Genomic DNA, 72,089 nt, shown 5'->3' with positions numbered 1-72,089 from the left:
AGAACCTGATTAAACAGCATGATCATTACACAAGTGTACCTTGTGCTGGGGACAATACATGGCCACTCTAAAATGTGCAGTTTTGTCACACAACACAATGCCACAGATGTCTCAAGTTTTAAGGGAGTGTGCAATTGGCATGCTGACTGCAGGAATGTCCACCAGAGTTGTTGCCAGACAATTGAATGTTCATTTCTCTACCTCCAACTTTGTTTTAGAGAATTTGGCAGTATGTCCAACTGGCCTCACACCCACAGACCATGTGTAACCACGCCAGCCCAGGACCTCCACATCCAGTTTCTTCACCTGCTGGATCGTCTGAGACCAGCCACCCAGACAGCTGATGAAACTGAGTATTTCTGTCTGTAATAAAGCCTTTTTGTGGGTAGAAACAAATTTTGATTGGCTGCTCCCCTGCCCAATCATGTGAAATTCTTAGATTAGGGCCTAATGAATTTATTTAAATTGACGGATTTCGTTTATATGAATTGTAACTCAGTAAATTGCTGAAAAAAATGTATCTTGCTTCACATCTTTGTTCAGTATAAAGACTGTTAGTGCTCAGAACAGTAAATGAAAACCTTAAAATACATTTTAACCTTCAGATCATTTTAATAGGAGATGGAATGGCACGTTATCAGTGGAGAAAGAAGCATTGTGTCAATAATGTCGGATCCTTTTTTGTGTGGAAAATATGCACATGTATAATGTGTGTCTGGACATTGAATGTGAATAGTTTTTCAGACCGGGTTGTTCAGAGCAGAAAGGAGTGTTCATTTTCCAGTGCAAACCTTTATGGGGAGTGAATGTTGTGTGTGTGTGCATGTCTGTGTGTACATGTGTGGGAGTGCTGCCGTGCACATGTCTGTGTTTGCGTGTGCATGTGTGCGTGCATGCTTTCGAGCACGTGTGAGTTAGTGCAAATGTGTGTGTAGTGGAGGGTGTGTATATTTAATGCCTGATCCTTGTTGTTTTAATCAGAAAATATGTACATGTATAATGTGTGTTTGGATATTGAATATGAATAGATTTTGAGAACGGGTTGTTCAAAGCAGAAAAGTGTGTTCATTTTCCAGTGAATGCCATCTGTGTGGTGTATGTGTGTGTGTATGTGTGTGCATGTGCGTGCTTGACTGCTTCTGTGCGCATGTCTGTCTGTGTGTGAGTGAGTGAGTGTGCTTGACTGCTTCCGTGCACCTGTCTGTCTGTCTGTCTGTCTGTCTGTCTGTCTGTCTGTCTGTCTGTCTGTCTGTCTGTCTGTCTGTCTGTCTGTCTGTCTGTCTGTCTGTCTGTCTGTCTGTCTATGAGGAGTGTGAAGGATGGTTAACAAGATGATACAGTATGAAAATGTATCCACTCACTACTGTAAGTCACTCTGGATAAGAGCCTCTGCTAAATGACTAAAATGAGAATGTAAAAGTATTTCACTGTGAAGGGGAATGGCCTGATTGGTTCACATGCCCTGAGACCTCACAGTGTTGAATAGGAAGTGGTGATTGATCTTTTCTATCTAGCAAGAAGATGGACTGTGTCCCAAGTGGCACCCTATTCCCTATATAGTGCAATACTTTTTACCAGGGCCCATAAGGCTCACAGGCCCTATAGGGTTACCTGTCAGCAAGTAATACACTGTGTAGGGAATAGGGTGCCATTTGGGATGACATGGTCTTAGCATCGGCGTGGATGCAGGTGTTACTAAGCTCTCACCTTTTCTGTAATAACAGTATATTTCTTACTATGGTGCTATTGTTTACTTGATGAATGTTGACTTATTTACAGTGCCTTCAGTGTTCGTACCCCTTATTCCACATTCTGTTGTGTTACAGCCTGAATTCAAAATTGATTACGGTCATTTTTTTACTCACCCATCTACACACAAAACTCCATAATGACAAAGTGGAAACATATTTTTCGAAATGTTTGTACATTTATTGAAAATGAAATACAGAAATATCTCACTTTAAGCTAGAAATGTACGTATTCATATTTCAATAATGCCACTGTTTTGATACTGCTAAACCTTCAATAATATCTACAGTAGTTTGGTATGGACTTTCCCCTGTGGATCCACTGGGAACAGAATCAACACAGCATCCATCATTGACTTTGAACTGTGAAACGCTCCATGTTCAGGCTGTGTATTCTCTCTTTCATGCCAAGCCACAAGTTTCTGGCAATGGACAAAAGTTAACTGAGAAATAAATGAATTATTGAGTGTAGCAGGAAAAACGAGGGCTTTTCTATGAGGAACTGCTAACCATTTAACCTAAGTAATTATTTGGCTTCTCTTCCTAATGGAGGCCCTAGGTGTAGTCCAAAATGACACCCTATACACTACTTTTTACCAGCGCCCATAGGGTGCTGTTGTAGTAATCTAGGGAATAGGTTGTCATTTGGGACAAAGCCCTAATATGCTAAGTAAATCAGGGTGTGCTTGAGAGGCTTTAAAGGATTCAGTGCTGGAGACATATCAAGCTGAGGGAGGACTGATTCATCACACAAAAACATGCATGCGTCTGCACGTACACACACGTGAAGGAAATCATGCACACACACATGCAGTCACGCACACACATAGGCATGCAGACACAGTCAGGGACGTACACAGAGGGAGAGTAAGAAACCAATAAGGATAATACGTTTGGAAATAATGTTTTGGGCTTTGTGTTCCCTTCTGTACCATGTCTGTAAATACTATGGAGCGGCAGCAGCAGGCTTCAAATGAAAGAATATTTGTGAGTCGGTGTGTGTGTGTATTTCCCCCGCTACCCATTCAGGAGCTGTTAGTGAATGCTATTGCTGTGCAAGCATGGGGTGTGTTCACTCTACCAAGTGTTCTCCACATTGCAATTGTTTGCAAGCATACAGAGAATGCAGCAGCGACATGTCTTGTCTCTTAAGGGAAGGGTTTACGTTGAAGACTATTCAGCGTCAAGTCATTGTTCGTCAGGGATCACTGGGAATTGATTGAGTTCGTTACCAAATTTCCAATGACCGTAAATGAAAAGATGACAACGGCAGCTTTCTTTGCATCCTGTATTCTTTGCCGGAAATTGTTCAGAGACGTTGATAGTTCTGCCTTTGTTCAGCAGGGACCTTTGGAAATGACTTCCTCTTTGGATAGGGTAAAGTTCAATGGTACACAAGAGTTCTGACTGACTGACTTACTACTGACAGACTAACTGACAGAGTGATTGACGGATTGACTGACTGACTTACTGAAACTCCCACAGGCCACAGGAGAACACAGGCAGGGAAATAGAGTTTGTGTATCTCATCTATTTTTTATCACTCTCGGTTTTACTCTCTCCCTCGCTCTCAATTTTCAATTCAATTCAACTCTCTCCCTCCTTTCTCCCCTATACATCCCCTCATTCCATTTTCTAAGTCTGTCTCCCTCTGTTTCCGCAATTGGAACCCGGGCACTTCTGATAAAAACACCATTCTCCTCAACCACTCATCATGCAAAACTACTGCAACTCAATTACATGTGGAGCTATACGTCTGTGACCTACCAAACAAATGTACACCTCTCCTGACGCCTCTATAGGCTATGGACTGTTTATTTTAATAAGACACTATATCACATTTCAGGTATGACCCAGATGCAGACAGTGTCGAAGTAACAAACATTCATTACTAGTACAGGGGGCAGGCAAAATGACAGGTCAAGGGCAGGCAGAGGTCAGTAATCCAGATCAGAGTCCATAAAGTACAGAACGGCAGGCAGTCTCAGGGACAGAGCAGGCAGAGGTCAATAATCCAGTGTGGTGTGGCAAGGTACAGAGGGGGTCAAAACTGAGAGAAACTAGAAAACAGGAACGAGAACAGACAGGAGCAAGGGGAAAACCGCTGGTAGGTTTCACGAAACAAAATGAACTGGCAACAGACAAACAGAGAACACAGGTAGAAATACACTGGGGATAATGAGGAAGATTGGCGACACCTGGAGGGGGGGGGGTGGAGACAATTACAAAGACAGGTGAAACAGATCAGGGTGTGACACACTATCAGTATACAATCAGGTGTTCTATATGATACAGTAAACAGACAGAAAAACGTGACACACAGTGTCAAAGTTAGCACACACACATGCACTCACACTCTCTCTCTCACACACACACACTCTCACACACACACAGGCACACAGTTACCGCTAATCACTTCTATGCCCAGAGGGAGAAACGTTGATCTGCCGAATTCTGGCTCCTGTTTCTGTCTTCACAGATGATTAAACATGTTCATAGAGTTTTAACAGGCCTCATTAAGCAACAGGCTCCATGACAAGTGTTTGTTTTCATCACTATTAATACTGTATGCTTTCATTGGCTTTGTGCTTGAACAAGAATTCCATCAAAGTGCTGTTAATCAAGCCAGGAGCATGCAGTACAACATGGCACTGCCTTCTCTCTGGAACCTCCTCCTCCAATCCTCTCTTCCGACTCCCACTGGCCAAATGATCCTCAAGCCACATTTAAAAGAAGGTACAGTACTGTAGGAGGAGTGCAGCTGTTTGAAGTCACTATATGCTTATCTAAATCTTGAAAAGAGGATGAAAAGCGTAATGAAGCACCGTTCATCCTAGATGGTTAGTGACTGGCAGACATGTGGGCCTAGAGTGAGAGCAGATTGTTGATGAGAAGAGAATGAAAAGACATCTTTGAGAAAGGAGAGAGAGAAAGAAAGAGAGAGAGGTGAGAGAGACGGAGAGAAAGAGAGACAGACAGAGCAAGAGACAGAGACACAGACACAGACAGGTAGACAGACAGAGACAGATAGAAACAGACAGAGAGAGACAGACAGAGAGTGAGAGACAGAGAGAGGCAGAGAAACAGAGTAACAGACAGAGCGAGAGACAGAGACACAGACAGGTAGACAGACAGAGACAGATAGAAACAGACAGAGAGAGAGACAGACAGAGAGTGAGAGACAGAGAGAGACAGAGAAACAGACAGAGAGAGAGACAGACAGAGTGAGAGACAGAGACACAGACAGGTAGACAGACAGAGACAGATAGAAACAGACAGAGTGAGAGACAGAGAGAGAGTGAGAGACAGAGAGAGAGTGGTTTGATGGTGGGAAGAGTGGGGTCAATGTCGCTCTGTCAATCATCGGTAATACTCACATTCTCACTGCAAGAAAACCAAGAGCTTCCATTTGATTGACTATCCCCATGAGAGATGGGAGGGAATGGACACACGCGCACACACTCCACACACAAACACTCCTGTTGACTGTTCCTTCCTCATTATCCTCCTACTCCCAGGGGCAGACAGGAAAGAGGGAAAACACTTAGCTTTGGAGCAGATAGAAGAGAGAGGGATGAAAGGTTAAGGAGAAGACAATGGAGGTTTGAGAAGGAGAAAGGGAGTAACAGTAAGGTTGGTTTCAGCAGCTATGGAAATAAAAAGGATTAGGATTAGATTCTCTCTCAATTCTATTCAATTCAAAGGGCTTTATTGGCATGGGAAACGTTTACTTTGCCAAAGCATGTGAAATAAATAATATAAAATGAACATTAAACATTACTTTCTCTCTCTCTCTCTGTGAATATACCTTTATTTAAAGGATTGTTTATAAACAAAGCGTGCGCTATACATCGACAACCATAGAGAGAGAGAGAGAGAGAGAGAGGGAAGAAAACAAATTCAACTTTGATAAACTCCCATATCTATTTGGTGAAATACCAGTGTGCAATCACAGCAGCAAGATTTTGACCTGTTGCCACAAGAAAGGGGCAACCGGTGAAGATTTAAACACTGTTGGCAATACAACCCATACTTATTTATTTCCCCTTTTGTACTTTAACCATTTGCACATTATTACAACACTGTATGTAGACATAATGACACTTTATTCCTTTATTGTTTATTTCACTTTTGTTTATCTACTTCACTTGCTTAGGCAATGTAAACATATGTTTCCCATGCTAATAAAACCCATTGAATACTAGTATCTGAAGTCAAATGTCTACTGTTTGCTGATAAGCTGGTGCTTCTGTCCCCAACCAAGGAGGGCCTACAGCAGCACCTAGATCTTCTGCACCGATTCTGTCAGACCTGGGCCCTGACAGTAAATCTCAGTAAGACAAAAACAATGAATAATGGTGTTCCAAAAAAGGTCAAACTGCCAGGACCACAAATACAAATTCCATCCTGACACTGTTAACCTAGAACACTAAAAAAACGATGCATACCTCGGCCTAAACATCAGCACCACAGGTAACTTCCACAAAGCTATGAACGAAGAAGGGCCTATGCCATCAAAAATAACATAAATTGAGACTCTGCATTCAGAATTCTGCAAAAATATCCTCAGCGTACAAAGTAAAACACCAAATAATTAATGGAGAGCAGAATTAGGCTGATAGCAGCCAATTATAAAAATCCAGAAAAGAGCTGTTAAATTCTACAAACACCTAAAAGGAAGCTTTTCCCAAACTTTCCATAACAAAGCCATCAGCTAAAGCGAACTGAACCTGGAGAAGAGCCCCCAAAGCAAGATGGTTCGTTCTGGGGCTCTGTTCACATACACAAACAGTCCCCACAGAGCCCTAGGACAGCAACACATTTAGACCTAACCAAATCATCAGAAAACAAAAAGATAATTACTTGACACATTGGAAAGAATTAACAAAAAATCTGAGCAAACTAGAATGCTATTTGGCCCTAAACAGAGAGTACACAGTGGCAGAATACCTGACCCAGAATTAAGGAAATTAGGAAACTATTTACAGACTCAAAATGGCGGTGGAAACTGAGCTGCACTTCCTAACCTCCGGCCAAATGTATGACCATATTATAGACACATATATCCCTCAAATTACATAGACCCACAAAGAATTTGAAAAACAAATCCAATTTTGATAAACTCCCATATCTACAGGGTGAAATAACACAGTGTGCCATCACAGCAGCAAGATGTGTGACCTGTTGACACAAGAAAAGGGCAACCAGTGAAGAATAAGACACCATTGTAAATACAACCTATATTTATGTTTATTTATTTTCCTTTTTCTACTTTGGCTATTTACACATCATTATAAGACTGTATATAGACATAATGTAGGAAATTACATTTGAAGTGTCTTTATTCCTTTGGAACATTTCAGAGTGTAACGTTAACTGTTATTTATTAATTTATTGTTTATTTCACTTTAGTTTATTATCTGTCACACTTGCTTTGACAATGTGAACATATGTTTCCATGCCAATAAAAGCCCTTAAATTGAAATTGAATTGACAGAGAGAGATGGGGGGGGTAAGTGAGAGGGGATGGTTCCAGTCATCCTGAAGATCAGCTATCAGACTCACTAATGAAGGTTTCTATACTGTCAGGAAATAAACCTAGAGTTTGCAGGGCTGAAAGACGATAGCAAACACAATATCCTGTTAGCACCTCACATGGACCAGTGTGTCGATCAGTGTGTGTGCGTGCATGCATTCATGTGTTCATGCGTTCATGCATTCATGTGTTCACGTGTTCATGCGTGGTGCTTTCATGCGTTCATGTGTTCATGCATTCATGCGTGGTGCTTTCATGCGTTCATGTGTTCATGCATTCATGCCTGGTGCATGTGTGGTATTGATCCTCAGCAGGACTATTATATTCCCCAGTGGCAAATAAACAAAGAAATTACTGTGAGTCAAACACAGAGTAGGGGGCCCTGTCCCAATACTGTAAATTGGAATAGCAACTAGGAACACTTCACAAAACCTTTAAAGGATAACCTGGATATAATGAGAGAATGGAAAGAGAGACAGAGAGAGAGAGAGAGAGATACAGACACAGAGACACAGTGAGAGACAGAGAGAGAGGAGAGACAGAGAGAGAGCGAGACAGAGGGAGAGAGGGGGAGAGGCAGAGACAGAGAGAAAGACACACAGAGAGAGAGAAAGAGAGAGAGACAGAAAGAGAGACAGAGAGAGAGACAGAGAGAGAGAGAGAGAAAGAGAGAGAGAGACAGAGAGAGAGAGAGAGACAGAGAGAGAGACAGAGAGAGAGAGACAGAGGGAGAGAGGGGGAGAGGAAGAGAGAGAGAGAAAGACACACAGAGAGAGAAAGAGAGAGAGACAGAAAGAGAGACAGAGAGAGAGACAGAGAGAGAGAGAGAGAAAGAGAGAGAGAGACAGAGAGAGAGACAGAGAGAGAGACAGAGAGAGAGAGACAGAGGGAGAGAGGGGGAGAGGAAGAGAGAGAGAGAAAGACACACAGAGAGAGAGAGAAAGAGAGAGAGAGAGACAGAGACAGAGAGAGAGAGAGATAATCATGTATTGAATAATAACAATATAATAAGAATAACATCTGCATAGTAAATAGTGACTTACTTATTATTAGTATTAGTGTTGTTACTATTATTTCTATTATTATTGTTGTTTATCATTCCAAATAGTAATGGTATGGGTACTAGGGTGATGGTAATGATAGCAGTTTAATGATGGTGGTGGTGGTAGTAGTAGTAGTAGTAATAATGATGGTAGTTGTAGTACTGATGTAATGGTGTAGATGACAGTTATTTAGTTATAAGTTAGTTATAGTTTCATTTTCCATGTTTAGCTTTTTATATTTATTACATTTCTATATTGTTTTTTGTATTTAATGTTGTATTACTATTTACTAACATTTTATATTATTATATGCTATTGTTTATAATTTTATTACAATGTATATCGAACACATTGTTGCTTTGGCAATATTGACACAGTGTTTTTCATGCCAATAAAGCAGCTTGAATTTGTATCTGATAAAGAGAAAGAGATAGAACTGAGCTCTATTCCTGCAGCATTTTTGTTCATAATTAACTACATATCTCATTATTCTACAAGGTTCTTATTGCATAGGAATCAACAGGATGCAAGTGCTTGGAGGAAAGGATACATTTTGATTAGACATTTATGCAGGTAACTATTTATCATGTTTGAGGACATTGGAGTCAAGCGCAGATTTGAGCATAACATTGCCTAGTTGTATTTGACATTTACGTTTGGCCTTTACATTGCACTGTTGTCTAGAAATCAAAGCCAGGACACACGTATAGATACAGTATAGAGGAAATCAAAGCCAGGACACACGTATAGATACAGTATAGAGGAAATCAAAGCCAGGACACACGTATAGATACAGTATAGAGGAAATCAAAGCCAGGACACATGTATAGATACAGTATAGAGGAAATCAAAGCCAGGACAAACGTATAGATATAGAGGAAATCAAAGCCAGGACACACGTATAGATATAGAGGAAATTAAAGCCAGGACACACGTGTAGATACAGTATAGAGGAAATCAAAGCCAGGAAACACGTATAGATATAGAGGAAATCAAAGCCAGGACACACGTATAGATATAGAGGAAATTAAAGCCAGGACACACGTGTAGATACAGTATAGAGGAAATCAAAGCCAGGACACACGTATAGATACAGTATAGAGGAAATCAAAGCCAGGACACACGCATAGATACAGTATAGAGGAAATCAAAGCCAGGACACATGTATAGATACAGTATAGAGGAAATCAAAGCCAGGACACACGTATAGATATAGAGGAAATCAAAGCCAGGACACACGTATAGATATAGAGGAAATTAAAGCCAGGACACACGTGTAGATACAGTATAGAGGAAATCAAAGCCAGGAAACACGTATAGATATAGAGGAAATCAAAGCCAGGACACACGTATAGATATAGAGGAAATCAAAGCCAGGACACACGTATTGATATAGAGGAAATTAAAGCCAGGACACACGTGTAGATACAGTATAGAGGAAATCAAAGCCAGGAAACATGTATAGATATAGAGGAAATCAAACCCAGGACACACGTATAGATATAGAGGAAATCAAAGCCAGGACACACGTATAGATATAGAGGAAATCAAAGCAAGGACACACATATAGATACAGAGGAAATCAAAGCCAGGACACACGTATAGAGACAGTATAGAGGAAATCAAAGCCAGGACACACGTATAGATATAGAGGAAATCAAAGCCAGGACACACATATAGATATAGAGGAAATCAAAGCCAGGACACACGTATAGATATAGAGGAATTCAAAGCCAGGACACATGTATAGATATAGAGGAAATCAAATCCAGGACACACGTATAGATATAGAGGAAATCAAAGCCAGGACACACGTATAGATATAGAGGAAATCAAAGCCAGGACACACGTGTAGATACAGTATAGAGGAAATCAAAGCCAGGACACACGTATAGATACAGTATAGAGGAAATCAAAGCCAGGACACACGTATAGATACAGTATAGAGGAAATCAAAGCCAGGACACACGTATAGATACAGTATAGAGGAAATCAAACCCAGGACACACGTATAGATATAGAGGAAATCAAAGCCAGGACACACGTGTAGATACAGTATAGAGGAAATCAAACCCAGGACACACGTATAGATACAGTATAGAGGAAATCAAAGCCAGGACACATGTATAGATACAGTATAGAGGAAATCTAAGTCAGGACACACGTATAGATACAGTATAGAGGAAATCGAAGCCAGGACACACGTATAGATACAGTATAGAGGAAATCAAATCCAGGACACACGTATAGATACAGTATAGAGGAAATCAAAGCCAGGACACATGTATAGATACAGTATAGAGGAAATCTAAGCCAGGACACACGTATAGATACAGTATAGAGGAAATCAAACCCAGGACACACATATAGATATAGAGGAAATCAAAGCCAGGACACACATATAGATATAGAGGAAATCAAAGCCAGGACACACGTATAGATATAGAGGAAATCAAAGCCAGGACACACGTATAGATACACTATAGAGGAAATCAAACCCAGGACACAGGTATAGATATAGAGGAAATCAAACCCAGGACACAGGTATAGATATAGAGGAAATCAAAGCCAGGATACACATATAGATATAGAGGAAATCAAAGCCAGGACACACGTGTAGATATAGAGGGAATCAAACCCAGGACACACGTATAGATATAGAGGAAATCAAAGCCAGGACACACGTATAGATACAGTATAGAGGAAATCAAACCCAGGACACACGTGTAGATATAGAGGGAATCAAAGCCAGGACACACGTATAGATATAGAGGAAATCAAACCCAGGACACACGTGTAGATATAGAGGGAATCAAAGCCAGGACACACGTATAGATATAGAGGAAATCAAAGCCAGGACACACATATAGATACAGAGGGAATCAAACCCAGGACACACGTATAGATATAGAGGGAATCAAACCCAGGACACACGTATAGATATAGAGGGAATCAAAGCCAGGACATAGATATAGAGGGAATCAAAGCCAGGATACACATATAGATATAGAGGAAATCAAAGCCAGGACACACGTATAGATACAGTATAGAGGAAATCAAAGCCAGGACACACGTATAGATACAGTATAGAGGAAATCAAACCCAGGACACACGTGTAGATATAGAGGGAATCAAAGCCAGGACACACGTATAGATACAGTATAGAGGAAATCAAACCCAGGACACACGTGTAGATATAGAGGGAATCAAAGCCAGGACACACGTATAGATACAGTATAGAGGAAATCAAACCCAGGACACACGTGTAGATATAGAGGAAATCAAAGCCAGGACACACGTATAGATACAGTATAGAGGAAATCAAACCCAGGACACACGTGTAGATATAGAGGGAATCAAACCCAGGACACGCGTATAGATATAGAGGAAATCAAAGCCAGGACACACATATAGATACAGTATAGAGGCAATCAAAGCCAGGACACACGTATAGATACAGTATAGAGGAAATCAAAGCCAGGACACACGTATAGATACAGTATAGAGGAAATCAAATCCAGGACACACGTATAGATACAGTATAGAGGAAATCAAAGCCAGGACACACGTATAGATACAGTATAGAGGAAATCAAATCCAGGACACATGTATAGATACAGTATAGAGGAAATCTAAGCCAGGACACACGTATAGATACAGTAAAGAGGAAATCAAAGCCAGTACACACGTATAGATACAGTATAGAGGAAATCAAAGCCAGGACACACGTATAGATATAGAGGAAATCAAAGCCAGTACACACGTATAGATACAGTATATAGGAAATCAAACCCAGGACACACATATAGATATAGAGGAAATCAAAGCCAGGACACACGTATAGATACAGTATAGAGGAAATCAAAGCCAGGACACACATATAGATATAGAGGAAATCAAAGCCAGGACACACGTATAGATATAGAGGAAATCAAAGCCAGGACACACGTATAGATATAGAGGAAATCAAAGCCAGGACACAGGTATAGATATAGAGGAAATCAAAGCCAGGACACACGTATAGATACAGTATAGAGGAAATCAAAGCCAGGACACACGTATAGATACAGTATAGAGGAAATCAAACCCAGGACACATGTATAGAGGAAATCAAACCCAGGACACACGTATAGATACAGTACAGAGGAAATCAAACCCAGGACACATGTATAGATATAGAGGAAATCAAAGCCAGGATACACATATAGATATAGAGGAAATCAAAGCCAGGACACACGTATAGATACAGTATAGAGGAAATCAAAGCCAGGACACACGTATAGATATAGAGGAAATCAAATCCAGGACACACGTATAGATATAGAGGGAATCAAACCCAGGACACACGTATAGATATAGAGGAAATCAAAGCCGGGACACACATATAGATACAGTATAGAGGAAATCAAAGCCAGGGCACATGTATAGATATAGAGGACATCAAAGCCAGTACACACGTATAGATATAGAGGAAATCAAAGCAAGGACACACGTATAGATACAGAATAGAGGAAATCAAAGCCAGGACACACATATAGATACAGTATAGAGGAAATCAAAGCCAGGACACACGTATAGATATAGAGGACATCAAAGCCAGGACACACATATAGATACAGTATAGAGGCAATCAAAGCCAGGACACAGGTATAGATATAGAGGACATCAAAGCCAGGACACACGTAAAGATATAGAGGAAATCAAAGCTAGGACACATGTATAGATACAGTATAGAGGAAATCAAAGCCAGGACACACGTATAGATATAGAGGAAATCAAAGCCAGGACACACGTATAGATATAGTGGAAATCAAAGCCAGGATACACGTATAGATATAGAGGAAATCAAAGCCAGGACACATGTATAGATATAGAGGAAATCAAATCCAGGACACACGTATAGATATAGAGGAAATCAAAGCCAGGACACACGTGTAGATACAGTGTAGAGGAAATCAAAGCCAGGACATACGTATAGATACAGTATAGAGGAAATCAAAGCCAGGACACACGTATAGATACAGTATAGAGGAAATCAAAGCCAGGACACACGTATAGATATAGAGGAAATCAAAGCCAGGACACACGTATAGATATAGAGGAAATCAAACCCAGGACACAAATATAGATATAGAGGAAATCAAAGCCAGGACACACGTATAGGTATAGAGGAAATCAAATCCAGGACACACGTATAGATATAGAGGAAATCAAAGCCAGGACACATGTGTAGATACAGTGTAGAGGAAATCAAAGCCAGGACACACGTATAGATACAGTATAGATTAAATCAAAGCCAGGACACACGTATAGATACAGAATAGAGGAAATCAAAGCCAGGACACACGTATAGATATAGAGGAAATCAAAGCCAGGACACACGTATAGATATAGAGGAAATCAAAGCCAGGACACACGTATAGATAGGGTATATAGGCAATCAAAGCCAGGACACACGTATAGATACAGTATAGAGGAAATCAAAGCCAGGACACACGTATAGATACAGTATAGAGGAAATCAAATCCAGGACACACGTATAGATACAGTATAGAGGAAATCAAAGCCAGGACACATGTATAGATACAGTATAGAGGAAATCTAAGCCAGGACACACGTATAGATACAGTATAGAGGAAATCAAACCCAGTACACACGTATAGATACAGTAAAGAGGAAATCAAAGCCAGGACACACGTATAGATACAGTATAGAGGAAATCAAAGCCAGGACACACGTATAGATATAGAGGAAATCAAACCCAGGACACAAATATAGATATAGATGAAATCAAAGCCAGGACACACGTATAGGTATAGAGGAAATCAAATCCAGGACACACGTATAGATATAGTGGAAATCAAAGCCAGGACACACGTATAGATAAAGAGGAAATCAAAGCCAGGACACACGTATAGATATAGAGGAAATCAAAGCCAGGACACACGTATAGATACAGTATAGAGGAAATCAAAGCCAGGACACATGTATAGATACAGTATAGAGGAAATCAAAGCCTGGACACGCGTATAGATACAGTATAGAGGAAATCAAAGCCAGGACACACGTATAGATATAGAGGAAATCAAAGCCAGGACACACGTATAGATATAGAGGAAATCAAAGCCAGGACACACGTATAGATACACTATAGAGGAAATCAAACCCAGGACACAGGTATAGATATAGAGGAAATCAAACCCAGGACACAGGTATAGATATAGAGGAAATCAAAGCCAGGATACACATATAGATATAGAGGAAATCAAAGCCAGGACACACGTGTAGATATAGAGGGAATCAAACCCAGGACACACGTATAGATATAGAGGAAATCAAAGCCAGGACACACGTATAGATACAGTATAGAGGAAATCAAACCCAGGACACACGTGTAGATATAGAGGGAATCAAAGCCAGGACACACGTATAGATATAGAGGAAATCAAACCCAGGACACACGTGTAGATATAGAGGGAATCAAAGCCAGGACACACGTATAGATATAGAGGAAATCAAAGCCAGGACACACATATAGATACAGAGGGAATCAAACCCAGGACACACGTATAGATATAGAGGGAATCAAACCCAGGACACACGTATAGATATAGAGGGAATCAAAGCCAGGACATAGATATAGAGGGAATCAAAGCCAGGATACACATATAGATATAGAGGAAATCAAAGCCAGGACACACGTATAGATACAGTATAGAGGAAATCAAAGCCAGGACACACGTATAGATACAGTATAGAGGAAATCAAACCCAGGACACACGTGTAGATATAGAGGGAATCAAAGCCAGGACACACGTATAGATACAGTATAGAGGAAATCAAACCCAGGACACACGTGTAGATATAGAGGGAATCAAACCCAGGACACACGTATAGATATAGAGGAAATCAAAGCCAGGACACACGTATAGATACAGTATAGAGGAAATCAAACCCAGGACACACGTGTAGATATAGAGGAAATCAAAGCCAGGACACACGTATAGATACAGTATAGAGGAAATCAAACCCAGGACACACGTGTAGATATAGAGGGAATCAAACCCAGGACACACGTATAGATATAGAGGAAATCAAAGCCAGGACACACATATAGATACAGTATAGAGGAAATCAAAGCCAGGGCACACGTATAGATATAGAGGACATCAAAGCCAGAACACACGTACAGATACAGTATAGAGGCAATCAAAGCCAGGACACACGTATAGATACAGTATAGAGGAAATCAAAGCCAGGACACACGTATAGATACAGTATAGAGGAAATCAAATCCAGGACACACGTATAGATACAGTATAGAGGAAATCAAAGCCAGGACACACGTATAGATACAGTATAGAGGAAATCAAATCCAGGACACATGTATAGATACAGTATAGAGGAAATCTAAGCCAGGACACACGTATAGATACAGTAAAGAGGAAATCAAAGCCAGTACACACGTATAGATACAGTATAGAGGAAATCAAAGCCAGGACACACGTATAGATATAGAGGAAATCAAAGCCAGTACACACGTATAGATACAGTATATAGGAAATCAAACCCAGGACACACATATAGATATAGAGGAAATCAAAGCCAGGACACACGTATAGATACAGTATAGAGGAAATCAAAGCCAGGACACACATATAGATATAGAGGAAATCAAAGCCAGGACACACGTATAGATATAGAGGAAATCAAAGCCAGGACACACGTATAGATATAGAGGAAATCAAAGCCAGGACACAGGTATAGATATAGAGGAAATCAAAGCCAGGACACACGTATAGATACAGTATAGAGGAAATCAAAGCCAGGACACACGTATAGATACAGTATAGAGGAAATCAAACCCAGGACACATGTATAGAGGAAATCAAACCCAGGACACACGTATAGATACAGTACAGAGGAAATCAAACCCAGGACACATGTATAGATATAGAGGAAATCAAAGCCAGGATACACATATAGATATAGAGGAAATCAAAGCCAGGACACACGTATAGATACAGTATAGAGGAAATCAAAGCCAGGACACACGTATAGATATAGAGGAAATCAAACCCAGGACACACGTATAGATATAGAGGGAATCAAACCCAGGACACACGTATAGATATAGAGGAAATCAAAGCCGGGACACACATATAGATACAGTATAGAGGAAATCAAAGCCAGGGCACATGTATAGATATAGAGGACATCAAAGCCAGTACACACGTATAGATATAGAGGAAATCAAAGCCAGGACACACGTATAGATACAGAATAGAGGAAATCAAAGCCAGGACACACATATAGATACAGTATAGAGGAAATCAAAGCCAGGACACACGTATAGATATAGAGGACATCAAAGCCAGGACACACATATAGATACAGTATAGAGGCAATCAAAGCCAGGACACAGGTATAGATATAGAGGACATCAAAGCCAGGACACACGTAAAGATATAGAGGAAATCAAAGCTAGGACACATGTATAGATACAGTATAGAGGAAATCAAAGCCAGGACACACGTATAGATATAGAGGAAATCAAAGCCAGGACACACGTATAGATATAGTGGAAATCAAAGCCAGGATACACGTATAGATATAGAGGAAATCAAAGCCAGGACACATGTATAGATATAGAGGAAATCAAATCCAGGACACACGTATAGATATAGAGGAAATCAAAGCCAGGACACACGTGTAGATACAGTTTAGAGGAAATCAAAGCCAGGACATACGTATAGATACAGTATAGAGGAAATCAAAGCCAGGACACACGTATAGATACAGTATAGAGGAAATCAAAGCCAGGACACACGTATAGATATAGAGGAAATCAAAGCCAGGACACACGTATAGATATAGAGGAAATCAAACCCAGGACACAAATATAGATATAGAGGAAATCAAAGCCAGGACACACGTATAGGTATAGAGGAAATCAAATCCAGGACACACGTATAGATATAGAGGAAATCAAAGCCAGGACACATGTGTAGATACAGTGTAGAGGAAATCAAAGCCAGGACACACGTATAGATACAGTATAGAGGAAATCAAAGCCAGGACACACGTATAGATACAGAATAGAGGAAATCAAAGCCAGGACACACGTATAGATATAGAGGAAATCAAAGCCAGGACACACGTATAGATATAGAGGAAATCAAAGCCAGGGCACACGTATAGATAGGGTATATAGGCAATCAAAGCCAGGACACACGTATAGATACAGTATAGAGGAAATCAAAGCCAGGACACACGTATAGATACAGTATAGAGGAAATCAAATCCAGGACACATGTATAGATACAGTATAGAGGAAATCAAAGCCAGGACACATGTATAGATACAGTATAGAGGAAATCTAAGCCAGGACACACGTATAGATACAGTATAGAGGAAATCAAACCCAGTACACACGTATAGATACAGTAAAGAGGAAATCAAAGCCAGGACACACGTATAGATACAGTATAGAGGAAATCAAAGCCAGGACACACGTATAGATATAGAGGAAATCAAACCCAGGACACAAATATAGATATAGATGAAATCAAAGCCAGGACACACGTATAGGTATAGAGGAAATCAAATCCAGGACACACGTATAGATATAGTGGAAATCAAAGCCAGGACACACGTATAGATAAAGAGGAAATCAAAGCCAGGACACACGTATAGATATAGAGGAAATCAAAGCCAGGACACACGTATAGATACAGTATAGAGGAAATCAAAGCCAGGACACACGTATAGATACAGTATAGAGGAAATCAAAGCCTGGACACGCGTATAGATACAGTATAGAGGAAATCAAACCCAGGACACACGTATAGATACAGTACAGAGGAAATCAAACCCAGGACACATGTATAGATATAGAGGAAATCAAAGCCGGGACACACATATAGATATAGAGGAAATCAAAGCCAGGACACACGTATAGATACAGTATAGAGGAAATCAAAGCCAGGACACACGTATAGATATAGAGGAAATCAAAGCCAGGACACACGTATAGATACAGTATAGAGGAAATCAAAGCCAGGACACACATATAGATACAGTATAGAGGAATATCAAAGCCAGGACACACGTATAGATATAGAGGAAATCAAAGCCAGGACACACGTATAGATACAGTATAGATACAGTTTAGAAATCAAAGCCAGGACACATGTATAGATACAGTATAGAGGAAATCAAAGCCAGGACACACATATAGATACAGTTTACAGTATAGAGAAATCAAATCCAGGACACACGTATAGATACAGTATAGAGGAAATCAAAGCCAGGACACATGTATAGATACAGTATAGAGGAAATCTAAGCCAGGACACACGTATAGATACAGTATAGAGGAAATCAAACCCAGTACACACGTATAGATACAGTAAAGAGGAAATCAAAGCCAGGACACACGTATAGATACAGTATAGAGGAAATCAAAGCCAGGACACACGTATAGATACAGTATAGAGGAAATCAAAGCCTGGACACGCGTATAGATACAGTATAGAGGAAATCAAACCCAGGACACACGTATAGATACAGTACAGAGGAAATCAAACCCAGGACACATGTATAGATATAGAGGAAATCAAAGCCGGGACACACATATAGATATAGAGGAAATCAAAGCCAGGACACACGTATAGATACAGTATAGAGGAAATCAAAGCCAGGACACACGTATAGATATAGAGGAAATCAAAGCCAGGACACACGTATAGATACAGTATAGAGGAAATCAAAGCCAGGACACACATATAGATACAGTATAGAGGAATATCAAAGCCAGGACACACGTATAGATATAGAGGAAATCAAAGCCAGGACACACGTATAGATACAGTATAGAGGAAATCAAAGCCAGGACACATGTATAGATACAGTATAGAGGAAATCAAAGCCAGGACACACATATAGATACAGTTTAGAGGAAATCAAAGCCAGGACACACATATAGATACAGTATAGAGGAAATCAAACCCAGGACACACGTATAGATATAGAGGACATCAAAGCCAGGGCACACGTATAGATACAGTATAGAGGAAATCAAAGCCAGGACACACGTATAGTTATAGAGGACATCAAAGCCAGGACACACGTATAGATATAGAGGAAATCAAAGCCAGGACACATGTATAGATACAGTCTAGAGGAAATCAAAGCCAGGACACACGTATAGATATAGAGGAAATCAAAGCCAGGACACACGTATAGATATAGTAGAAATCAAAGCCAGGACACATGTATAGATATAGAGGAAATCAAAGCCAGGACACCTATAGATATAGAGGATATCAAAGCCAGGACACACGTATAGATATAGAGGAAATCAAAGCCAGGACACACGTGTAGATACAGTATAGAGGAAATCAAAGCCAGGACACACGTGTAGATACAGTATAGAGGAAATCAAACCAAGGACACACGTATAGATACAGTATTGAGGAAATCAAACCAAGGACACACGTATAGATACAGTATAGAGGAAATCAAAGCCAGGACACATGTATAGATACAGTACAGAGGAAATCAAACCCAGGACACATGTATAGACATAGAGGAAATCAAAGCCAGGACACACATATAGATATAGAGGAAATCAAAGCCAGGACACACGTATAGATACAGTATAGAGGAAATCAAAGCCAGGACACACGTATGGATACAGTGTAGAGGAAATCAAAGCCAGGACACACGTATAGATATAGAGGAAATCAAATCCAGGACACACGTATAGATATAGAGGAAATCAAATCCAGGACACACGTATAGATATAGAGTAAATCAGAGCCAGGACACACGTATAGATACAGTATAGAGGAAATCAAAGCCAGGACACACGTATAGATATAGAGGAAATCAAAGCCAGTACACACGTATAGACACAGTATAGAGGAAATCAAAGCCAGGACACACGTATAGATATAGAGGAAATCAAAGCCAGGACACACGTATAGATATAGTGGAAATCAAAGCCAGGACACACATATAGATACAGTATAGAGGAATATCAAAGCCAGGACACACGTATAGATATAGAGGAAATCAAAGCCAGGACACACGTATAGATACAGTATAGAGGAAATCAAAGCCAGGACACATGTATAGATACAGTATAGAGGAAATCAAAGCCAGGACACACATATAGATACAGTTTAGAGGAAATCAAAGCCAGGACACATGTATAGATATAGAGTAAATCAGAGCCAGGACACACGTATAGATACAGTATAGAGGAAATCAAAGCCAGTACACACGTATAGATACAGTATAGAGGAAATCAAACCCAGGACACACGTATAGATATAGAGGAAATCAAAGCCAGGGCACACGTATAGACACAGTATAGAGGAAATCAAATCCAGGACACACGTATAGATATAGAGGAAATCAAAGCCAGGACACACGTATAGATACAGATAGAGGAAATCAAAGCCAGGACACAAGTATAGATATAGAGGAAATCAAAGCCAGTACACACGTATAGACACAGTATAGAGGAAATCAAATCCAGGACACACGTATAGATATAGAGGAAATCAAAGCCAGGACACACGTATAGATATAGAGGAAATCAAAGCCAGGACACACGTATAGATACAGTATAGAGGAAATCAAAGCCAGTACACACGTATAGATACAGTATAGAGGAAATCAAACCCAGGACACACGTATAGATATAGAGGACATCAAAGCCAGGGCACACGTATAGATACAGTATAGAGGAAATCAAAGCCAGGACACACGTATAGATATAGAGGAAATCAAAGCCAGGACACACGTATAGATACAGTATAGAGGAAATCAAAGCCAGGACACAAGTATAGATACAGTATAGAGGAAATCAAAGCCAGGACACAGGTATAGATATAGAGGACATCAAAGCCAGGACACACGTATAGATATAGAGGAAATCAAAGCCAGGACACATGTATAGATACAGTATAGAGGAAATCAAAGCCAGGACACACGTATAGATATAGAGGAAATCAAAGCCAGGACACACGTATAGATATAGTGGAAATCAAAGCCAGGACACATGTATAGATATAGAGGAAATCAAAGCCAGGACACACATATAGATATAGAGGAAATCAAAGCCAGGACACACGTTTAGATACAGTATAGAGGAAATCAAAGCCAGGACACACGTGTAGATACAGTATAGAGGAAATCAAACCAAGGACACACGTATAGATACAGTATTGAGGAAATCAAACCCAGGACACATGTATAGATATAGAGGAAATCAAAGCCAGGACACACATATAGATATAGAGGAAATCAAAGCCAGGACACACGTATATATACAGTATAGAGGAAATCAAAGCCTGGACACACGTATGGATACAGTGTAGAGGAAATCAAAGCCAGGACACACGTGTTGATACAGTATAGAGGAAATCAAAGCCAGGACACACATATAGATATAGTGGAAATCAAAGCCAGGACACACGTATAGACACAGTATAGAGGAAATTAAACCCAGGACACACATATAGATATAGAGGAAATCAAAGCCAGGACACACGCATAGATATAGAGGAAATCAAAGCCAGGACACACATATAGATATAGAGGAAATCAAATCCAGGACACACGTATAGATATAGAGGCAATCAAAGCCAGGACACACGTATAGATACAGTATAGAGGAAATCAAAGCCAGGACACATGTATAGATACAGTATAGAGGAAATCAAAGCCAGGACACACGTATAGATATAGAGTAAATCAAAGCCAGGACACACGTATAGATATAGAGGAAATCAAAGCCAGTACACACATATAGATACAGTATAGAGGAAATCAAATCCAGGACACACGTATAGATATAGAGGAAATCAAAGCCAGGACACACGTATAGATATAGAGGAAATCAAAGCCAGGACACACGTATAGATATAGAGGAAATCAAAGCCAGGACACACGTATAGATACAGTATAGAGGAAATCAAAGCCAGGACACACGTATAGATATAGAGGAAATCAAAGCCAGGACACACGTATAGATACAGTATAGAGGAAATCAAAGCCAGGACACATGTATAGATACAGTATAGAGGAAATCAAAGCCAGGACACACGTATAGATACAGTTTAGAGGAAATCAAAGCCAGGACACACGTGTTGATACAGTATAGAGGAAATCAAAGCCAGGGCACACGTATAGATACAGTATAGAGGAAATCAAAGCCAGGACACACGTATAGATATAGAAGAAATCAAACCCAGGACACACGTATAGATATAGAGGAAATCAAAGCCAGGACACACGTATAGATATAGAGGAAATCAAAGCCAGGACACACGTATAGATATAGAGGAAATCAAAGCCAGGACACACGTATAGATACAGTATAGAGGAAATCAAAGCCAGGACACACGTATAGATATAGAGGAAATCAAAGCCAGGACACACGTATAGATATAGAGGAAATCAAAGCCAGGACACACGTATAGATATAGAGGAAATCAAAGCCAGGACACACGTATAGATATAGAGGAAATCAAAGCCAGGACAGATATTTAGATACAAAGGAAATCAAAGCCAGGACAGATGTAGAGATACAGTGGGGAAAAACATTTTTTTTGTCAGCCACCAATTGTGCAAGTTCTCCCACTTAAAAAGATGAGAGAGGCCTGTAATTTAAAAAATTAAAAAATCCAGAAAATCACATTGTAGGGTTTTTAATGAATTTATTTGCAAATGATGGTGGAAAATAAGTTTTTGGTCAATAACAAAGGTTTATCTCAATCCTTTGTTATATACCCTTTGTTGGTAATGACAGAGGTCAAATGTTTTCTATAAGTCTTCACAAGGTTTTCACACATTGTTGCTGGTATTTTGGCCCATTCCTCCATGCAGATCTTCTCTAGAGCAGTGATGTTTTGGGGCTGTTGCTGGCCAACACGGACTTTCAACTCCCTCCAAAGATTTTCTAATGGGTTGAGATCTGGAGACTGGCTAGGCCACTCCAGGACCTTGAAATGCTTCTCACAAAGCCACTCCTTCGTTGCCCGGGCGGTGTGTTTGCCCTTGCTGATGAAAGGAGGTTTTCACTCAAAATCTCACGATACATGGCCCCATTCATTCTTTCCTTTACACGGATCAGTCGTCCTGGTCCCTTTGCAGAAAAACAGCCCCAAAGCATGATGTTTCCACCCCCATGCTTCACAGTAGGTATGGTGTTCTTTGGATGCAACTCAGCATTCTTTGTCCTCCAAACACGACGAGTTGAGTTTTTACCAAAAAGTCGTATTTTGGTTTCATCTGACCATATGACATTCTCCAAATCTTCTTCTGGATCATCCAAATGCTCTCTAGCCAACTTCAGACGGGCCTGGACATGTACTGGCTTAAGCAGGGGGACACGTGTGACACTGCAGGATTTGAGTCCCTTGCGTCGTAGTGTGTTACTGATGGTAGGCGTTACTTTGGTCCCAGCTCTCTGCAGGTCATTCACTAGGTCCCCCCGTGTGGTTCTGGGATTTTTGCTCGCCGTTCTTGTGATCATCTTGAACCCACGGGGTGAGATCTTGCGTGGAGCCCTAGATCGAGGGAGATTATCAGTGGTCTTGTATGTCTTCCATTTCCTAATAATTGCTCCCACAGTTGATTTCTTCAAACCAAGCTGCTTACCTATTGCAGATTCAGTCTTCCCAGCCTGGTGCAGGTCTACAATTTTGTTTCTGGTGTCCTTTGACAGCTCTTTGGTCTTGGCCATAGTGGAGTTTGGAGTGTGATTGTTTGAGGTTGTGGACAGATGTCTTTTATACTGATAACAAGTTCAAACAGGTGCCATTAATACAGGTAACGAGTGGAGGACAGAGGAGCCTCTTAAAGAAAAAGTTACAGGTCTGTGAGAGCCAGAAATCTTGCTTGTTTGTAGGTGACCAAATACTTTTTTCCACCACAATTTGCAAATAAATTCATTAAAAATCCTACAATGTGATTTTCTGGATCTCATTTCTCATTTTGTCTGTCATAGTTGAAGTGTACCTATGATGAAAATTGCAGGCCTCTCTCATCTTTTTAAGTGGGAGAACTTGCACAATTGGTGGCTGACTAAATACTTTTTTTGCCCCACTGTATAAAGGAAATCAGTGTGTGTGTGTGTGTGTGTGTGTTTGTGTTTGTGTGTGTGTGTGTGTGTGTGTGTGTGCGTGTGTGTATGTGATTTATCCTTGCAGAAGCCAAAGTAGCACCCCTGTATTATCAGCAGAGGGATATGAAGTTCACAGGGTCCCAGTCATGAAGAGACAGACAGTTTTATGAGTCTAGCAGACTGAACACACATACACACCTGAGGGAGAAAATAGACCTGCATGCTGTCACAAAAACAGAAGGACCGTCAATGGAAGACAATATCCACAGAAAGAAGAATAGATCGTTTTGTGTGACATATTAAGTGTGACATATTAAGTGACGATCGATATGTTAGCCTGGCATAATATAAACAAATGATGATGGATGATTTACACTCCAATGGGTTTGAGAGGTTAATTAATAAAGGAATCCTAGCGAGGTCAATAGATATTTTGTGTGTGTGTGTGTGTGTGTGTGTGTGTGTGTGTGTGTGTGTGTGGGTGTGTGTGTGTGTGGGTGTGTGTGTGTGTCTGAAAGGTGTCTCATATGCTTACCTTTCGTAGTTAGAGACGGCCAATTAACCTTTTCATATTATAATGGTTATCTGTTGGTGGCTGGAATGATTTTCACACACTCATATCTTTACACATTGGACCTTTTAAAACAAATTCACATGGAATTATACTTAACAGGATGTGATTGAGGGTTTACTGGAAAATGTTACTTTTTAAGTAAGTTTACAATAATAAGAAAAGAAAGTGAAATGTAAAATTGCTACACACAAATTGATTACACTTTGCTACAATAAAGAAACAATAAAAGGGGACAACTGCTGTGTATGTTGTAGGTGGTTTTCATAAAGCAATTGATCAAAATATAAATTAATTCAAATGGAAATAAAGGGAACAATCAAATTATTGTATGACCATATTTAGACATGGCTGGCCATATATTTCTGAAAACATTTTACAGACCTGGAGTAAGACACCGAAGAGGATGCTGACGTTTGACATGCTCCTAACCAACTGTGCTATTTTATTAGTTTTCTTGCGTTGTTTGTAACTTTTTTTAAAAGTTATATTGTACATAATGTTGCTACTACCATCTCTTATGACAGAAAATAACTTCTAGACATCAGAACGGCGATTAATCACCACAAACTGGAAGAAGCTTTTTCATTTAACGAGTCCCACGAGAAGGACATACTGCTTTCCCGGGAACAGGCCCAAATCCACGTCATTTGCGTGAAGAAAAGACGGAGGAAAAGGGGGCGCAGTTCGGGCTGCCTTCTGAGAATCTGTATGTGAGCGAGTAAACTCCCACTGCCATCTGTTGTATTGGCTAACATGCAAACATTGGAAAATAAAATTGATGACCTATGATTACGATTATTCTATCAACGGGATATTAAAAACTGTAGCATCTTAATTATGTTTCACTGAGTCATGGCTGAACGACGACACAAATAATATAGAGCTGGCGGGATTTTTCCATGCACTGGCAGAACAGAGAAGAAGCTACGTCTGGTAAGACGAGGGGTGGGGGTGTGTATCTATCTGTCAATAACAGCTGGTGTGCGATGTCTAATATTAAAGAAGTCTCGAGGTATTGCTCGCCTGAGGTAGAGTACATTATGATAAGCTGTAGACCACACTATCTACCAAGAGAGTTCTCATCTATTTTATCAGTAGCCATCTATTTACCTCCACAGACCGATGCTGGCACTAAGACCGCACACACCCAACTCTATAAGGCCATAAGAAAACAAGAAAATGCTCATCCAGAAGCAGCGCTCCTAGTGGCCGGCTACTTTAATGCAAGCAAACTTAAATCAGTTTTACAAAATGTTTACCGGCATGTCACATGTGCAATCAGAGGATTTTTTTTTTAGAATACCTACTCATTCAACGGTTGTTCTTTACCTTTTACTATTTTCAACATTGTAGAATAATAGGAAAATAACCTCACACTCAACGTCGACGTCAACAAAACTAAGGAGATGATTGTGGACTTCAGGAAACAGCAGAGGGAACACCCCCCCATCCACATCGATGGAACAGTAGTGGAGAGGGTAGCAAGTTTTAAGTTCCTCGGCATACACATCACAGACAAATTGAATTAGTCCACTCACACAGACAGCATCGTGAGGAAGGCGCAGCAGCGCCTCTTCAACCTCAGGAGGCTGAAGAAATTCGGCTTGTCACCAAAAGCACTCACAAACTTCTACAGATGCACAATCGAGAGCATCCTGGCGGGCTGTATCACCGCCTGGTATGGCAACTGCACCGCCCTCAACCGTAAGGCTCTCCAGAGGGTAGTGAGGTCTGCACAACGCATCACCGGGGCAAACTACCTGCCCTCCAGGACACCTACACCACCCGATGCTACAGGAAGGCCATAAAGATCATCAAGGACATCAACCACCCGAGCCACTGCCTGTTCACCCCGCTGTCATCCAGAAGGCGAGGTCAGTACAGGTGCATCAAAGCTGGGACCGAGAGACCGAAAAACAGCTTCTATCTCAAGGCCATCAGACTGTTAAACAGCCACCACTAACATTGAGTGGCTACTGCCAACACACTGTCAATGACACTGACTCTACTCCAGCCACTTTAATAATGGGAATTGATGGGAAATGATGTAAATATATCCCTAGCCACTTTAAACAATGCTACCTTATATAATGTTACTTACCCTACATTATTCATCTCATATGCATACGTAGATACTGTACTCTATATCATCGACTGCATCCTTATGTAATACATGTATCACTAGCCACTTTAACTATGCCACTTGGTTTACATACTCATCTCATATGTATATACTGTACTCGATATCATCTACTGTATCTTGCCTATGCTGCTCTGTACCATCACTCATTCATATATCCTTATGTACATATTCTTTATCCCCTTACATTGTGTATAAGACAGTAGTTTTTTGGAATTGTTAGTTAGATTACTTGTTCGTTATTACTGCATTGTCGGAACTAGAAGCACAAGCATTTCGCTACTCTCGCATTAACATCTGCTAACCATGTGTATGTGACAAATAAAATTTGATTTGATTTGATTTGATTTAGTGAAGACATTAAAACATTAATGAAGACATTAATCCAAGATGGCGTAGCAGTCAGACGTCTTTGTCTTTGTCCTGTCGTGTCCATCTTTTTATTCGCATATCTTTTAAAAATATTTTCCTAAACCTCAACTTCTAAATATTCTCCTGCAACCCGCCTCACCCAATGCGGCGTGGTTCTATTTTTTTTCACTAAAGTATTTATATTTACTTCGGATCAGGAATCCCTCAACTGAAGCTAGCCAGCTAACAATCTACCAGCTATCAGTCAGGAAACCATTGCTAGCGGTCATCAGCTAACCTTTAGCTCAGAAAGCTCTCGTACAACGTGACTCAAACCAGAGCATAACGGTCCTATTTTTTTCTCACCATATCCCCGGATTCCTACCGCAAACTCTGAACATTTTCATCTGGATTTTCACAACTAGCTAACAGCAATCCCGGGTGACTACTCCTGGCCAGTGTCTCCATCCCGGAGCAAGCACCAATTAGCCTGAAGCTAGCCTGGCTAGGGCTCCTGGGCTACCACCGCAGCCCACTCCTGGGCTACAATATCCGGACCCCTTCTAATGCCGGTATGGGGCACGGAACCCCGCCGATCCTCTACGACTGGATTACCGACATAATCTGCCCGAGGATTCCAACAGGCCCCTCAGGCGCGATGTCCTCTGAAGGCCCATTCTGCTAACCGCGGCCTGCTAGCTACCTAGAGCTACTTGTAACCCTACTAATTTACGACTGGTCTATCGACGTCCCCGCACAAAGAGGAAAAAACAGACTTGCCTCCATTGTGATGTCCCCCAAAGGCCCTTCTGCTAACTTGCTAGCCCCGGTCTACTAACTGCTAGCTTGCCTGCCCCGGGCTGCTAACTGCTAGCTTGCTTTCCCCAGTCTGCAAACTGCTATCTTGCTAGCCCCGGTCTACCCCTGCATACTAACTGCTAGCTTGTTAGCACTGGCCTGCTAACTGTCTGAATAGCCGTGTCCCCAGCCAGCCCAACCACTCACTGGACCCATATGTTCACTTGGCTATGCATGCCTCTCTCTAATATCAATATGACTCGTCCATTACTGTCCTGGTTAGTGATTACTGACTTATTTCACTGTAGAGCCTCTAGCCCTGCTCAATATGCCTTAACCAACCATGTTGCTCCACCTCCCAGATATGCAATGACATCACCTGGTTTAAACGCCTCTAGAGACTATATCTCTCTCATCATTACTCAATGCCTAGGTTTTTCCTCCAATGTACTCACATCCTCCGTACCTTTGTCTATACACTATGCCTTGAATCTATGCTATCGTTCCCAGAAACCTGCTTCTTTTACTCTCTGTTCTGAACCTGCTAGGCGGCCAGTTTGTATAGCCTTTAGCCGTACCCTTATCCTCCTTCTTCTCTGTTTCTCTGGTGATGTAGAGGTTAATCCAGGACCTGCAGTGCCTAGCTCCACTCCCACTCCACAGGGTGCTCTCATTTGTTGACTTCTGTAACTGTAAAAGCCTTGGTTTCATGCATGTTAACATTAGAAGCCTACTCCCTAAGTTTGTTTTACTCACTGCTTTAGCACACTCTGCCAACCCGGATGTCTTAGCCATGTCTGAATCCTGGCTTAGGAAAACCATCAAAAACCCTGAAATCTCCATCACCAGATAGAACTGCCAAAGGGGGAGGTGTTGCAATCTACTGCAAAGATAGCCTGCAGAGTTCTGTCTTACTATCCAGGTCTGTCCCCAAACAATTCGAGCATCTACTTCTAAAAATGCACCTTTCCAGAAACAAGTCTCTCACTGTTGCCCGCTTGCTATAGACCACCCTCTGCCCCCAGCTGTGCCCTCGACACCATATGTGAACTGATTGCCCCGCATCTATCATCTGAGATCGTGCTGCTAGGTGACCTAAACTGGGACATGCTTAACACCCCGGCCACCATACAATCTAAGTTGGATGCCCTCATTCTCACACAAATTATCAATGAACCTACCAGGTACAACCCCAAATCCGTAAAAACACGGGCACCCTCATAGATACCATCCAAACTAACTCCCCCTCCAAGTACACCTCTGCTGTTTTCAATCAAGATCTCAGCGATCACTGCCTCATTGCCTGCATCCGTATTGGGTCTGTGACCACCCCTCATCACTGTCAAATGCTCCCTAAAACACTTCTGCGAGCAGGCCTTTCTAATCGACCTGGCCGGGGTATCCTGGAATGACATTGACCTCATCCCATCAGTAGAGGATGCCTGGTAATTCTTTAAAAGTGCCTTCCTCACCATCTTAAATAAGCATGCCCAGTTTAAAAAAATTTGAACTAGGAATAGATATAGTCCTTGGTTCACTCCAGACTTGTCTGCCCTTGACCAGCACAAAAACATCCTGTGGCAAACTGCATTAGCATCGAATAGCCCCCGTTATATGCAACTTTTCACTCTCCTTCTTAGTAAAATAGCCTTTACACAGTCTGGAGGTGTGTTGGGTCATTATGCTATTGAAGAACAAATTATAGTCCCACTAAGCCCAAACCAGATGGGATGGTGTATTGCTGCAGAATGCTGTGGTAGCCATGCTGGTTAGTGTAACTGGAATTCTAAATGTATTTATTTATTTAATTTAATTAATTTCACCTTTATTTAACCAGGTAGGCAAGTTGAGAACAAGTTCTCATTTACAATTTCAACCTGGCCAAGATAAAGCAAAGCAGTTCGACACATACCACAACACAGAGTTACATATGGAGTAAAACAAACACACAGTCAATAATACAGTAGAAAAATAAGTCTATATACGATGTGAGCAAATGAGGTGAGACAAGGGAGGTAAAGGCAAAAAAAGGCCATGGTGGCGAAGTAAATACAATATAGCAAGCAAAACATCTAATGTCCATTGCTCGTGTTTCTTGGCCCAAACAAGTCTCTTCTTCTTATTAGGGTCCTTTAGTATTGGTTTCTTTGCAGCAATTCGACCATTCACACAGACTCCTCTGAACAGTTGATGTTGAGATGTGTCTGTTACTTGAACTCTGTGAAGCATTTATTTGGGCTGCAATTTCTGAGGTTGTTAACTCTAATGAACTTATCCTCTGCAGACGAGGTAACTCTGGGTCTTCCTTTCCTGTGGCGGTCCTCATGAGAGCCAGTTTCATCATAGAGTTTGATGGTTTTTGCGACTGCACTTGAAGAAACTTTAAAAGTTCTAGAAAGTTTCCGTATTGACTGACCTTCATGTATTAAAGTAATGATGAAGTGTCGTTTCTCTTTGCTTATTTGAGGTGTTGCCATACTATAGACTTGGTCTTTTACCAAATAGGGCTGCCTTCTGTGTACCCCCTTACCTTGTCACAACACAATTAATTGACTCAAAAGCATTAAGAATGAAATAAATTACACAAACGATTTTTTAAGAAGGCACAGCTGTTAATTGAAGTGCATTCCAGGTGACTACCTCCTGAAGCTGGTTGAGAAAATGCCAACAGTGTGCAAAGCTGTCATTAAGGCAAAGGGTGGCTACTTTGAAGAATCTCAAATATACATATATTTAGATTTATTTAACAATTTTGGTTAAGACATGATTCCACTTGTGTTATTTCATAGTTTTTATGTCTTCACTATTGTTCTACAATGTAGAACATAGTAAAAATAAAGAAATACCCTTGTAGGTGTTCTAAAACTTTTGACCGGTAGTGTAGACCACCTTTTACTCCACACACAGAGATGCATACAAAGCTCTCCCGCACCCTCCATTTGGCAAATCTGACCATAATTCTATCCTCCTGGTTCCTGCTAACAGGCAAAAACTAAAGCAGGAAGTACCAGTGACTCTCTCAATACAGAAGTGGTCAGATGAAGCGGATGCTACGCTACAGGACTGTTTTGCTAGCACAGACTGGAATATGATCCTTGATTCATCCAATGGCATTGAGGAGTACACCACCTGAGTCATCGGCTTCATCAATAAGTGCATCGATGACGTTGTCCCCACAGTGACGGAATATTTTATTTTATTATTTTGCCGTGTTTTGTTTACTCTTAGACTATTGTTGCCTTCTTTTCTTTTATCATTAAGAGGAAGACAGAGAGGGAAATAGAGGGAGATTGGAGAGAGAGGAAAGAAGAGAGAATTGGAAAGGAGAGAGGAAAAGAGAAAGAGTGGAAGGAAAAGAGAGAGAAAGGAAGAGAGAGAGAGAAATTAAGAGAGAGAGAAAGGATGAGGGAGAGAAAGGAAGGGAGACAGAGAGAGAGAGAAAGGATGAGAGAGAGATAAAGGAAGAACGAAAGAATGAGAGAGAAAAGGAGAGAAAGGAGGAGAGAGAGAGAGAAAGGAATAGAGAGAGAGAAAAATAATGAGGGAGAGAGAGAGCGAACGGAAGAGAGAGATAAAGGAAGAGAGAAAGGATGAGAGAGAAAAGAAGAGAGAGAAAGAGAGGAAGGGAGACTGTTACGGATACAGGTATCCTGTCTGTGTGTGTGTGTGTGTGTGTGTGTGTGTGTCCTGTGTTCTTTTCTCTCCTTCTCCCCTCACAGGTGAAAATCATCACTCCCAAATCAGTCACCAATCAATCATCAATCAGAAGACACACCTCCTCCTGTTTCCTACCCAATCACAGTTCCTTTCCCTTGGTTTAAAAACCCTGTCAGTTGTTTGCTCTAGAGCTTAATCTCTCTGTAAATGCCATATGTCTGTAGATTGCTCTGGTTCACCCTCTCCTTCTCTGTCTCTCTATCGCTCTTTATGGTTTGAGCTATCTTTTGTTTGAGCACCTCCATATCACTTTGTCCTCACAGGTGAGTATTGTTTTTGGTTATGGTATTTGTTTGCTGGTGGGAAAAGGGGGAACCAAGACAAGTTGCCCATGGGCAAACACTACCCATAGGTAAACTTTGTTAAAAACACTAGTTAGAACTGGGCGGACCACCCACTATTTTTGGTTAGTTAGCTGTGGTTGAAATAGGCTAGTCTAGCTCAGGGGTGTTTTGGATGCTTACTGTTTCTTTCCTTGGGTCCAGCTCAGCCCCTTTTCCAGACCCCCCCCAAAAGGGATTCGTAACATAAGTGGGGGCTCATCCGGGATATTTGTCATTACTGACACCCATGCCGCTCGTGCAAATTGTTGTAGTGGCATAGTTCGGTGTTGAGCATCATAGCTGATGTAGCATTAGTGTTTGCTATTTTGTTGGCTCTTGTGTGGTAGTTCAAAATGGCTACATTTGATTTGAAATCCTTTTTGGATAACCTTTCGTGGGAGGTTTTTGACAAATGTCGTAGACCTTGGCTGACCATTATTCTATATCGATTCCGCAGAGTGTAGTTAAGGCGGAGGTTAAACAGCTAGTGTTAAATGTTTTGTTGGAAGAGCAGGTGCTTGTGTTACAGCTGCCTGAGCCTACTACCCCTGTAGCGGATGTTGCTGCTCCTGTAAGCCTGTCAGTGTCTGAGAATGAGGGCGAGGCTAAAACACCAGCCACATTGTCCCGTTTTGATCCACTCTCCCCACTGACAAACGGTGATGCCAGGAGGGATGTCCGTTTGACACAGCTCCAACTGGAGGCGGAAGAGAGCCCAAATTAGGCAAGAGAAACTCCAGTTGGAGATGTGTAAAATTGAGGCAGGAAAAGAAAAGAATGAGAACAGCGGCAGTTGGAGATGTGTAAAATTGAGGCAGTTGGAGTTCAGAATGCGCCAGAATGGAACTGGAGGCAGAGACAGCAAGGCTAGCCTTTGTTCCTACTGTGCCTGTTAGTGAGCCGTCCTCACCAACTGGAGCTCCCAACACTTTTGACGTTAGTAGGCAGATAGCCTTAGTACCTGTGTTCAGAGAGTCGGAGGTTGACTCCTATTTTTGTATATTTGAACGTATAGCTGTTGCATTGAAATGGCCTGAAGACATATGGTGCCTATTGCTTCAGTGTAAATTAACTGGTAAAGCCCAAGAGGTTTTGTCAGCGCTACCTCTGGAGGACAGTTTGAATTATGAAGTGGTCAAAGCTACTGTTCTTCGCGCCTATGAGCTTGTGCCTGAGGCATACCGGCAGAGATTTAGGTCTCATAGAAAGTCTTCTAGTAAGACTTATGTGGAATTTGCTAGACACAAGGGACATCTGTTTGATAAATGGCATGCTGCTAGTAAGGTAACTGATTTTAACTCTCTCCGGGAGTTAATCTTGTTGGAAGAGTTTAAAAATTGTTTACCCAAACGCATTGTAGTTTACCTAAACGAACAGAAAGTATCCTCCCTGGCAGAAGCGTCTGTGTTGGCAGACGAGTTTGTGTTGACGCACAAGAGTGTGTTTTTGGCTCATACTGAGAGTAGAGCCACTGAGTTGCCTACCTTTAGCCCTAGTCGGCCAGCAGTATGTCAAGCACGCCAGCTGAATGAGGGTCCCTGTTTCTATCGTCATAAAGTGGGACATATGATTAATGATTGTTTCCTGCTTAAACGCAAACAAGGGATGCCTCTTCGTGCCAAGCCGCCAACAGGTGTTGGTCTAATTCGTACGGTTGTGAGGTCTGCAACAAAACAGGTGCCTCGGGGTAACTGCAGTTTGAAAGTCTCAGTCCCCGACCGTAATTCTTAACCGTTCATTTTCGAGGGGTTTGTGTCCCTAACGAATGACGAAGCATCTCAGCGTCTGGTAAAATCCTTAGAGATACTGGTGCGGCGCAGTCGTTTATATTGTCTGATGTGTTGCCCTTATCTGACGATACATACTGTGGTTCCAGTGTGTTAGTGCAGGGTATTGAAATGGGTTTTGTCCCAGTGCCATTGCACTTTGTGAAAGTACACTGAGTTAATCAGTGGAATATTCAGAGTGGGGGGTACGTCCTATGTTGCCAGTGAAAGGTGTGACCTTTATAATGGGTAACGATATTGCCGGAGGAAAGGTAGTACCCGTATTGGAAGTATTGGATAAAAGTGACCACTCTCTCTCTAATGAGCTGGCACAGAGTTATCCACATGTGTTCCCCGCTTGTGCTGTCACTCGTGCTCAGGCACGACAAGAGGGTGATGAGAGATTTGTCGAACACTGTTCTATTCAAAGAGGTTGATCAAGAGGCTGGGTTGTGTGCTACCTCTGGGAAGCTGATCACCTCTGACAAACAACCCCTGAAAGAATTGAAGAAGGTTGAACTTCTTGCTGATGCAATACAGTTACCAGTCACTTGTGAGCAGCTGATTGCTAACCAAAAGGTTGACAACAAACTTGCTAAATGTTTTTCTAGCGTTGTCTCATTGGAAGATGTAAAGAAGAAGGTGGCTTACTTCATTGATGGTAATCTCCTCATGCGTAAATGAAAATCCCATGTTGACGCGTGTGGAGATTGGAATGCTGTTTACCAAATAGTGATTCCTACAGCCTTTCGACAAAATGTGTTATCCCTTTCTCATGATCACCAGTGGTCTGGTCATTTAGGAATCACAAAGACTTATGATCGGATCCTTCAACATTTCTTTTGGCCGGGTTTAAAACAAGATGTGGCTCAGTTCTGTCGGACATGCCACACCTGTCAGATAACAGGAAAACCAAATCGGGTCATTCCTCCCGCTCCTCTTTGTCCAATACCTGTCATAGGTGAACCATTCCAACATGTGTTGGACCGTTACCGAAGACAAAATTGGGTAACCCGTTTCTGTTAACAATTATGTGTATGGCTACAAGATACCCCGAGGCCATTCCTCTGAGAAGGATTACAGCTCCGATAGTGAGTAAAGCCTTAATTAAATTCCTCACGACATTCGGGTTACCTAAGGTGGTACAAAGTGATCAAGGTACCAATATCCTATCCAAGCTCTTCAAGCAGGTGTTAAAATCCTTGTCAATTATGCACCGTGTGGCAAGCGCATATCACCCAGAGTCTCAGGGTGCGCTTGAAAGATGGCATCAGACACTGAAGTCTATGCTACGGAAATGTTGTTTGGAATCTGAGAAAGATTGGGATGAGGGAGTTCCTCTAGTTTTGTTTGCTGCTCGTGAAACTGTGCAGGAGTCCCTAGGTTTCAGCCCAGCTGAACTAGTGTTTGGTCACACAGTGAGAGGACCAATGAAAGTCCTTAAAGAACAGTTCTTGTCCCAAGAGTTGTGTACAGGAGATGAGAATGTGTTGAACTACGTTAGTTGCTTTCGTGAGCGCCTACACCAAGCATGTGCTCTCGCAAAGGAAGCTCTGTGAGAGAGAGAGATCAGTGTAGCAGGTGCACCACAACACTAATTAATTATAATTACCTGGAGTTAATAGCCTGTGCAAACAATTTACTCTCACAATCGATTTATTAAACAAGCATAGTCTCTACTACCTTCAAGAAACGGAAGAAAAAAACATTAATTATTTGGACATTGCAATTTGGAAACAGTGTTTAAAATAACAAATAATTCTCCGATTTTATTTAACCCAGGGGAATCGAGGGCAAAAAGCACAATGACAGTCAATTATAATTTTTTGGGGCTTTGAAACTGTCTGTACAATGAATGCAGCATGCTTGATAGATGAAGCTTTGCAGTAAGAGATTCCCCTTCTAAAAAAACTAAGTCATCTAAATAATTCCATTCCTCCGACTTTTAACGCAGCAGTTTTATAGGGTCAACACTTTAGTCAACTTGACCTTTCGACAATTCAGCAACCGTGTTCATCACACTTAATGAAATGTGTTTCTGTGAAAGTAGGAGTGGATTACTTTTGATGTCACATCTATGTAAATGACCATGTCTACTGATTGTATTTTTAGATGTATTTCGCAGCACCACTACAATATCCAGGCTGTACCACAGTCCGGGTCTGGCCGGTGTAGGCCGTCATTGTAAATAAGAATTTGTTCTTAATTAACTGACTTTCCAAGTTTAAATAAAGGTTCAATTAAAAAAATAGATGGCGTTACACACACTTCATACACATAAGTTAATGTTAGCTAGCAAGCCAGCCACCTAACCTCAGCTAACATTAGCTAGCTAACAGCAAGCTTTAACTTGGGATCTTTTGTTTAGACATGTTAATGTTAGCTAGCAAGCCAGCCACCTAACCTCAGCTAACATTAGCTAGCTAACAGCAAGCTTTAACTTGGGATCTTTTGTTTAGACATGTCAAGTTAATGTTAGCTAGATAGCTAAATGAACTATAATCCCAATCCATAGAGTAACGTTACAAGCAATACAGACTGATTGTCAAAGCAGGCTAAAGTTAACCATATAACGTCAGGTTCATTGAACTTATTGGTTAACTTTAGCTAGCTATGACAATCTGTTTGTATTGCTAGTAGTTAAAGCTTGCCGTTAGCTAGCCAGCTGACATTAGATGGCTGGCTAGCTTACATTACTTGTATGAACTATGTTATCTCAGAATGCCATTTCGCATCTATTGTATAATAATGCTAAAATATTTGTATGTGTAATTTGTCTTTCAGCATTAGTCAGTAGGACCATGCCTCAGGACTACTTGGCCTGATGACTCCTTGCTGTCACCAGTCCAACTGGCCGTGCTTTGCTCCAGTTTCAACTGTTCTGCCTGCAGCTATGGAACCCTGACCTGTTCACCGGAAGTGCTACCTGTCCCAGACCTGCTTTTTTTCAACTCTCTAGAGACAGAAGGTGCTGCTACTCCTGAGGTACTGACCTGTTGCACCCTCGACAACCACTGTGATTTTTATTATTTGACCCTGCTGGTCATCTTTGAACATCTTGGCCATGTTCTGTTATAATCTCCACCCCTCATAGCCTAGTTCCTCTCTAGGTTTCTTCCTAGGTTCTGGCCTTTCTAGGGAGTTTTTCCTAGCCACCGTGCTTCTACACCTGCATTGCTTGCTGTTTGGGGTTTTCGGCTGAGTTTCTGTACAGCACTTTGAGATATCAGCTAATGTAAGAAGGGCATTATAAATACATTTGATTTGATTTAGAACACAACTGACTCTAATCCACCAGTCATACATTAGTCAAAAAAGAGAGCTGGCCCAAACAACTACATGCACCATTTCTTCAACTATGGAGTTGTGATAACTGCAGTGGCCAAAACAAGAACAAGCTTGTGCTCTGGTATTATGCCTGATGGACCATGCACAAGCTCCACCACAATCTGGACTTGTGCTTCGGCCTCATCAAGCAGCGCTTCAGAAAGACCAGAGTGAACACTGTCTGAGATTACTGGTGTTGTGAAGGACAGCACTGTGACAGAGGTCAACAACCCACATCTGATTGGACTGGAGGATGGTACGGTGCTGGTGGAAAGCTATGGCTGACAACACCTGACTCCGTTCTTCAGGCCGCTGCCACAGATCAAGCAGAATCAGCACTTCAGGTAAAAAAACACAATTTTCTTTGTATGAGATTATTCTTGTCTAAACTTGGGAGGTGAATGGATGTTGTGCAGGGTTGTAATGTCTTCTAATTTTTTGTAATTCCCTGTTTTACAGCTTCAATGCTCTGAAACCTGGTGTTGTCGCCAAGGAGTGTTTGGACCAGGTTTCAGCTGCTGCGCAATGCTGACATCCTTCCTCCCATAGATGGTCTGTCTGTAAAAGCACCACCTGGACTGGACACAGCTAGACAAACTATATTTTTGACAAGATCAGGGAGTTTTGAGATGAGGCTATGCACATCACATGCCCAGCACCGAAGTCAAGGGCAGGACAGAAACAGGCTCTCCGAATATAGATTCCCTTGTTCATGCGTGGTTTGGACGGACCAGTCATCAGCACTATCTGCAGTGCCTCTATTCACATGACTCTCTCCTAACACGCATGCCATACGTTGATGCTTTTTAAAAATCCTGTTGCTCAGCCACTTTACCCCTGATTGTATGCATATAACTACCTCGTCTATCACTGATATCATTATTGTTTTCAGACACCATCCACTTTGCAAGACTTAGCAAAATATTGATATATATAAGTACATTGTACCCATGTCTTTAAAAAAAATTCAATTTTGCATTCTGGTTTAATATGAAATAATTTGAAATGATTTATATTTTTACTCAAGTATGACAATTTAGTATGTTTTCCACCACTGGATGTGGCCGGGGGTTATAGCATTTCTTTCACATGACCAATTTATTTCTGAAAAATGTTTATCTGGACACTTTCTGTTTACCTGGGTTTTTTCCTTATTATAGGATACTACCACTTTTAGTCTTTAGCACATGACCTCATGTGAATCCATAAATAGATGGGTGGGGCTGGCTTAAGAGGGTGTGAACAATGGTGAATGGGTGTAGACAAAGGAGAGCTCTCTAGTATGTACTAAAACATTCAAAGGCCCCTTGCTCAAAAGAGTTTACAAGTGTGTGAACATTTAAAGTAGAATTACTTTGCCATTGTTCCTTAAAAATGGCATGTATGATATGCAATTTTGTAGTTCTGAGTCTCCACTTTTATCCAATGTAAAAAAACTGAAATTCTAATTTTGCTATATAAGATTAGATTTTTATGAGGGTACTGAGGTAGACATGTACAACTAACTAATGTCCTTAATCAGACATTGCAAAGTCAGAGTTCAGTAGTACTGTGAAGATTGCAAAGAGAGTAATGCAACAAGGTCCCTGAGAGGCAGTACTAAGCGGTGGGCGGGTGGATATGGCTAATGCCGTGTCACAGAGGGGGTTATAGTAGCTGGAAAGAAACTGTTCTTGAGCTTGCTAGTGCGGGAACGTAGATACCAGTAGCGCCTGCCTGGTGGTAGGAGGGAAAACAGTTTGTGGTATGGATGTGAAGGGTCCCTGATAATGCCGCCCTCCCTACACAGACACAGCATGTGCTGGAGGTCTACAATGGCAGGGAGCTGGGCACCAGTGATGTGCTGGGCGGTTTTCACCACCCGTTGCAGGGCCTTCCGGTCGGCCACGGAGTATCCGGTAAACCACAATGTAGAGCAGTTATTCAGAATGCTCTTGACCGTACAGCGCTAAAAGTTCACCAGGATCTTGGGAGACAGGCGGGCCTTCTTCAGCCTCCTCAAAACGTACAGGCGCTGCTGTGCCTTTTTGACCAGCGTGAAGGCGTTGAGGGTCCAGGAGAGGTCCTCGGTCATGTAGACACCCAGGAATTTGAAGCGGGGCACATGCTGCACCTCAATGCCATCAATGAGAAATGGGGCGTGGCTGCAGCTTTTAGACTTCCTGTAATCCACAATGAGCTCCTTAACCTGAGGACCAGGTTGTTGTCAGCGCACCATGCAACCAGGTGCTTGACCTCCTCCCTGTAGGCTGACTCGTCATTGTCACTGATCAGACCTACCACCGTCTGCGAACTTGACGATGGTGTTGGAACCGTTTACAGGAACGCAGTTGTAGCTGAAGAGGGAGTACAGGAGGGGGCTCAGCATGCAGCCCTGTGGCACACCGGTGTTCAGGTTCAGGGTTGAGGAGGTGAAGTTGTCTAACCTGACAGACTGGGGTCTATTGGTTAGGAAGTCCAAAGTTCAATTACAGAAAGAGGGGCTGATCCCTAGGTCATGGAGTGTGGTGACCAGCCTAGAGGGAATGACCATATTGAATGCTAAGCTAGTCTATGAACAGCATTGTCACAGAGGTGTTGGTTTTGACCAGGTGGGGCAGGGCGGACTGAAGAGTTGTGGAGATGGCGTCCTCTGTAGACCTGTTCGGTCAGTAGGAAAACTGGGGGAATCCAGTGTTGGAGGGAGGCAGGACTTAAGGTAGGCCAGAAGCAGTAATTTGAAGAACTTCATGATCTTGGGGGTGAGTGCAACAGGTCGGAAGTCATTCAGGCTTGATGCGGTCGACTGCTTTGGCACTGGCACAATGGTTGCGGTCTTAAAGCAGTGGGGACAACCGTCTGGGCCAGTGACAGGTTGAAAATGTCAGTGAAGACCTCGGCCAGCTGCCCAGCACATGCTCTGAGCACACGGCCGGGGACGCCATCAGGACCAGCAGCCTTGCATACATTCACCCTGCTCAGTGCAGACAATACATCTGAGATGGATAGTCTGAGGTGGAGGTCATCTGGGGGGAGCACAGCTTTGATGGTTGGACATTTGTTGTCCCTGTCGAAGCGAGCATAGAACCTGTTCAACTCATCGGCGATGGAGATGTCGCTGGCCGTGAGGGTAGGGTTTTTTGTCCGGTAGTCTGTGATGGCTTGGATGCCCTGCCACATGCGTTGAGGGTCCGAGTTGTTGTTGAAGTCCTCCTCAATCCTCATTTTGTGGGCATGTTTAGCCATCTTGATGCCCTTTTTCAGGTTAGCCCTGGATGAGCTGTAGGCTTCTGCATCGCTGGATCTGAAAGCAGCGTCGCGTGCCATTAGCAGTCGGACCTCTCTCTTCATCCAAAGCTTCTGTTTGGGAAGGTCTTTATTAGTTTATGGGTGGTGACATTGTTGATGCAGATGTTGATGTAATCCAGAACGGAAGAAGCATATGTTTCAATGTTTGTATGGGAGTCAAGGGCGGCCTGAGTGGCAAACAATCTCCAGTCTGTGTATTGAAACTGGTGCTGTAGTATGAGTCTGACCCCTCTGGCCACACATTTTCTGTCCTCACTGATGGTTTCACGTGTTTAATGAGGAGTAAATACTTGGGGAGTAGGAACAGTGAAAGGTGATCAGACTGTCCCAGGTGGGGGAGGGGAATGGCTTTGTAAGCCTCTGGAATGTTTGTATATACGTGCTCTAGTGTATTGTCTCCTCTAGTGGGGCAGGAGACATTTTAGGAAAATTTGGGAAAAACAGTTTTCAGATTTGAGTGATTAAAATCCCCTGCAACAATAAAAGCACCATCAAGATGTGTAGTTTGCTGTTTTCTAATAGTAACCTGCAGTTCTTTCATTGCTAGTTTAGCATTAGCATCCAGAGGTACATAGGCTGCAGTAACAACAATGGATGTAAGCTCCCGAGGCAAGTAGAAAGGCCTGCACATAATCATCAGGTACTCCAGACTGGTTGAGCAGTGACACCCAGTTTTGTTACTGTCTGTACACTATGCTTTCTTCACATAAATGCACAGACCACCTCCTCTGGTCTTACCAGAGTCCTCTGCCATACGATCAGCCCTGAAGATGTCGCACCCTTCTATCCCAATAGCTTTGTCGGGTATGCTGTTGTTTAGCCATGTGTCTGTGAAAATCATGACGCTACAATCCATAATCCTTTTTTTGTGAGATGATTCTTAGTCATATTTCATACATTTTGTTGGCCAGTGACTGAACGTTCGCAAGGAAAAGGCTAGGTAGTGAAAGCCAATGTGGAGTTAGCTATTGCCTAGCCCATAGGCCTCCACGCTTCCATCGCCTTTGTTTACGATCCCGACGCCGCCTCCGGGCACTTACTCTCGGTGATGTTTCAGTCTCCCGGGGTGTCTTCGCGATCTCACCACCGAATCCAGGTGGTGGGTCACATATATTTTATATTTGAGATTCTTCAAAGTAGCCACCCTTTGCCTTGATGACAGCTTTGCACAATCTTGGCATTCTCACAACCATCTTCACCTAGAATGCTTATCCAACAGTCTTGAAGGAGTTCCCACATATGCTGAGTACGTGTTTGCTGCTATTCCTTGACTTTTCGGTCCAACTCATCCCAAACCATCTCAATTGGGTTGAGGTCAGGTGATTGTGGAGGCCATTTCATTGGATGCAGGAATCCATCACTCTTCTTCTTGGTCAAATAGCCCTTACACAGCCTGGAGGTGTGTTTTGGGTCATTGTCCCGTTGAAAAATAAATGACAGTCCCACTAAGCGGAATCAAAATGGGATGGTGTTTCTCTGCAGAATGTTGTGGTAGCATGCTGGTTAAGTATGCCTTGAATTCTAAATAAATCACAGACAGTAGCTGTATTCGAAACTCATACTAACCTCACTAACCATACTATTTGTGATGTGAATTGAGTATATAGTATGTTTATTGGTCATATTATGTTTATAGTTGGTACGCCAAATGTTCCCTGATGTCGCACTAGATTCGCCAAAATACGAAGTATACATGCAGTTGACACAATTTGTGTGCTTTTAGGGCCCATAATGGTGGACAATATGCAGCTGAAGTCTGACAAAAGCAGATACAAATTCATTGCATTAACTAATTATGAAAAATTATAAGAAAATGTTGAGCATTGTAATAAAGTAATGACTTTTCAAATAAGTTACTTTACACGTTATGTTGGCTGACAATTTGTTAGCGAAGCTGTCCTTAAAAACATCATAGCATTACAGCAGTAGGTACCGATATGTTCACTATCTACCTAACGTTAGTTGGCTACTAATACATTGAACATGCCAGGCAGTATTATTAACTTACTACGCAACGTTTATTGACCTGATTATTCACATCACTCTTAGCTAAGTGGCATAGTCGTTGTGCGTTTCACAAGATCGGATCTGGAGGTACCTGCGTCTTCGTCCTAGTTTCTGTCTCCGTCTCTGGTGGCTTCTACCTCGGATTCAGATCCTAGGAGCTCCCGGCCCTAAAGTTAGTTGGCTACTAATACTACTAATGTACATTCAACATCACCAGCTATCATCATAGGTGGTGAGAAACATCTCGGTCTCCAAGGCAAAAACCCTGTGCTACCCAGGCACATGAGTACAGGACACAACAAGGCTTGTTCCGACTGTTCTACCACAGATGTGGGGAGCTGATACTGTCGTAGTCCTTGTGGGGTCAAACGACATCAGAAGAGCTAGCTCGGAAAATTTGAAAATAGATTTTAAAGAACTGATTTTAGCATTAAAAGACTCCAAAAAACAGCCAATAATTTCAGGTCCAGTAACATCGTTGGGCCGCGGGTGTGAAAGATTCAGCAGACTGCTGGCATTACACATCTGGCTAAAAGACTACTGTAGCTCTGCTGGAGCCACTTTTATTGATAACTTTGACACCTTCTGGAAACAGAAGATACTCTACAGGAATGATGGAGTCCATCCAAATCATCTTGACTCCTGGACTCTGTCAACGCATTTCAAGGCTGCGTTGAAACAATGACTGGTAAATGATCCAAGACCAGCTCAGTTAATCCCTACCATTGTGACAATGAGTAGTCACAATGCTGCATGAAATGTACATGATCTTAGGGGCATTGGCAAACACAATGGAAGTAATTTAATTCATGTACTCCTAATTGCACCGAATACATCTGTTTATCCTACAGCTATAGTAAGCAGTAATCATGAGCCTATTAACCAGAGTTACACTGTCAGCACTGAGGCGGTGTGCAATAGTAGGAAGACAACTTTATGCAGCTCACCCTGCACTATCAGCTCCAATGTAAATAACATGAGTAAGTCTACCTCTGATAAGCTTCCCAGTAAAGCATTAAAAACAATCAAGCAACCCAGAAAAGTGCTAAACAATAGCCCATATTATCATATGTAGCCTAAGAAACAAGGTCCATGAAGTCAATAACTTGCTTGTAACAGATGACATTCATTTTCTGACTGTCTCTGAAACTCACTTAGATAATACCTTTGATGATACAGTGGTAGCAATACAGGGATATAATATCTACCGAAAAGACAGAAATGCCAACGGAGGCGGTGTTGCGGTCTATATTCAGAACCACATTCATGTAAAGCTTAGAGACGATAGAATGTTAAATACTGTTGAAGTAATATGGCTACAGGTTAATCTGCTTCACCTAAAGCCCATTCTTGTGGGAAGCTGCTATAGACCATCTAGTGCTAACAGTCAGTATCTGGATAATATGTGTGAAATGCTTGATAATGTATGTGAAATCAAGAGAGAAGTATATTTCTGGGTGATTTAAATATTGACTGGCTATCGTCAAGCTGCCCACTCAGGAAAAAACTTCAAACTGTAACCAGTTTCTGCAACCTGGATCAGGTTGTCAGTCAACCTACCAGGTTAGTTACAAACAACACAGGTATTAAATCATCAACATGTATTGATCACATTTTTACTAACGCTGCAGATATTTGCTTTAAAGTAATATCCAAATCCGTAGGATGTAATGATCACAATATAATAGGCATATCTAGGAAAACCAAAGTTCCAAAGGCTGGGCCTAATAAAGTGTCTAAGAAGTCATACAAAAAGTTTTGTAGTGATTCATATGTTGATGTAAATAACATCTGTGGTGTGTAATGAGGAGCAACCAGACACTGCACTTGACGCATTTATTAAACGGCTTATTCCAGTTACTAATAAGCACGCTCCCATTAAGGAAATGACTGTAAAAACTGTTCAATCCCCTTGGAATGATGAGGAATTAAACAATTATATTGTTGAGAGGGATGGGGCAAAAGTTATGCCAAATAAGTCTGGCACCACAACTGATTGGCAAACGTACTGCAAATTAAGAAATCATGTGACTAAACTAAATAAAAATAAACTACACTATGAAACAAAGATAAATTATATAAAAAATGATAGTGAAAAGCCTTGGGGCACCTTAAATTAAATTTTTGGGAAAAAAAGCCAACTCTGCTCCTTTATTTATTGAATCAGATAACTCATTCATCACAAAGCCCACTGATATTACAAACTACTTTAATTACTTTTTCATTGGCAAGATAAGCAAACTTAACAACAAACGCTGACACTACACATCCAAGTATATCGGACCAAATTATGAAAGACAAGAATTGTACTTTGGAATTCTGTAAAGTCAGTGTGGAAGAGGTGAAAAAATTATTGTTGTCTATCAACAATGTCAAGCCACCAGGGTCTGACAGTCTGGATGGAAAATTACTGAGGATAATAGCAGATGAGATTGCCACTCCTCTTCGCCACATCTTCAATTTAAGCCTACTAGAGAGTGTGTGCCCTCAGGCCTGGAGGGAAGCTAAAGTCATTCTGCTACCCAAGAATAGTAAAGCCCCCTTTACTGGCTCAAATAGCTGACCAATCAGCCTGTTACCAACCCTTAGAAAACTTCTGGGAAAAAATGTGTTTGACCAAATACAATTTGGTTATTTGAAAAAGGAATCATCTCCTAAAAGTATAGATTTTTCAAACAAGCCTTAGAAAGTGGTTGCAATTTCGGTTTAATTTCGGTTTAATTAACTAGGAAGTCGGGGCACCAAGGAAAAATATTCAGATTACAAGGTTATCATTTCCTAATAGAACCTTTCAGATATTTTCATATCTGATCCATAGTCTTCTGATTAATGAATGATTTACTTTTCCTCACGTTAGTCTCATTCCAAATGTCATAAATTGTTGGTTATCTGCACGAACCCAGTCTTCACTATGAATCATCCATACATCAACTGTCTTAAATAATTTATTTATTACTAACTAAGTAATTCACAGAAATGCATAAACAAACAAGGTAAATGTGGTTACAAGAAATGATAGGGGAATGTGCCCTAGTGGGCTAAACCGGCATGGTGGCTTGTTAGACAAAAGGGGAAGTGGGGGTTGACTAAGAAGTCACTACAGAGTGATAATTATAACAATTGAAATGTTAATCTTTGCACATGAACGCTCACTCATTCGGGAACAATTGCAATCGATATATATATTTATGCTCAGTGTGTCGTCTTGATCGCTGGTGAATTTTTAGTTTTTTTGTTTTTTGAATTGTCCGTCTCTCTCCCCTCTCTCTCCGTCGTGGTTATAGTGGATAGTTCAGAGTGACATTAATTTGTTTCGTTATAGACTGGATGTTTCGGCGGTTGTCGCTCTTCGTGTTCAATGATACCGAATTCCTAGCTGCAGACTAGTAATTAATATCAAAGACTTGTTCTTAATCTATCGGTATCGATAGTCTAAGAGTTTAACCACGTGGTATGGTTAAAAGACTGATCCGTGTAAAGGAAAGAATGAATGGGGCCATGTATCGTGAGATTTTGAGTGAAAACCTCCTTCCATCAGCAAGGGCATTGAAGATGAAATGTGGCTGGGTCTTTCAGCATGACAATGATCCCAAACACACCGCCCGGGCAACGAAGGAGTGGCTTTGTAAGAAGCATTTCAAGGTCCTGGAGTGGCCTAGCCAGTCTCCAGATCTCAACCCCATAGAAAATATTTGGAGGGAGTTGAAAGTCCGTGTTGCCCAGAAACAACCCCAAAACATCACTGCTCTAGAGGAGATCTGCATGGAGGAATGGGCCAAAATACCAGCAACAATGTGTGAAAACTTTGTGAAGACTTACAGAAAACGTTTGACCTCTGTCATTGCCAACAAAGGGTATATAACAAAGTATTGAGAAACTTTTGTTATCGACCAAAAACTTATTTTCCACCATAATTTGCAAATAAATTCATTAAAAATCCTACAATGTGATTTTCTGGATTTTTTTTCTCATTTTGTCTGTCATAGTTGAAGTGTACCTATGATGAAAATTACAGGCCTCTCATCTTTTTACGTGGGAGAACTTGCACAATTGGTGGCTGACTAAATACTCCCCCCCCCCCACTGTATATATGTTGAGAAATGTTGCGAAATAGCACAGTTACAAATAGAAATCAAACTGGATGGACATCAGAAATAGAGGAAGGCCAGAATTAAAAACAAACCAAATATAGCTATTGAAAAAGAGATTGTGTCTGTAAAATGTATATAGTATGTATAAATTGAAGGTAGAAGTCTAAGTGTTAGTGTTTATTAGTTTACTCCAATTGGGGGAGGGGTGGTAGGGTTTGTGGGGGATAATACAGGTGAAAAAAAGTGTGTATGTATATGTGAATGTGTATGTATTTATATATATATATGCATATCTATGAATGGTTTTATATATATATATATATATATATATATATACTGTACATTTAAACACAGTTTTTCACAATTCCTGACATTTAATCCTAGTAAAACTTCCCTGCCTTAGGTCAGTTAGGATCAGCACTTTATTTTAAGAATGTGAAATGTCAGAATAACTGTAGAGAGAATCATTTATTTCCGCTTTTATCTCTTTCATCAGATTCCCAGTGGGTCAGAAGTTGACATACACTCAGTTAGTATTTGATAGCATTGCCTTTAAATTGTTTAACTTGGGTCAAACGTTTTGGGTAGCCTTCCTCAAGCTTCCCACAATAAGTTGGGAGAATTTATTGTGTAAACAATAACAATAACAATAACAACAAACAATTGTTGGAGTTAGATGACTGCAAGAGCACAACGCAAAATGCTCAATGAGGTTAAGAAGAATCCTAGAGTGTCAGCTAAATATCTCTGCTGACAAGTCTACGATATGTAAAACACTAAACAAGAATACTAAACGGAAGAAGCCACTGCTGTCCAAGAAAACCATTATCGCACATCTGAAGTTTGCAAAAGTGCACCTAGATGTTTCACAGCACTTCTGGTAAAATTGAGTTGTTTGGAATGAACACACAACACTAAGTGTGGAGAAAAAAAAGGCACAACACACCAACATCAAAACCTCATCCCAGCTGTAAAGTATGGTGGAGGGAGCATCATGGTTTAGGGCAGCTTTGCTGCCTCAGGGCCTGGACTGCTTGTGTTACTGTAATTTAATTATGCCAATGTGCTTTCATCAATTGAAAACCCTTAATCTATTTTATGAGAATTTATAATATTCTTGTCTGCAAAAAATAGACACAGACCAGTCTTTCAATAATAGGTAATAGAATTTATTCTCGGAGCGCGCTGACACTTAACCACGAGCAACAGTTTATATACAAATCATGACATCATTTCATTGCTTTAACAGAATCCCCTCCTCTCGACCGGGACAAAGTGTGGTGAAAAGTTCATTCTAACTTACTAACACACTCCCAGGTAACTTTTGACCCCTCAACATTATCGATCACCACTGAGCTGACAGTTCTAATTAGCAGAAAACTTAGGAATGCACTCACTGTCTTATCTAAAAACCCCAGAGCTAAGTTTCTGTAGGGTCAACCATAGGCTAACGACCTTATGTGTTTACACAGTCCTCAACCCATTCGTTTCTTCCTAGTTGGAATGGTGTTCATTAACTTTAATTTCTCCTTGTCCGTGTCACACAATCCCTTCTTATGAACTCATATTGTTAATCAGATATAATAAAACAGAGTATAAGTTTTACTTAGTTACAGTTCCATTTAAAATGATTTGTTCAGTCATTTATTCATAATTTTCCCAACAGCTTGTAAAAAATGAATTCCAAAGTTTATCAAGACATTTTGCAGAGAATGTTAGGCTATCTTTATGCCATTTGAAGCTCAACAGAAGTTGCAACAGGACAATGACCCAAAACACAGAAGTAAATCAACAACAGAATGGGTTCAACAGAAGAAAATACGCCTTCTGGAGTGACCAAGTCAGAGTCCTGACCTCAACCTGATTGAGATGCTGTGGCATGACCTCAAGAGAACAGTTCACACCAGACATCCCAAGAATATTGCTGAACTGAAACAGTTTTGTAAAGAGGAATGGTCTAAAATTCCTCTTGATCGTTGTGCAAGTGAACTGAATCCCCCAAAAACATTTCCAATGCATTTCAGCCCTGCCACAAAAGGACCAGCTGACATCATGTCAGTGATTCTCTCATTAACACAGGTGTGAGTGTTGACGAGGACAAGGCTGGAGATCACTCTGTCATGCTGATTGAGTTCAAATTACAGACTGGAAGCTTCAAAAGGAGGTTGGTGCTTGGAATCATTGTTCTTCCTCTGTCAACCATGGTTACCTGCAAGGAAACATGTGCCGTCATCAATTGCTTTGTGCAAAAAGGGCTTCACAGGCAAGGATATTGCTGCCAGTAAGATTGCACCTAAATCAACCATTTATCGGATCATCAAGAACTTCAAGGAGAGCGGTTCAATTGTTGTGAAGAAGGCTTCAGGGCGCCCAGCAAGCGCCAGGACTGTCCAGCAAGTGCCAGGACTGTCTCCTAAAGTTGATTCAGCTGCAGGATCGGGGCAGCACTAGTACAGAGCTTGCTCAGGAATGGCAGCAGGCAGGCAGGTGAGTGCATCTGCATACACAGTGAGGCGAAGACTTTTGGAGGATGGCCTGGTGTCAAGAAGGGCAGCAAAGAAGCCACTGCTCTCCAGGAAAAACATCAGGGACAGACTGATATTCTGCAAAAGGTACAGGGATTGGACTGCTGAGGACTGGGGTAAAGTCATTTTCTCTGATGAATCCTCTTTCGGATTGTTTGCGGCATCCGGAAAAAAGCTTGTCCGGAGAAGACAAGGTGAGTGCTACCATCAGTCCTGTGTCATGCCAACAGTAAAGCATCCTAAGACCATTCATGTGTGGGGTTGCTTCTCAGCCAAGAGAGTGGGCTCACTCACAATTTTGCCTAAGAACACAGCCATGAATAAAGAATGGTACCAACATATCCTCTGAGAGCAACTTCTCCCAACCATCCAGGGACAGTTTGGTGATGAACAATGCCTTTTATATCATGATGGGGCCCCTTGTGTCACACCCTGACCATAGTTTGCTTTGTATGTTTCTATGTTTTGTTTGGTCAGGGTGTGATCTGAGTGGGCATTCTATGTTGTGTGTCTAGTTTGTCTCTTTCTGTGTTTGGCCTGATATGGTTCTCAATCAGAGGCAGGTGTTAGTCATTGTCTCTGATTGGGAACCATATTTAGGTAGCCTGTTTGGTGTTGGGTTTTGTGGGTGATTGTTCCTGTCTTTGTGTTTGTTGCACAGGATAGGGCTGTTTCGGTTTTTCACGTTTCTTATTTTGTATTATACAATGTCCAAAAATAACCACGCTGCCTTCCCATAAGGCAAAAGTGATAACTAAGTGGCTTGGGGAACAAAATGTCAATATTTTGTGTCCATGGCCAGGAAAATCCCCAGACCTTAATCCCATTGAGAACTTGTAGTCAATCCTCAATCAGCGGGTGGACAAACAAAAACCCACAAATTCTGACAAACTCCAAGCATTCAATATGCAAGAATTGGGCTGCCATCAGTCAGGATGTGGCCCAGAAGTTAATTGGCATGCCAAGGCAGATTGCAGAGGTCTTGAAAAAGAAGTGTCAACACTGCAGATATTGACTCTTTGCATCAACTTCATGTAATTGTCAATAAAAGCCTTTGACACTTATGAAATGCTTGTAATTATACTTATGTATTCCATAGTAACATCTGACAAAAATATCTAAAGACACTGAAGCAGCAAACTTTGTGGAAATTAATATTTGTGCATTCTCAAAACTTTTGGCCACAAATGTATATGGGTATGTGTGTGTATGTGTGTATATATACAGTGCCTTGCGAAAGTATCCGGCCCCCTTGAACTTTGCGACCTTTTGCCACATTTCAGGCTTCAAACATAAAGATATAAAACTGCATTTTTTTGTGAAGAATCAACAACAAGTGGGACACAATCATGAAGTGGAACGACATTTATTGGATATTTCAAATTTCTTTAACAAATCAAAAACTGAAAAATTGGGCGTGCAAAATTATTCAGCCCCTTTACTTTCAGTGCAGCAAACTCTCTCCAGAAGTTCAGTGAGGATCTCTGAATGATACAATGTTGACCTAAATGACTAATGATGATAAATACAATCCACCTGTGTGTAATCAAGTCTCTGTATAAATGCACCTGCACTGTGATAGTCTCAGAGGTCTGTTAAAAGCGCAGAGAGCATCATGAAGAACAAGGAACACACCAGGCAGGTCCGAGATACTGTTGTGAAGAAGTTTAAAGCCGGATTTGGATACAAAAAGATTTCCCAAGCTTTAAACATCCCAAGGAGCACTGTGCAAGCGATAATATTGAAATGGAAGGAGTATCAGACCACTGCAAATCTACCAAGACCTGGCCGTCCCTCTAAACTTTCAGCTCATACAAGGAGAAGACTGATCAGAGATGCAGCCAAGAGGCCCATGATCACTCTGGATGAACTGCAGAGATCTACAGCTGAGGTGGGAGACTCTGTCCATAGGACAACAATCAGTCGTATATTGCACAAATCTGGCCTTTATGGAAGAGTGGCAAGAAGAAAGCCATTCTTAAAGATATCCATAAAAAGTGTCGTTTAAAGTTTGCCACAAGCCACCTGGGAGACACACCAAACATGTGGAAGAAGGTGCTCTGGTCAGATGAAACCAAAATTGAACTTTTTGGCAACAATGCAAAACGTTATGTTTGGCGTAAAAGCAACACAGCTCATCACCCTGAACACACCATCCCCACTGTCAAACATGGTGGTGGCAGCATCATGGTTTGGGCCTGCTTTTCTTCAGCAGGGACAAGGAAGATGGTTAAAATTGATGGGAAGATGGATGGAGCCAAATACAGGACTATTCTGGAAGAAAACCTGATGGAGTCTGCAAAAGACCTGAGACTGGGACGGAGATTTGTCTTCCAACAAGACAATGATCCAAAACATAAAGCAAAATCTACAATGGAATGGTTCAAAAATAAACATATCCAGGTGTTAGAATGGCCAAGTCAAAGTCCAGACCTGAATCCAATCGAGAATCTGTGGAAAGAACTGAAAACTGCTGTTCACAAATGCTCTCCATCCAACTTCACTGAGCTCGAGCTGTTTTGCAAGGAGGAATGGGAAAAATGTCAGTCTCTCGATGTGCAAAACTGATAGAGACATACCCCAAGCGACTTACAGCTGTAATCGCAGCAAAAGGTGGCGCTACAAAGTATTAACTTAAGGGGGCTGAATAATTTTGCACGCCCAATTTTTCAGTTTTTGATTTGTTAAAAAAGTTTGAAATATCCAATAAATGTCGTTCCACTTCATGATTGTGTCCCACTTGTTGTTGATTCTTCACAAAAAAATACAGTTTTATATCTTTATGTTTGAAGCCTGAAATGTGGCAAAAGGTCGCAAAGTTCAAGGGGGCCGAATACTTTCGCAAGGCACTGTATATATATATGTATTTACCCCAAAAATATATGGGGGGATTGGAAATGATGCTGACAGTGATGCAGTGCCTCAGACCGCTGTGAGGCCCCTAGTCTCACTTTTTCCAACACACCTCTCTGCGCTGCATGCATTTCCTAAAATATGCCAACTACAAGCCATATCAATCCATCTGCAATGAAGCATGCAACACACAAACACACGCTGAAGGATAGCCAGATTCAGGGTTGATCTTGACAGCAGGTGATGCAGTATAACAGATGGCCAGGCAATGTTGATGATTTCCGTCTTTGATCATTCTGCCAACTCTGGTTTTAATAACTGGAGCAGATTAGAGCATCACCCCATGCCTCCCTGTCCACTCTGTTGTGCATATACACACAGGTCGACAGGTGTGTGTGTCTATGTTTGTATGTGCTAAAGGGATCTAAGGTTTTCACAACTGTCAGTGCAGGCTTGGGTTGCATCCACTAGAGAGCCTCCTATTGAGATCTAATATAGAAACTCAAAAGTGCACTGACTCCATGTCATCATTGAAGGAAAATTTGCTAAACAATATGTATCCAGTAAAGTTACTTTGACCCAGGTAGTTCTTGCCTGATATTTACTCTTCACCATGTATTTCTTTTAATGTCTACAAAATCCAACAACATCAACACAACATCCATCATAACCGGCCTAAAGAGAGACAAACAGAGAAAATGTTTGAGTTTAGTTGGAGGGGCCAGGGTCATGGCTGAGTAAGTTGAGTTCCCTTGCCTCTTGTTTTTGATGAGAGTACAGCCTGCGGAGGATTGGAATGGATGGATGGATGTAGAGTGGCTTAAAATGTCTTTCTCTTCCCTCTCAGGGTGAATTTGTTCTTCAGAGTACAGAGCACACAGTCCTGGCCAGAAGGCACCATTAACGTTAGTGTGTGTAGTGTAGTGTAGTGTAGTGTAGTGTAGTGTAGTGTAGTGTAGTGTAGTGTAGTGTAGTGGTAAAGTATATCTGAATATAATTGAGGGCTTCTATGAATACGTTTATAAAGATAAGGGAAAACACACACACACACACGGCACCATTAACGCTAGTGTGTGTAGTGTAGCGGTGATGTATATATGGATATAATTGAGCGCTTCTATGAAGAAGTCATACACACACACATTTATTTTAGACAGTCATTTTGACAACAATAACAGTAAAAGGAAATTAAAAAACAATCAAGTCTGCTTCTCCCTTTTACCCTGCAATCCAAATCCAATAGCCCTGCCACTACCATATCTCTCCCTAGCAAAACAATACCACAAGCAGCATTTTGCCCCAGCTGGCAAGACTAGAAATGACAGTTGAAAGACAGCTTAAAGACAGTTTTAGTCTGACAGTTTAAAAACAGACTAAAACAAACATTTTAAAGCCAAACTACAACAGACAGCTTAAAGACAGACTAAATCAGACAGCTTAAAGACAGACTAAAACAAACAGCTTAAAGACAGACTAAAACAAACAGCTTAAAGACAGACTAAAACAAACAGCTTAAAGACAGACTAAAACAAAAAGCTTAAAGACCGACTAAAACAAACAGCTTAAAGACAGACTAAAACAGACAGCTTAAAGACAGACTAAAACAAACAGCTTAAAGATGGACTAAAACAGACAGCTTAAAGACAGACTAAAACAAACAGCTTAAAGACAGACTAAAACAAACAGCTTAAAGACAGACTAAATCAGACAGCTTAAAGACAGACTAAAACAAACAGCTTAAAGACAGACTAAAACAAACAGCTTAAAGACAGACTAAAACAAACAGCTTAAAGACAGACTAAAACAAAAAGCTTAAAGACCGACTAAAACAAACAGCTTAAAGACAGACTAAAACAGACAGCTTAAAGACAGACTAAAACAAACAGCTTAAAGATGGACTAAAACAGACAGCTTAAAGACAGACTAAAACAAACAGCTTAAAGACAGACTAAAACAAACAGCTTAAAGACAGACTAAAACAGACAGCTTAAAGACCGACTAAAACAAACAGCTTAAAGACGGACTAAAACAGACAGCTTAAAGACAGACTAAAACAAACAGCTTAAAGACAGACTAAAACAAACAGCTTAAAGACAGACTAAAACAGACAGCTTAAAGACCGACTAAAACAAAAAGCTTAAAGACCGACTAAAACAAACAGCTTAAAGACAGACTAAAACAGACAGCTTAAAGACAGACTAAAACAAACAGCTTAAAGACCGACTAAAACAAACAGCTTAAAGACCGACTAAAACAAACAGCTTAAAGACCGACTAAAACAGACAGCTTCAAGGCAGACTAAAACAGACAGCTTAAAGGCAGAATAAAACACACAGCTTAAAGACAGACTAAAACAGACAGCTTCAAGACAGACTCAAACAGACAGCTTAAAGAAGGACGAAACAGACAGCTTCAAGACAGACTCAAACAGACAGCTTCAAGGCAGACTCAAACAGACAGCTTCAAGACAGACTCAAACAGACAGCTTAAAGAAGGACGAAACAGACAGCTTCAAGACAGACTCAAACAGACAGCTTCAAGGCAGACTCAAACAGACAGCTTAAAGAAGGACGAAACAGACAGCTTCAAGACAGACTCAAACAGACAGCTTCAAGGCAGACTCAAACAGACAGCTTCAAGGCATACTCAAACAGACAGCTTAAAGAAGGACGAAACAGACAACTTCAAGGCAGACTAAAACAGACAGCTTCAAGGCAGACTAAAACAGACAGCTTCAAGACAGACTCAAACAGACAGCTTAAAGAAGGACAAAACAGACAGCTTCAAGGCAGACTAAAACAGACAGCTTCAAGACAGACTCAAACAGACAGCTTCAAGACAGACTCAAACAGACAGCTTCAAGACAGACTCAAACAGACAGCTTAAAGAAGGACAAAAAAGACAGCTTCAAGACAGACTCAAACAGACAGCTTCAAGGCAGACTCAAACAGACAGCTTCAAGACATACTCAAACAGACAGCTTAATAAAGAAGGACGAAACAGACAGCTTCAAGACAGACTCAAACAGACAGCTTCAAGGCAGACTCAAACAGACAGCTTCAAGGCAGACTCAAACAGACAGCTTCAAGGCAGACTCAAACAGACAGCTTCAAGGCAGACTCAAACAGACAGCTTCAAGGCAGACTCAAACAGACAGCTTCAAGACAGACTCAAACAGACAGCTTCAAGACATACTCAAACAGACAGCTTAAAGAAGGACGAAACAGACAGCTTCAAGACAGACTCAAACAGACAGCTTCAAGGCAGACTCAAACAGACAGCTTAAAGACAGACTAAAACAAACAGCTTAAAGACAGACTAAAACAAACAGCTTAAAGACAGACTAAAACAGACAGCTTAAAGACCGACTAAAACAAACAGCTTAAAGACGGACTAAAACAGACAGCTTAAAGACAGACTAAAACAAACAGCTTAAAGACAGACTAAAACAAACAGCTTAAAGACAGACTAAAACAGACAGCTTAAAGACCGACTAAAACAAAAAGCTTAAAGACCGACTAAAACAAACAGCTTAAAGACAGACTAAAACAGACAGCTTAAAGACAGACTAAAACAAACAGCTTAAAGACCGACTAAAACAAACAGCTTAAAGACCGACTAAAACAAACAGCTTAAAGACCGACTAAAACAGACAGCTTCAAGGCAGACTAAAACAGACAGCTTAAAGGCAGAATAAAACACACAGCTTAAAGACAGACTAAAACAGACAGCTTCAAGACAGACTCAAACAGACAGCTTAAAGAAGGACGAAACAGACAGCTTCAAGACAGACTCAAACAGACAGCTTCAAGGCAGACTCAAACAGACAGCTTCAAGACAGACTCAAACAGACAGCTTAAAGAAGGACGAAACAGACAGCTTCAAGACAGACTCAAACAGACAGCTTCAAGGCAGACTCAAACAGACAGCTTAAAGAAGGACGAAACAGACAGCTTCAAGACAGACTCAAACAGACAGCTTCAAGGCAGACTCAAACAGACAGCTTCAAGGCATACTCAAACAGACAGCTTAAAGAAGGACGAAACAGACAACTTCAAGGCAGACTAAAACAGACAGCTTCAAGGCAGACTAAAACAGACAGCTTCAAGACAGACTCAAACAGACAGCTTAGAAGGACAAAACAGACAGCTTCAAGGCAGACTAAAACAGACAGCTTCAAGACAGACTCAAACAGACAGCTTCAAGACAGACTCAAACAGACAGCTTCAAGACAGACTCAAACAGACAGCTTAAAGAAGGACAAAAAAGACAGCTTCAAGACAGACTCAAACAGACAGCTTCAAGGCAGACTCAAACAGACAGCTTCAAGACATACTCAAACAGACAGCTTAATAAAGAAGGACGAAACAGACAGCTTCAAGACAGACTCAAACAGACAGCTTCAAGGCAGACTCAAACAGACAGCTTCAAGGCAGACTCAAACAGACAGCTTCAAGGCAGACTCAAACAGACAGCTTCAAGGCAGACTCAAACAGACAGCTTCAAGGCAGACTCAAACAGACAGCTTCAAGACAGACTCAAACAGACAGCTTCAAGACATACTCAAACAGACAGCTTAAAGAAGGACGAAACAGACAGCTTCAAGACAGACTCAAACAGACAGCTTCAAGGCAGACTCAAACAGACAGCTTAAGACAGACTCAAACAGACAGCTTAAAGAAGGACAAAAAAGACAGCTTCAAGACAGACTCAAACAGACAGCTTCAAGGCAGACTCAAACAGACAGCTTCAAGACATACTCAAACAGACAGCTTAATAAAGAAGGACGAAACAGACAGCTTCAAGACAGACTCAAACAGACAGCTTCAAGGCAGACTCAAACAGACAGCTTCAAGGCAGACTCAAACAGACAGCTTCAAGGCAGACTCAAACAGACAGCTTCAAGGCAGACTCAAACAGACAGCTTCAAGGCAGACTCAAACAGACAGCTTCAAGACAGACTCAAACAGACAGCTTCAAGACATACTCAAACAGACAGCTTAAAGAAGGACGAAACAGACAGCTTCAAGACAGACTCAAACAGACAGCTTCAAGGCAGACTCAAACAGACAGCTTAAGACAGACTCAAACAGACAGCTTAAAGAAGGACGAAACAGACAGCTTAAAGACGGACTAAAACAGACAACTTCAAGGCAGACTAAAACAGACAGCTTAAGACAGACTCAAACAGACAGCTTAAAGAAGGACGAAACAGACAGCTTAAAGACGGACTAAAACAGACAACTTCAAGGTAGACTAAAACAGACAACTTCAAGGTAGACTAAATCAAATCAAATCAAATGTATTTATATAGCCTGTCTTACATCAGCTGATATCAGACAGCTTAAAGACAGACTAAAACAGACAGCTTAAATGTCCAATGCATTATTTATCAATATCATATAATTTCTGGGTAACAATTAAGTGCAATGCATTTGGAATGCATTAAGACACCTTGACATTTTCCACATCTTGTTACATTACAGCCTTTTTCTAAAATTGATTAAATCGTTCTTTTCCCCCTCATCAATCTACGCACAATACCCCAGAATGACAAAGCAATAACAGGTTTATAAAGATGTTTGCAAATTTATACAAATAAAACATTTAAATATCACAATTACATAAGTATTCAGACCCTTTACTCCGTACTTTATTAAATATTTTTGCAGCGATGACTGCCTCGAGTCTTCTTGTGTATTACACTACAAGCTCAACTCACTTGTATTTGGGGAGTTTATCCCATTCTTCTCTGCAGATCCTCTCAAGCTCTGTCAGGTCATGGGGAGTGTCGCTGAACAGCTATTTTCAGGTCTCTCTAAAGATGTTTGATTTGAAGTCCGGGCTCTGGCTGGGCCACTCAAGGACGTTAAGAGACTTAACCCAAAGCCACTCGCGTGTTGCCTTGGCTGTGTGCTTAGGGTCGTTGTCCTGTTGGAAGGTGAACTTTCACCCCAGTCTGAGGTCCTGAGCATTCTGGAGCAGGTTTTCCATCAAGGATCTCTCCGTACTTTGCTCCGTTCATCTTTCCTTCAATCCTGAAGAGTCTCCCAGTCCATGCTGCTGAAAAACATCCCAGCAGGGATGGTGCCAGATTTCCTCCAGATGTGACACTTGGCATTCAGGCCAAAGTGTTCCATCTTCATTTCATCAGACCAGAGAATCTTGTTTCTCATGCTCGGAGAGTCCTTTAGGTGCCTTTTGGCAAACTCCAAGCGGGCGTTCATATGCCTTTTACTGAGAAGTGGCTTCCGTCTGGCCACTCTACCATAAAGGCCTGATTGGTGGAGTGCTGAAGAGTCCTTCTGGAATGTTCTGGAGCTCTGTGAGAGTAACACATCTCTGACCAAGGACATTCTCCACCGATTTCTCAGTTTGGCCAGCTCTAGGAAGTCTTGGTGGTTCCAGAGCTCTTACATTTAAGAATTTTGGAGGCCACTGTGTTCTTGGAGACCTTCAGTGCTGCAGACATTTTTTGGTACCCTTCCCCAGATCTGTGCCTCGACACAATTCTATCTCTGAGCTCTACGGACAATTCCTTCGACCTCATGGCTTGGTTTTTGCTCTGACATGCACTGTGTACTGTGGGACCTTATATTTATTTTATTCCATTTTAGAATAAGGTTGTAACGTAACACAATGTGGGAAAAGGGAAGGGGTCTGAATACTTTCCGAAAGCACTGAACCTGGTTTTTAATTAAAATTGTAAAAAAATATATATATTTCACAGCGATTTATATGGCACAATGATTCCCTACACTATGCATTGCTTGTTTTCTCACAAACTGAAACTGAGCGACCAGCGTAGTATTTTAGTAACCAGGAAATGAAAGAGCGATTTCCACTAGATAACACAACCACAAAGTCAGAACAGCTTTCCCATTTTGACAAGCTGGAGAAATCAATAGGCGAATATCACAGCCAACCACAACACTGGCGGGTAAGTCATTCTGTGAAACACTATCATTCCACTAATACCACAGATATATTATTGACATTTTCTGAAATTAGAAAGCAACAATTCAACAAAAACAACTAAGTGTTGCACCTTTAAGACATGTACAATAGGAGAGCAGAGTTTTCAGGGTGAGTGGGTTGGAGGTGGTGTAGGTGTGTGTGTTCGTACATGTAAGCGTCCTTAGGTATGTTTACACGTGTGTGTGCATCCGTGTGTGTGTGTGTGTGTGTGTGTGTGTGTGTGTGTGTGTGTGTGTGTGTGTGTATGTGTGCATTCATTAGTACATGCATGAGTCCGTAGGTACTGTATTTGTGTGTAGGTGAGTTAGTTTGTGTGAGTGTTTCTGTGTGCGTGCATTTGTGTGAGTGTGTCTGTGTTTGTGTGTGAGTCATACTGACAAGGGTTCTCGTGGGGTGGACACGGTGGCACTGTGACAGAATGAGGTTACAAGCGTCGGGCTGCCGAATGACACACTCCCCGTGTCAGCTCACACACACATGAACACGAACACAGACACACAAACACACACACCAATTATGAAAGAGTCAGAGAAGGAATCAGAGGGGACAGTGGTACCTCAAGCATGACCATGGAACTATGACATACTCTCAACATCAATAGGAAGGGTTGAGCAGCACTGGAATAGGAGCAGGTTGTAAATGTATGGAGAAAGGGGGGGCTGTAACTTTTACACAATTTCAGACTAGAGAGAGAGAGAGGTGGTGGACAGTGGACACTAAAAGAGAAAGATGTAAACAGAAACATTCTAGACACATTCCAGGTTGTACTGTCTCAAAGGAGCTCTGCACTGATCCTACATTTTGACTGTGTTGTTTGGCAAAAGCCTGAGCAGTGAAATGGCTGTGTGTGTGTGTGTGTGTGTGTGTGTGTGTGTGTGTGTGTGTGTGTGTGTGTGTGTGTGTGTGTGTGTGTGTGTGTGTGTGTGTGTGTGTGTGTGTGTGTGTGTGTGTGTGTGTGTGTGTGTGTGTGTGTGTGTGTGTGTGTGTGTGTGTGTGTGTGTGTGTGTGTGTGTGTGTGTGTGTGTGTGTGTGTGTGTGTGTGTGTGTGTGTGTGTGTGTGTGTGTGTGTGTGTGCAATGAGTGGTTTGAAAATACCAGACTGCAGGTGATGTAGATCAGAAATTACAGGGTAGGAGATGGGTAATTCTCTGAAATCACAATGCATTATGATGCTGACAAAATGACATGGTACAGAGAGAGGGAGAGAAAGGGATGGAAGGGGTGTGCGTAGCAATGGGGGAGAGAAAGAGTGGATGGCAAGGGAACGAGAGGGAGGGAAAGAGGGAGGGGAAGAAAGAGAGAGAGCGAGAGAGAGAGGAAGGGAGGGATAAAAAGCGTAAGAGACATACAGAGAGAGAGAGAGAGAGAGAGAGAAAGAGAGAGAAAGAGAGAAAGAGAGAGCGAGAGAGATTGGAAGTAATAATAAACTGGCTCCATGGTTACAGTAATGCTTTTAGTCAGGCAGAGAGCCCTACATACAAAGACAGCCTTCTAATTGCCGCTAAACCAACAGCCGTTTCATCCTTCCGTCCTTCATCCATCTGAACCCCTACAGCATTATCTAGGCAAACTTTTGTGAGGTCCTTTATGATTGTCTACCATATAGAAACATATAAATGCACGTGCCTGCAAGTCATGGTTAAATTCTCATCTATGCTTCAGAATGTGTCTTAATTGTTGACAAATGCCCAGTCATTGGAGCGCAAAGGTGGGAACGCATATCTAGATTAGTGAGCAGAAAGAACCAGTTTCATCTACTCCAGCTTTGCCTGGAAAAAACAGTTTAGGCCTGCGTTTATCATCCATATAAAATACAGTTTAGCAATTTACTAATGACTCATCTTTACTAGAACAATAACAGGCTAATTTACCAGCTATACATTACTGAACTTCAGTGCTAACAACATAGCAACACCATAAATTTTTCTCTCCTGTTTGTTGGATAGTAGAATAGAATATTCGATTGCAGGAGAGTAGTTTAGATGTATTTTCATGTCAGTGACTCACTATTCTGGCACTACTTTATGACTGATGATGCCTTTCAACACTCCACTCCTTATGTCCTCATAATCTAGCAAAATTCCGGTAAGAATTCAGGTTGAGAGATCCCTGGAATCAGGGAATATTCCGACCAAGATTTCTGGGAAACCTGGACATTTTTGGAAAGTTCACTTGAGAATTATATAAACACTGGACAGTGTCAACAAGATCTTGCCAGTCATACAGAGGTGGCACCACAGGTCCCAGAATGGTGTGCAGGGACTTATTATTACCGAATGGCCACAAAGGGCACGTCCCCCAAATAGCATATGAACACATCATAAGCAGTGGCAAAATCTGTAGAATATCAGGAAATTGGCTTTAAAACTGCTAGATTTCCTGTAATCCTCCTGGCAAAATGTGAAGATTAGCATGAGATGAGTTATAAAACATATGATTGGACAATAAAACTCACAGGGCCGAGCTTGCTTTATGCAGGTTTGCATTGTGTAGTACTTCCCTATGCAACTGTAGGCCTAATTAAAAATGTTCTCACAGTCTATGACAGCTATTGCTTTCATTGATTCGTTCCAGTTAATTGAAGAAGTCTAGGTAGCCTACTCAAACTTGATCTCGTTCACATTTTGTCACAAACAAAAAGGCTATAAATACACAACATTATCACTTTGTTTAATAAATACTGGAGGAAAGTGGAGAGCACGTCTTTAGCTTTGTGCGTTTTGCCCGGCCCACACGACCTGCGAATTCTGTGAATCTGATTGGTCAAGACTCAACGATTCTGCAGCAGCACTCTGATGTGAAGGGCAGAGAAATTGTGCATGAGTTGACAAATCATGATGCAAATCGGTAAAAAAAACAGCACTTTGCCCCTCTTTTTTGTGCAATATGCAGAAACTGTTCCGGCATTTCCTGGTTGATAAAATTCTAATGGTTCACCCCATTTCAGTTTTTGTGACAAAACAAGCAAGTATAGTGTAAAGAATCATTGTACCATTGAAACCACTGTGAAATATCCTTTCAATAACCGGGTCGCCCAAAAAGTTACATATTGCAGCTTTAACGCTTTGCTTTGACATATTTTATTGAACTAAATCAAAAGTGGTTTTGTGGCACTGCCACACCTATTTGAAAAGTCTGTGGCAAATATCGCCTTGCCACACTTTTCCGGCGGCACTGCAGTCATGGAAACGATGATTCACTGCAGTCATGGAAACAATGATTCACTGCAGTCATGGAAACAATGATTCACTGCAGTCATGGAAACAATGATTCACTGCAGTCATGGAAATGATGATTCACTGCAGTCGTGCAAATGACGATTCACTGCAGTCATGAAAACGATGATTCACTGCAGTCATGCAAACAACAATTCACTGCAGTCATACAAACGATGATTCACTGCAGACATACAAACAATGATTCACTGCAGTCATGCAAACGACGATTCACTGCAGTCATGAAAACGATGATTCACTGCAGTCATGCAAACAACGATTCACTGCAGTCATACAAACGATGATTCACTGCAGACATACAAACAATGATTCACTGCAGTCATGCAAACGATGATTCTGTCTGGCCAATCTGACAAAGACTACAACTCAACTGCACAATTACATATAGTGTGATAATCTAATCCAAATAAATTTCAGCAACCCAATGAGTGGATATAACAGCATACACTATGAAAATCCATCTCCCCTCTGTGTCTAAAATTGTCCCACAGTAGGACAAGCAATTACAGTACTCTGCATGAATGTGTAGTGTCCCAAATGACACCTTATTCACTATATAGTGTACTACTTTTGACCAGAGCCCGTTTGAGACGTAGCCACCACTGTCATACGGTGAGCAGTGCTGTGTGCCTGTATGCTTCTGTCGTCTAAGAGGGTTCGCTGCACTAGCCAATCTCTGCTGGATAAAACATTGACTCCACTGACCCTCTGCAAACCCAGAAATAAAGAGAGAAAGTTAGCTTTTCTTTTATCTTAGTTTGTGCTATAATGTGTGCTTGGCCAGCTTTGAAGTCAACAATTTTCATCCTAGTTCCTCTCTCTCTCTCTCTCTCACCTACTCTTTCCCTCTTTCTGTCTATGTCTCTTTCTCTTTGATTTCCCTCTCCCTTTGTCTTTCTCTCTCCCTTCCTATATTTCTACCTGTCTCTCAGCATCTCTATCTCTCACCATACGTCTCCACCCATGCACTCAAGGTAATGCACAGATCTAATGGAAGATACTTCTCTGAATATGAACTTGGCCATCAGTGAAATAAAAATGATATCAAGACCAACTCTGGGGAAATAAAAGAGCAAGGCAAAGAAGGAGGGAGGGAGAAAGGGATTTGGGGACTTGCAATGTTGATAACACTGATAAATAGTATATGATTTGTTTCATTTCATTTCATTCCATTACAGTCTGGTCTCTCGGCTTTACATGGCAGTTGCAGAGATATGATAATGCATTGGAAGATACTGTGTTGAATGATAATGTACTGAATGATTGTGTGTCTGCTCTAAAATATGACGACCTTTGTATGAACTCTCATCTCTTTCTCATGTGAAATTAAATCATACATAAAAAAAGACATAACATTGCCACCCAGTGTATTCCACATAGAAACAAAAGCACTGCACAGAACCACAGCTACACAAATGTATGCACGGAAATATTCAGGGGCTGAGGCACACACACACACACACACACACACACACACACACACACACACACACACACACACACACACACACACACACACACACACACACAGCTGCTCATATTACTGCTGTTTTTCCTGTGGATGTTGGGTTTGCTGGTGGGAACTGTAGCCTAGGGTAGATGACTAATGATGCCTAAACAGGGAAACAGAAATGCAACAACTTTTACAGTTAATAAAGAGACACAAGGGCAAGCACTTAATGCTAGGAGCCACGTTGACCTGAACACAGCACAACAAGCCGTGCATAATTTGTTCAATTATCTAAAATATCTGAGGAAGAGAGCGGTCCTAACCTAGGGCACCACTCAGCACACAGAGCCATGATGAGTGCTGGCATACAGGGACACAACGTGTGTGTGTGTGGCAGATTAAAGGGATACTCTGGGATTACTTCCCCAGAGTCAGATGAACTCATAGATACCATTGTTATGTCTCTGAATCCAGTAGGAAAGAAGTTACATGTAGTTTTGAGGGCCATGGCTGACTAGCATTGGCGCAATTACCAGAAGTCTATTGGAACAGCTATGTATTACAGTTTTTCTCAGTCGCTTTGGTGCATTTCTTAGATCAAAAGTGCAATTCTTGAAGCTACTTGTACAAATTCCAAATCATCTAGTCACTTGTGCACATCATTAAAGCAATTTCTTATTCCTTTGAGCAAATTGCAATTGATAATGTACAAGTGTCAGCTTTTTTCCACATTATCAATTGCTCATGTCATGTTGATCAAAATATAGAAGATGGTTCTCTGTTGAATAGTCTTGCCCCTCAAAACATCTAGGCATTAGTTCCTTGCATAGCCATTACATGCAAAATTGTTGAACTATTTGTCATAAACTGTCAAGCATAGTTTTACACATTTCTATTAGACCTTTTGTACAAAAATGTGAATTGATGAATCGTGCAGGTGAAATTGACCCTCACTCATGAAGGAATGTAAAGTGTTAGTTCAACCAACAATCAACCAGTTGTCTAAATTGCTCAAAGGTGCATCTCATGAAGAATCAATTGGCAAGTATATATAGGCAGACCACAACACAATAATAATAATGGATGGACCAGGAAATGAACAAGGTCAACAGCCAAGAGGAGGAAGAAGAGGAGCAAGGATGCGTGGTGGAAGGCAAAACAGAGGAAGAGGCAGAAGAGGACATAGGCGCATATCTGATGACATAAGGGCCACTATTGTAGACCATGTTGTCAATCATGGCCTTACAATGGCTGAGGCGGGTCGAAGGGTGCAGCCGAATATTGGGAGATCAACCATGTCCTCAATAGTTCAAACGTTTCGAAGAGAGAACAGGTATGTCCACCAATGTACAGTGCACTGTTACTGTATGAAGAAATTCGGCTTGTCACCAAAAGCACTCACAAACTTCTACAGATGCACAATCGAGAGCATCCTGGCGGGCTGTATCACCGCCTGGTATGGCAACTGCACCGCCCTCAACCGTAAGGCTCTCCAGAGGGTAGTGAGGTCTGCACAACGCATCACCGGGGGCAAACTACCTGCCCTCCAGGACACCTACACCACCCGATGCTACAGGAAGGCCATAAAGATCATCAAGGACATCAACCACCCGAGCCACTGCCTGTTCACCCCGCTGCCATCCAGAAGGCGAGGTCAGTACAGGTGCATCAAAGCTGGGACCGAGAGACTGAAAAACAGCTTCTATCTCAAGGCCATCAGACTGTTAAACAGCCACCACTAACATTGAGTGGCTACTGCCAACACACTGTCAATGACACTGACTCTACTCCAGCCACCTTAATCATGGGAATCGATGGGAAATGATGTAAATATATCACTAGCCACTTTAAACAATGCTACCTTATATAATGTTACTTACCCTACATTGTTCATCTCATATGCATACGTTGATACTGTACTCTATATCATCGACTGCATCCTTATGTAATACATGTATCACTAGCCACTTTAACTATGCCACTTGGTTTACATACTTATCTCATATGTATATACTGTACTCGATATCATCTACTGTATCTTGCCTATGCTGCTCTGTACCATCACTCATTCATATATCCTTATGTACATATTCTTTATCCCCTTACACTGTGTATGACAGTAGTTTTTTTTGGAATTGTTAGTTAGATTACTTGCTCGTTATTACTGCATTGTCGGAACTAGAAGCACAAGCATTTCGCTACACTCGCATTAACATCTGCTAACCATGTGTATGTGACAAATAAAATTTGATTTGATTTGATTTGATTTATATAAGCAGTATACTGTATACTTCCTACAATGCTTCATATTACAGTAGTCCACTTGTATTTCACAGCATACAGAAATATACTCTATACAGATACATACTGCAACTTACATGCACCCACCTGTATGTTTTACAGTAAAATGTGTGTTCGCATAGTTTTTGTCTATGTGAAAGTGTGCGATGCATCACTGCATTTTTCCCAACATAGGTCTGCAAGATAACCTCAAACCGGTGGCAGAGGACGCCTTTTCACACCTCAATAGGAGGAGGCTATTTGCACCATGGTCCGAGAAAACAATGCCATGAGACTCAGAGAAATACATAGGACCATTATAGAAGACAACGGTGTCTTTGAAAACATCCATACGGTTAGCATCTCAACCATCGACAGGGTGCTGCATAGAAACCAGATGAGTATGAAACAGCTGTACCGTGTACCATTCCAAAGGAATGAGGACAGAGTTAAGGAGCTACGGTACCAGTATGTACAGGTAAAACATACATCTATGTAACTACTTTACAGCAACATTTTATAGTGATACATAGTACAGTAAGCATAAACTGCACACATTTCCATTGCTGTGGAAGGAACATGCAATATATGTACATTTTATGTCACTCTTCCTTACCAAAACAAATTCAACTGTGTGTTCTGGGACATAGCGTATAATGGAGTTGGAATCACGTTAACCCTCCCAAATGCAGAAGGCGGGGTCGGAATATCATCGGTCACAGAGCTACTGTGGATTTGCCAGGCCAACGGGGAGGAAATATCACCATGTGTGCTGCTATTATGGAGCATGGTGTCCTAACCCATATCCACCTTATAGGGCCATACAACACCCAGCATCTACTCAACTTTTTAGAGACTCTCATCCCTGATGATGAGAGGGATCTGTTTAGAGAGGATTTGCCAAAGTATGTGGTCATTTGTGATAATGTGAGTTTCCATCGATCAAACATAAGGCAATGGTTTGTGACCCACCCGATGGATGCTCATAGAATTCCTCCCACCTTATTTACCATTCCTTAACCCAATTGAGGAGTTATTTTCAGCATGGAGGTGGAAGGTGTACGATCATCAGCCACACACACAGATGACCCTGCTGGCTGCAATGGATGCAGCATGTGAGGACATCACAGTAGATGTCTGCAGAGGATGGATAAGGCATTCCAAAAGATTCATTCCACGTTGCATTGGAAGGGAAAATATCCGGTGTGATGTGGATGAGAATATGTGGGCCGACAGACAGGAACGTCTGGATGTGTAGAGACAGCACAACAGTGCTGCGGGCAAAGTTGTGCCTTAGGGGTGGTTTCCTGTGTTTCTTTTTTAATCAAGTTTTTTTTCCTTTGTGCCCCTTGGGTTGTCCAGTCTCTTTCAATCAACAACCCACATACAGTAATATGTAAATAGCACTGTTGAAATTGATATATGCCATAGAAGTGCAGCCTTTTGCATTTTCAATACAGTAACTGTCATCCAAACTGTAGCCTAAGTTTACATCAGGTAATACTATCAAAGTACACAGTTACATTGACAACATGCCTAAACATTTTGACTACCTTGTTCGTGAACAATGACTCAAGGACTTATCATTCTGATGACACTGACATGATCATTGGCATGGATATTTACTTTTGAGAGATGTACTAAGGATTTTTAGTGACTGACTAGCTTTAGAAACATATCTATTGTATATTGCATTTTGTACAAATTGTTCTGAGAAATGCACTCATTATTTTGCACATGTTAGTGATGATGTGAAAAATGCACCAAAGCGACTGAGAAAAACTGTAATGCTAGTTAGCAATTGCACTAACGCTATTACACAACTTGGTATCCACGTCTATCCAAAATGGTATCCACGTGTCCATCTGGCTCTGGGAAATTAGATATAGGGCTTTATTGCCAAAACACGGAATTATCCCTTTAATAGGACAGTGCGAGACGGAAAATAGATGATGGAAAAAAAGAGGAATTTCATTTTGAGCGTTTTATTTGACTCATAATCACAAATCTGGTCACATGGCCTGAAAAGCAGGGATTTGTGGGAGATGTAGTTGAAGAAAAGAGTCCACTACATTATTGAGACCTACCTTACATAAAACGAGAGAGACAGACAGACAGACAGACAGACAGACAGACAGACAGACAGACAGAGAGACAGACAGACAGACAGAGATAGATGCAGACAGACAGACAGACAGACATAGATGCAGACAGACAGACAGACAGAGATGCAGACATACAGACAGACAAGGAGACAGTCAGACAGGCAGAGAGGCAGAGAGACAGACAGAGATGCAGACAGAGACAGACAGACAGACAGAGATGCAGACAGAAAGACAGACAGAGAGACAGACAGACAGAGATGCAGACAAACAGACAGGCACACAGAGATGCAGACAGATATGCAGACAGAGAGACAGACAGACAGAGAGACAGACAGACAGATAGAGATGCAGACAGACAGACATACATACAGAGAGAGACAGACAGAGATGCAGACAGAGATGCAGACAGACACACAGACAGAGATGCAGACAGACAGACAGACAGGCAGACAGAGATGCAGACAGACAGACAGACAGACAGACATGCAGACAGACAGAGACAGAATTTGATGTAAATACGCTGCAGACAAAAAGACACACATAGTTCTCTCGAGACCTCATGAAAAGAGCTCAGAAAAATCAACATGACAGAGAGCATTTCTACTGGCTTTCGTGACACAGTTTAACATCCTCTGTCATACCACTGTGACATTTCAGTTAAGCCATATACCAATGTATGAATGAATTGCTATATGTTGAAGTCAAACAAAACAAATCTGAGCAAAAAACCTATCAGAGGACTGCATGTTCCAATGCAGATTGATGACATATTCCAACACAGTCCTTTGTTTTTATTTGGAGATAGCCTCAGGGCAAAGAAGTGGATTTAAACTTCCCCCACAAGGACATTCGTGAAGATTACAGCTGAGAAACTCCAGTAGCCATGCTCAAACAACAGTGCTCGCAATTTGCAAACTCTTCCAAGCAAATGACGAAAAGCACAGACGGAAACACATCAAATACCAGACTTTTCAATTTACCCTCTCACTACTTCAATAGTTCCTTCCACCGTCTTCACGCCCAGTCCAAAGGAGCAGAAAATAACAGACAGAGAGCGTTTTCTCCCTTTGTGGTGTTAAATGCTGCAGGCATAAAAGGCTCCACGTAAGAAGCCATTGGGCAGGCTTCCAAGGCTTTCGGTCTTCAGTAAAACAGACATTATGGCTACCATTAGATCAGGGATGTCAAACTCATTCCATGGAGGACCTAGTGTCTAATGGTTTTTGGTTTTTCCTTTCAATTAAGACCTAGACAACCAGGTGAGGGGAGTTCTTTACTAATCAGTGACCTTAATTCATCAATCAAGTACAAGGGAGGTGTGAAAATTTGTAGACACTCGGCCCTCCGTGGAATGAGTTTGACATGTGTGCATTAGGTGATGGATTACCAGTTCCAATTTCAAGCCTTGTGGTTTTGATGGTATGTTTCTAAAGGTAAGCAGAAAACATCAGATGTGTTAAGAGCAGGTATGGGCTTCATATGTGCTGTTATAGTGGAATAGCAGAGATGTTGTGTGTGTGTGTGTGTGTGTGTGTGTGTGTGTGTGTGTGTGTGTGTGTGTGTGTGTGTGTGTGTGTGTGTGTGTGTGTGTGTGTGTGTGTGTGTGTGTGTGTGTGTGTGTGTGTGTGTTGTGTGTGTGTGTGTGTGTGTGTGTGTGTGTGTGTGTGTGTGTGTGTGTGTGTAAAATACATTGTATACCCACTCAAATGGCCTCACTCTTCATAAAGGTCACATCTCTGTGAAGGGCATTTAAAGACACTCTACACTTTAGTTGACCTTCACTTTCTACAGGAATCAGCTCTGCATTTGTGTCATACTGTAAGGGACATTGTGTTTGTCACTTCTGATACCTTTCCCCCTCGTCTTCCCCTACCATCCCAGTATGGTACATCATTAATACTGAGATCGGGGGAAGGAGAGAGGGACTTAGATTTGATGTTTTGGCATGGGCCCTCTGATCCTCAAAAAAGTTATACAGCTGCGCAATTGAGAACATCTTGACTGGCTGCATGACCACTTGGTACGGCAAGTGCTTGGCATCCAACCGCAAGGCGCTGCAGAGGGTAGTGCGTACGGCCCGGTACGTCACTGGGGCTGAGCTCCCAGCCATCTAGGACCTCTATACCAGGTGGTGTCAGAGGAAGGCCCTAAAAATTGTCAAAGATTCCAGCCACCCAAGTCATAGATACTTCATTCTGCTACCGCACCGCAAGTGGTACCAATGTACCAAGTATGCAATCAACAGGACCCTGAACAGCTTCTACCCCCAAACCATAAGACTGCTAAATAGTTAGTTAAATAGTTAACCAAATAGCTACCCAGACTATTTGCAATTACTTTTTTGACAAACCACATAAGCTGCTGCTACTGTTTATTTTCTATCCTGTTGCGTAGTCACTTTATTCCCATCTGTATGTACACACTGTACGGGGCTATGCGAAAGTATTCGGCCCCCTTGAACTTTGCGACCTTTTGCCACATTTCAGGCTTCAAACATAAAGATATAAAACTGTATTTTTTCTGTTCACAAATGCTCTCCATCCAACCTCACTGAGCTCGAGCTGTTTTGCAAGGAGGAATGGGAAAAAATTTCAGTCTCTCGATGTGCAAAACTGATAGAGACATACCCCAAGCGACTTACAGCTGTAATCGCAGCAAAAGGTGGCGCTACAAAGTATTAACTTAAGGGTACTGAATAATTTTTCACGCCCAATTTTTCAGTTTTTGATTTGTTAAAAAAGTTTTAAATATCCAATAAATGTCGTTCCACGTCATGATTGTGTCCCACTTGTTGTTGATTCTTCACAAAAAAATACAGTTTTATATCTTTATGTTTGAAGCCTGAAATGTGGCAAAAGGTCGCAAAGTTCAAGGGGGCCGAATACTTTCACAAGGCACTGTATCCACCTCTATTACCTCGTACCCCTAAACATCGACTCAGTACTGGTACCCTGTTTATATAGTCAAGTTATCAATACTCATACATTGTGTATGTATTATTGCTCTTTTACAATCAGTCCAAGGCATTACAGACAAATTGAAATTGCTGATGTGTTTTCAGAGAGAATAATAAAAAAAAGTAATGAAAACGATGCTATTAGAGCCTATCACAACACCTCATTAAGAACCTGGAATTTGTTAATGATTCACGGAGGTCCGCAAGATCAAATGTCTATCACATAGAGTCAAAGTGCATTATATACTGTATATATCTGCTGAGGGAAAACTATTTACTTTTTTGGAGAAGGTCGATGACTTGACAGATAATCCGAGGGTTCACATTTGAATGGGTAAGTGGGGGGGGCGTGTTCCCTGGGTTGTTAGGGTAGACTGGGGGAGCCGTAAGATAGAGAGAGTGAGAACAAAAGAGAGAGAGAGAACAAAAGAGAGAGTGAGAGAGAGAGAGAACAAAAGAAAGAGAGAATTGGAGAACGTGAACAAGAGAATGAGAGTGAGAGAGAGAGAATAAGAAAAGCAAAAGAGAGAGAAAACAAAAGAGAGCGAGAGAGAGAGAGAGAAATAGAACAAAAGAGAGAGAGAGAGACAGAACAAAAGAGAGAGAAATAGAACAAAAGAGAGAGAGAGAGACAGAACAAAAGAGAGAGAGAGAGAGAGAACAAAAGAAAGAGAGAATGGGAGAATGTGAACAAGAGAATGAGTGAGAGAGAGAGAGAGAGAGAGAGAATAAGAAAAGCAAGAGAGAGGGCGAGAGAATAAGAAAAGGAAGAGAGAGAGAATAAGAAAAGGAAGAGAGAGAGCGAGAGAATAAGAAAAGGAAGAGAGAGAGAGAATAAGAAAAGGAAGAGAGAGAG

The sequence above is a fragment of the Oncorhynchus tshawytscha genome, linkage group LG13, assembly GCF_018296145.1.
Source record: "Oncorhynchus tshawytscha isolate Ot180627B linkage group LG13, Otsh_v2.0, whole genome shotgun sequence".
In the NCBI taxonomy this organism is placed as follows: domain Eukaryota; kingdom Metazoa; phylum Chordata; class Actinopteri; order Salmoniformes; family Salmonidae; genus Oncorhynchus; species Oncorhynchus tshawytscha.
Note: the sequence above shows the minus strand (reverse complement) of the source record.